Source organism: Cyprinus carpio, chromosome B1 (genome assembly GCF_018340385.1).
Source record: "Cyprinus carpio isolate SPL01 chromosome B1, ASM1834038v1, whole genome shotgun sequence".
Lineage (NCBI taxonomy): Eukaryota > Metazoa > Chordata > Actinopteri > Cypriniformes > Cyprinidae > Cyprinus > Cyprinus carpio.
In genome coordinates, this window is record NC_056597.1 from 32,072,520 (window position 1) to 32,144,608 (window position 72,089).

A 72,089-nucleotide genomic window follows, 5' to 3' on the forward strand; every position below is an offset into this window, starting at 1 on the left:
CAAAGGCAAGTGAAGCATTAAAACAGATCAGCAGGAAAAAAGTTTCTGGGTAAGGAAGGAAAGGAAAGTGTTCCATACTCAGGCTTCTGCATTTATCCCATGACAAGTGGTACAGCAAAACACAGCAGTTGAGTAGTGACACACACACAACACACACCACACACACACACACACACACACACACACACACCACACACACACACACACCACACACACACACACACACACACACACACACACACACACACACAGCACACAGGCAGCATGGGCAGCCATGTGCTGCGGTGCTGGGGAGACAGCAGCTGGGGGTTCTGTGTCTTAGCTGAAGGGTCTCATCGTGGTACTGAAGGAGGAAGAGAGTGACTGTTCGTTCACAATCCCCACAACTACATCCCTGCCAGTAACGAGACTCAAACCCCTGACCTTTGGGTTACAAGGTCCGCCTCTCTACTGCAAGCCAGTCCATTTGGTCAGATCAAGCTTTAAAATACATTTTAGCATTTCTGTAGTAAACATACAAATTCACCACAGGGTCCGTGCCGGTACCATTTTACTATGATTACATAGAGCAGCAGCAATAAGTGCATGAGGCGGCATGGCAACCAGATACATTGCACGTCGTTACTTATAAAGGCTGTGTTGTCTGTTGTTTGCTTCGCTAGCACATAAACATGTCACATAGAAGTGACACTATAATCATGTTTGCCAACTGGATCACAAGAGTAGACTTCAAATCAGCAAAGTAATGAATCCACTGCTTTAAGACAGTGTTGTTTGTTGGCCAGGGGATGCAGGTTAAATGCCACAAACAGCAGGCCCACAATTGCAAACCGAGATTTAGTAATGTTTTAAATCTTAACGCTGGAAATGGCAGATTAGGGGCGTTATATTCTGAAAGCTATTTCTAGGTTTTGTTCTGTGTGCATTTTAAATATATTTGGATGTAAAAGGCCTTTTCCCTGACATAAATGTAGTAGATCTGGAGTTGTCAAGGGGCATCAGGATAATGTTCAGCTAATCTTTCATTGGATTGAGTAGGCTGAGATTCATCTCATGGTTGTATAGTGTGTTGTAAAAAAATGCATTAATATTCCATTTACGCCATGAAACCATAGTCAAGCAGTAATAGGCTATTATCTGCCTAAAATTCGATTCATCACATATTTTGTGTTATTTGTTGGTCCGATTTGGCTACAAGAACTTTTATCAACCTAATGTTTGCATGTGATAAAGAGCTACAGGCAATTTAATTATAATTAACATAGCATATTTTAAACAATACCAAATGCCAAAGCATTTTAACCGCCTCCAGATAAACATGTGCTGACACGATAAATTAATATCGTTCTTTTCAAATCACATGCGTTCCGCAGCCAGGAGAAAACACTGTTTTAATGCAGAATAAGCTATAAAATACACTACACTCCTAAAAATCAAAGGTTATTCAGAACAGCGATGCCATAGAAAGAACAATGTTTTGGTTCTCAAAAGGGAACCTTTCAGAGAACAGTTTCTTAAAAGAAGCACTTGCTTCTCAGTGTGCAGAACATTTTTAAGAGAAAAGAACCTTATGTCCATTGGAAGAAAATTCGTGCATTGATGTTAAAAGACTTTTATGGATGCCAGTAAAGAATCTTTATTTCTAAAATTACAGAACAAGCAGGTCAAGGAGTACTTTACTCCAAAATATAATGTGCTGTTTATAGTTCTCACCACGAGGACAAGCTACATGTAGGGGACTTTTTTCTACAGTCAAAAAAAAAAAAAAAAAAAAAAGTATAATAATATAATAAGTATAATTACACAGAATTTTTTGTTTATTTTTTTATTTGATGGCATGAGGGTGATTTAATGATGAAAAAAATTATTTATTATATATATAGATCCTAGATATATAATATATATTGATGTGAATCCCCTGAACAATCATTGTAATTTTTATTTTTATTTTATCATATTATTTTTTTAAACAATCAACATCAGAACAACTACGGGATACAGCTTGACATGACACCTCTTCTTTCTTTAGTTAAGATATTGAGGTTGAACTAGAATCATCTGGGAATACTGTCTCTGCCCTAATTGCAACTCAAGAGGTCACTTCTCAAGCATTGTGCATAGCAGTACATCTGTGTCTTTTTGACTGCAGAACAGATACGAAGGACAGTTTAATTATTCATTAATATTTCCCTTTTGTATCCTGTAGGTTTTTCAATGACCCCCAGTTCATGGACACATGGAGCTGGCACCCCAAGAGGCTGCTTGTTGACGATCGCATTGACACGGGGCCTCCGCAGTTTCAGAGACATCCGTCACCAGGTCAAACAACTGGGAAACAAAATATCTTATTTACCCTGGTGCTACTCACTCTCGTTTCGCACACTCAATCGGGTAATTCTTGACGCGCATAGGAGGCGACCGCGTGCATGATTTTTATCTGACATCTAAAGGTTTTAAATAACCAATACATGACCTGAAATGATTTGATCTCATTTTGGTTTCCCCCCCCAAAAATCACCTGAATGTTTACTTGTAAGCATGAAATGTACCTTCTTTCTTAGTTTTTTTTATTTATTGTGAAGCAATTGTAGGATAGTTTTACTATAAAATAATGCTACAACAAAATAACTATCACAAAGCTCAACGGATTGCCCCGCAACAGGCCCACTAGCCGAGTATATGTAGTCTAAGTGCAGGAAACTGCGCTGCGGCCCATCAACTTGTTCACGTGTGTATTGGACAATCGGACTGCTAGTTTTGGGGGACTAGGTTTTGAGTAGCAACTGGCCATCATTCAGAACAGAAGCATTGATTCCGCCTATCCGCGCGCTTCCTTACGAAGGAGTAATGCCATAACAAATTGTGATTGGATGGTAATTTAGTTTTACAACTTTAATTAGGCCTGTTCGTGTGGGAGTCGGGACACAACAAAAACTAGAGCGGAAATCCACAGGACTGCCCCCCCAGTGCTAGCACCCCTCATGTTTGATATGGTAAACCCTTGCCTAGAGTGTACAAGGATAGACATTTTTTTTTCCTTGAAATGAATGGATATTCCTTGTTTGTGTTCATAAGGGTGGCATATTTAGCAGAATGGTTTGTCGAGACTCTGCGTGCGAATCAGCCAGAACTCAACATTACCAAACAGGAATTCCCTGTGTGAGCCAGATCGCTGCTCTGTGTCATGACTTGGGGTGAGTAGCATGAAACATTTTATTTATGCATTTTAGCAGACGCTTTTTAATCCAAAGCGACTTACATTGCATTCAGGCTATACATTTATTTATTTTTTCCCCAGTTTTTTTTCTGCTGGTGTAACAAGTGTGTGTAATGCAATGAAGTATACCTAATAATTTGTTACAGTCTAAGTTATTTTTTGGAGTATGCTATACGTTACCGTTTTTATATTTCATGTCCAACTATTCTCTTTTACTCCACTAAATTGTCCTACTTAAAATGTATACTTTTAACTCCGATTACATTTCCCGAAGCATATTCTAACTTATACTACAAAATAAAAGCCCTGTCCTAGAAGTGGCACCCTAACCATACAGACAGTCTCCTCAAGATTCTGCACTTTCGTGATTGTAATGCCGCTGGTAGACTTGCCGGGTAGAAGTCTACGGAAACTCGCGTAGCGCTCACAGTTCTTGCAGGCGCATGCAGACAGAAGTGCCGTATCGAGGGCGGCGATGAGCGGCCTTGTGCAACAGGAGTGGTCAGGGCCTTTCCGTATCGAAGACCCTTCGACATGCTAAAATGACAATGGGAAAATGGGGGGGACCCTGCTGAGATCTCATGGACTTAACAGCTCATGTCGCACAGTAGCTGTGAGAGCATTGTAAAGTCCTCAAGGGATCGAAAGTTCACATGAGTGTGCCATTTTGGGAACAGCGGCGCATAAAGTCAGAAAGAAGGACGACTGCAAGAAAGCAGTTTGACGAAACATGTGGCCTCATTCTAGCATTTAGTATGTTTAATAGACCTGGTGCTCATGTGCAAACACGATGTGTGCCCCACACACAACCCAGATAATTGTACATTATTTTTGCTGGTTGTCGACTAACGACGAGGCTGGGTGGGGTTATTATTCTGGGATTATCTATCTGCGATAAAGCATATGGGTACTTGGACCCGATGTCGTGTGTTGTAAGAATGTGGAGCATCAATCTGATATTAACGAGTAATCACACACAGAGTGTGTGAGAGTGCACGCACATGATTTATATACAACTATTAACACCTCCAAATTCAAAGGCATTCTAAATTGTAGATGGCAAAAAACACATGCCACTGTATGGATTTTTTGTCTATACAAATTACTAATAATTTAATAAAGTTTAATCGCTAGAGGGGATAGACAACGCACGCAAACAGAGTGCTCAAGTTTTTTCAGTCCACATCATTGGATACATTAGTGTGGTACTGCATATGCCTCCGGCGATGCCCACAAGCGCGGCCCCTTCTGAAACTCGTCAATTTGGGATTTCGCAAAGCTCATCATTCTGAAAACGCGAGGTGTACACTGATTGGCCAGCTATCCAGTGCGTTTGTGATTAGCTACAAATCACCTTTGTGTGTGACCAGAAATGTTATGCCCCAATATTACCTACCCGCATTACCATACGGCCGATGCCGTGCTCCCGGCTACGACGAGACAAAACCAATAAAGCCCATTAAAAAAAGAGGCATTTGTTTCATCCAGTGGGGACCATAAATACTGATTAATAATGACTTATACTGTCTTTTGTTACTGACTTTACGTGACTGACATATACTGTCATAAACTGAGAAAACCATGTTTGGCATTCGGAACCAAGCATACTCTACAGCTGCTTAAAACTCACATTTGAATCATCAGTGGGCAAGTTCTTTAAATATGGAAACCATACTTACAGGCCTCAGAGTCAGAACATGATGGCATTGTAGGCTACCTCTCCCAAGGTTCAGGAAACAGTCTCTCTGTAAAAATGCGCGCTGGACATCACCTGACCATATTTTGGGTGACACTGTTCTGGAACAGTGTCTGGTACTTACAACTTAAACCACTGTAATTTCTAGTTGCTGTCCGTCTGTTGGAAGGCCCCAAACAGTAGGTTAGCTTTGCACAACGAAAAACACAAAGCATCTCATGACAGGACCAATACTACAGCACGAATCAAAGTTACACCTTCTATCTATGCATACCTCAAAACACTTTGGGGGTGCGTTATTATGCCAAATCTTCCCACGACAGTACTTGTAGACGTGTTTAAATGAGTCGATGTAGGAGGGAGTGGCCCGGAGTCTGATCTTTTTATACAGAATACTCTCTTGGGTTTGGACGTTAGTCTTTTGCAAACTTAGGGAAACTTGTCCTATGCACGAACCAGCTGTTAAAGCACTGACAAAGAGAGAAGTCGAAAACTTGAAATTGCATCATTTGACCCCTTTAACCACAAATTGCTCATTGTTCCTGCAGGAATGCAGCCGTTTTAATAAAATGGTTGAATCTCAATGACTCTTATAGTGTGACGTGGACATACAGCCACGTATGGTTCCTATACTCAGAATTCGTGCTCATGCATTTAACCCATCCAAGTGCACACAACACATGCAGTGACACACACCACACCCCCCCGGTATTTATGCTGCAGTCGCTCGGCAAGGAAATAGTTGGGGAGTTCGGTGCCTTGCTCAAAGGGTCACCTCAGTCGTGTGGTATTGCCGGCCGCGAGACTTGAACCCACAACCTTAAGGGTTAGGAGTCAAACCTGTCTAACCCTAGGCCCCCGGCCTCTTACCATTACATTCCTCTGGTGTTGACTCAGTCACTCAACAGTCACTGTTTCTGGGCGCGTACCTTACTGTGCGGTTTGAATTTCACATTCAAAATTTTTTTTTCTATGTTTTAAAATCATCTTCAAATATCAGTCTTCCAAGGTTTTAGGTTTTTAAAACAAAAAGCATATTATGCATTTGTGACTCGACGGTTTTTTGAATCATCCATGTCATCTCCTGAGATACCTTAACATTGCATGTAAACACGTCTACGTTTGCCACTTCAGCTTGCAGATGTCCAGAAATGCTTTTCTTTTGTCGGAAATGAAATACAATAATTCCCAGATGAAGTGCTTCTTATGCTTACCCACAAAGATAACAAAATGTAAGAAAGATTTACAACGTGAACCAATGCTTGATACTCAAACATTTTTATATAATACTATATTTATTTTGCTCAATCCTTAAATTCATTTCTTCAAAATATATTACCATAAAAAAAATAGTATGTGTTGTTGTCCTCAATAAAACGAAAGTCTTCACATGCAAACAGTTTGTCCTGTTGCTGTCAGTATACTTTCAAGAATGACCATTTACTTTGGCAGTGTTTCCTTGCGGTGAGACTTTGTAACGATAATATCCAAGTTAGAGGGAGGAGCAAGTGCAAGTAGTGAAACAATGAGTATTTATTTTGAGGTCAGATACACGGGTAATCCCAGGTTGTGAGCGGACAAACAGGTGTGTTAAGCGCTGGATGAATGACGCAGGTGATCCCAGCGAAGTGGCGGTGAGGTGAGGCAGCGGACGAGCACCATCGACACAGGCCTGAGGCATGAGCACTCCGTGGTGGTGAGTCGTTGAAATCCGGTGAGTGTAAGAGTGGACAACGTGGGTTCCAGGGTACAGAAACGAACTCCTCTCCTCCGGACCGTTAAACCCTTCCCCGTCCACCAAGTACTGGGAATCCTCGTCTATCGTATACGGGTAGGCTGTTAGACCGGTGGCGATCGGACCTTGGCCTTGGTGCGCGCATCACCATCACTTGGAGCAGAGTCCTCGCGGGCTCTGTGTCCACTTCAGTTGGCACCTCCGGACAACTGCTCTGTGAGCGGAGGGGACCGCAACTTCAGATTCCAGACTATTAAAATACGGTTGGCTGTAACCTATACTAGCATTCAACAGGGATAGGGCCGTGGATGGACACTGGTAGACGAATTTGAGCAATACTCAACGAAAACAAAACATAGGATATTTGCTGACTCCAGGAAGAAGGATTCCTTGGAAGAGCAAACATCGCACGTTCTCATCCAAACCTGTTTGGCCCAGATCAGACTGACCATTGCTCTGTGGATGGTACCCGAAGGCAGACTAACCGTCGCTCCACAACATCCAAAATTTGGACACAAAGTTGCGTCCCCTGTCAGAAACCACGTCTATCGGAGGCCATGTAACCAAAGACATGATCAGTTACAGTAACTGCTGTCTCCTTGGCTGAGGGTAATTTGGACCAGGTGAATGAAATGTGCTGGCCTTCGAGGAGATCGGTCTTACTACACGGTCAAAGCGCTGTCATGCCATTAGAGAAGGCGGGGAGGCGGTAACAAAATCTAGAACTATGTGGGACCAGGGTGCTGGAAGGGACAGATAAGCGGTTGCAGAACCCATCCGAGGTCGATTAAACGTCTTACCCTCTGGCGCAAACTGAGACAGGCCAACACAAAATCGTGAATTTCGAAGCCATAATTGGCACCCTAATGTTTGCTTTACCAACATCTAGTGCGGGCGTATTCCTGGATGACAAGCGACATTGGAGCAGGTGATCCCATTGATAACTCGACCGTAACCCCTTCGTAACAAACAATCGGTCGTGGACCCCGGGCGGGAAGGCGTTACACCTCTAATGGTGGGTCCGTCTTGACCTTCATGCGACCTCCCATATGAGTGATGAGATTGACTATTCTCATGTAATATATACTCGGGAGTCACCTCGGCTTTGGATGGATCAACATACGTGACAAAGAAATCGGGTTTTGAACGTTTTTGGAACCTGGGCGGTAATACTAGAGAAAAATCAAAAATGACCGAAAAACAGTGCCCACCGAGCCTGCCTGGAGTTGATGTCCCGTTCGGCAGTTCTAATATACTCTAAATTCTGATGATCTGTCGAGACCCATGAAATGTAACCCCCCGACCCCTCCAACCAATTACGCCACCACCCTTCAATGCTAATTTGAACCGGCCAACAACTTCTGTTACCAATGTCATAATTACGTTCGCTCAGGAGATAAACGATGGAAAAACGCTCAAGGATGCATTCTTGTTGTCTGAGGCAAGGCGCGTTTGGGAAAGAACTGCACCTACTCCCACCTCTGATGCATCGACCTGCACGGCATGAACTGACATGTGGATCAGGGCGACTAAGATGGGGAGGCAAAAACGAAGAGGCTCTATAGGTTGGAAAATACAGTTTTCGGCTGTATTCGACCACCTGAACGTAGTTCTGGGGGAGTCTCAAGTGCAGTCCAGAGGTGAGACTAGTTTGGCTGAAAATGTGAATAAAACACAGATAAAAATTGCCGAACCCCCAGAAACCAACTGTAGGGCCTTACGGGAATTAGGACTTGGTCCCAATCTATCACAGCCTTTAACCCGTATCAGGATCCATACGTATTCCCTCAGACTGAGGACGATGTAACCTAGGAAGAAAAATAGACTTGTGCATGAAATACGCATTTGCTCTCTCCGCCTTGAAAAAAGCACATTCTCTAGTAACCTCTGGATCACTCGTCTGACTGTCAGTTGCACGTCCCCTCCTGGAGAGACGAGGAAAAAAAATCAGTAATGTCCATCCAGGTAAACATATTTTGAACTGATCTACGCATGTCTCTCAACATGTCATTAAAACGAGTTGCTTGGAAAACCACAGGCGCAATGGAGAGCCCGCACGGCATCAACCAAATACTCAGAGTGCCTTCTGGGAGTGTTTGAAAGCAGTTGTTTCACATCATCCCCCTTTCCTGGATGGACCAAATGATAAGCGTTACGTAAATCCAATTTTTTGTGTAAGTACAGATGCTCCCTTGTAACCGCTCGAAGGCTTGAAGACATCAAAACGGCAAAGGATACGCTATTCTTTACCGTGATGTTGTTTCAGCTCTTGGTAATCAATACAAGGTTCGCAGAGAACCATCCTTCTTCCCCACAAAAAAGAATCCTCGCACCGGAGCGCAGCTGTAGAAGGAGGAAGGGCAGATGAACCTCGATGCTTAGAGAATCAGAAATATATTTCTCCATGGCCTCCCCTGTCAGGAAACAGAAAGAGATGTTAAGCTGGCCTTTAGTCGGAGACTTACCATGGAAACTAACTCTATGGCACACAGTCATAGGGACGATGCGGAGGGAGAGAAGCAGCGCAGGACTGTATCAGTGAACACTTCCTTCAGGTCCAGGTACGTCCGCGGGCATGTTGGACAAAACCGTTTGTCCTCCTCCTGTAAACACACAAACAGACACAAACAGTCGACAAGCAGAAACCAGACAAGACTCTGGGTCAAACATTCACTCCATGAGGTGTATGGTGTTGGAAGCCGCCCATCAAGGATTCACAGATTCAAGATTTAAGAGTTTTTTCTTGGTCACATACATAGATTATATAGAGCATATATACAACCAGCAGTGAGCATGTGAAATGGAGTCAGGTCCGCTCCATGGACACGGCAATTAATTAAAGAATATCAAACAGATGAAAATATACATAAATATAGCTATGAAAGAATGAAATAAAGTTCCCACAATAAAAAAAAGAATAAAATAAAATATATTAAAGAAAGATGTATACTGGCAGAATTAAATATATAGTGGAAAATTAATGTGCATGAAAGTAAACTGTAGTCCTTTAAAATATTAAATATACACAGGGATGTACAAGAGGCAATGGTGCATAATGTGCATTATATACGTAAGTCTTAAATATTAAGATACACAGGAATGTTACAAGAGGCAAATGTGCAAAACAGGTTGACAACTTTCAGTATGTCATGTGCAGAGTAGTGAATGGATGAAAATCTTACTTATAAGTGAAATTAAGGTGGAGACATGAAAGATGTTTAAGAGGCTGGTTTTTGAGTTTTAGGAGAGCTGATGGCCCTGGGGGGAAGAAACTCCTCCTAAAGTCTCTCAGTTTGTTTTGACATTAGGCCCTTACGGAAGCGCTTACCAGATGGGCAAGCAAAAAGTGAAAAGATGGTTACTGGGGTGAATGGAGTCCTTGATTATTTTAACAGCTCTGCTTTTGCAGGCGTTTGAGGTAGATGATCCTGCAGAGAGGGGATAGCTTTTATTACCTGTGTTTGGAATGTGAGTTAAGTCCCAAGTCAGGTCCGCGGAGATGTTTACTAACCGAGGTACTTGAAGCTCTCACCCTCCTCTCCACAGGGGTCCCCGCTGATCATAATCAAGATGAGTATAGGGCTGTGCTGTCTGTCCTCTCTCCTGAAATCCACAATCACTCTCTTTAGTTTTGCTCACATTCAGAGAGAGACAATTTGTCCTGGCACTCGTAGGGTTTGTGTTTGACATAGCCAGGGGTGACCAAGGACAATGGGTGCCCAGAGGGGAGTCCATGAGGAGGAAGGGTCTCGGTGTGGTTGCCAGGAGGGTGAGAAGGGTTTTATGGGTCCCAGTGGGTGTGAGTCAATGTAGGGCAGTTTTCCTGGCACATTGAGTGCGCTGACAACTGATCCTGATGTGAGAGAGGAGTGATGACGGGAGTCTCAGGTGTTGTGCAAGAGTGGTGTCCCTGAAGGTACCTTCGCTCCCGATTCCAGAAAAGGATTGCGTGACAGGTGGTGACGTATTGTTGGCCCAGCTCAGTTTCAACTGAAGGAGATTGGATGAATGTTGATGATTTCCCGGCGGAGATCCCACCCGATAGTAGCCATCTAAATTTTAGCTACCCCGGGCTGGCTCTTTTACTGGGCAGGAGAGAGTAGAAAATGTCCAGAGCCGCCACAATACAGGCACACAGTCCTCGGGACCGGTCTGCCTCTCTCTCTCCTCCCGGGTCAGTCGAGCTCCTAACCCACCTGGCATGTGGTTTCGTGATCGAAGACTGGGACCGGTCCGTGTTCTCTCTACTCGAGCTGCCACTCCTCAATGTTGCTGGGGAGACGTGTAGGACCAGAGTGCTTGCACGCCCCAGGCCAATCGATGTGAGCATCCCCGCGGAGCGCCAAGTCGTGTGAGAGTCCCATTGACAGGCTGGTTTGGCAACTCGAGAGGTAGATTCTCCTTGTCAACAAGGTCGGCCAACCCCATGCAGGAACCATATCCCCACTGCGCCTCCTCTGTTCCACGTGTGCATCGCGGGCCTGCCAGGGTGCTAAATCTGATGGAGTAATCCGCCACGGAGTGATTCCCCTGCTTGAGCTCCCGCCAGTTCGCGGGCACGCCTCACTTGCTGGCCACCGGCACAGGTCACAATACAGGTTGACTACTGGTCGGTGGATGAATTCAGAGAGGGGAAGTTGGAACTGCTCTGCTTCCATGATGGTCAGAGCGGTCTGTAACGATAAACAAAGGGGAGGAAGCAAGTGCAAGTAGTGAATACAAGAGTATTTGAAGTTCAGATTACAACGGGTAATCCAGGTGAGACAACAGGTTGTTTGAGAGCGATGAATGACGTGTGATCCAGGAAGTGGCGGTGAGGGTGAGGCAGCAGGAGAGTGGTGACACATGGTCCTGAGATGAGCAATGCCGGGTTTGGTACGATAGGTCATTGCATCCATTGGGTGATAGAGTGGAAACGGGGTTCCAGGGTCAGACGAACCTCGAAGATGAACACAGAGAAACAGGAACGAGAAACCAGGCAGAACGTGCTGGAAACAATCAAACAACGCTCTGACAAACACAAGACTAAAGACAGGGCAATAAGTAGGGCATTGGGTAATGAGTAACAGCTGGTGGCAGAGGAACCAATCAACGAGACTCCCCACATGAAACAATCAGTGCCTGAACGGGCGACACACACAACTCCACCCCACATGTGCAAAACCCGAGACCACGGTTTACCAACCGTGACAAGACTGAACAACAACCTTTTGTTCTAGTAGACATTCACAATGATTCATACTTGTGCGGGCCAGTTTCTTCAAAACTAGTTTTGAGCATCGGTTAATAATAATGTGAAAGGAATGAGACATATGATTGATTTTTTTCCTGTGGTACTGAAACCTCAACAACGTGTTTTTTCTCCTTGTTCATTAATGCTGAATCTGTTAATGCTGTTAAATGTTAGTACAAAATAAGCATGGATAGTCAGACTGGTGAAAAATATAGACCTCAATTTGCTAATGAACTCTACTGCTCATACTTTACGAACAGCAGTGCCATTTTGCCATCTCAATCTCCCCCTCATAAAATATAATGTTGTCGTGGAACAATGCCACCTTGACCACACTCGCACATCTATATTTTCTTTCCTTACTTCTCAGAGATGAGTGACATCTATTTGCTCCAAGTTTCACTCTCTCTGTTCCTGTGTAGAACCAGCATCGTCATCCATCTGAAATCTGCTAAGACCTCACCAGAGAAATTTTAGCTGAAAGAATGTGGCATGATGTACATGACAAAATATTTAACTCAAAGTGAGTTTTTTTTCAGTCCTTTGTTTGGTTTCATTTTATTAATTAATTAATTAATTATTAATTATTTATTTATTTATTTTTATTTTTATTTTATTTTAATTTTTTTCAGAAGAGCAACCAGGCTTGTTAATTCATCTTTGGTGTCTTAATTGCTCTGACTGTCTGTCACCGCGTGCCCTGTGCCCCTTTCTGGAACATTGTCATAAGAGCATATGATTCACAAGGCAAAACCTGTGTTTCTCCTTGCTATTAGCGACTGTTAAAAGTGGGTTTACCTATATCAGTCAACTTGTTAAAATTGAATTTAGGCATGGATTTTAAACCCATTATGGACTGGCAATCTGTAGATTTCAAACTAAGCCAAATCATATAAACACTCTTAAACATATTAAGAGAGTGATTTCAAATCAGCATCATAAAGGCCAATAAGAAGTCCTTATTAACCCGTAAGCAGACAGAGCTGGAGTAACCAATCCACCTGGCTAGAGCTCTCCCATGTTCAGTTTTCCCCTCCTCGTGTGTTTTTCATTAGAGGCACTCAGTAAGGTATCGATCGTCTGTAAAAGCCAATTTCACTGAACCCATCTGGTATGATAAAACACTTAATTTATTCCAAGAGGTTGGTGGACTAAAATAGAAACAAGAAACAGGAACAGAATCGTCATCGTCCCCAAAATATAGAGTAGTCATCCTCACGCATGTACATACTCGACACATAATTTAACAGCTCATATTCAAGGGTTTGCTTTTTGGTGTTAAATCGGAAAGATTTAAACTTAACATTTTTTCTGTAAGTTTGACCTAGTTTGTACCCTAGTCTCCTTATCTAGTGTCAAAGTTTGCCTGTTCATTAATGATTTTTATTTTGAGAAAAATCAGCTCTGTTATTTTGGTCTTAAAATCATTTGCTTTGTTTTTGGTTACTCTTGCTTAGCAGGCCTATAAAGAGAAGCAGAGCACCACCACACCTCCACTCAAGCAGTCTCTCTCTCTCTCTCTCTTACTGTGGGGGGGGGGGGGGTAAATTATTTATTTATTTATTTATTTATGATTTTTTTTTGTTTGTTTTGACAGTTTTCACCAAACTTTAACTCGAGACTATAATATCAAATTCATTATAACATATAACCCTTAATCATTTAAATAGGTTAAAAATATCAAAGTTTCTATATCTCAAATCTCAATTTAGACTGTTTAAAATACATAATGCTAGGAGCCTTTCTTAGAATTAGTTTTACCTTAAATGCTTAATTTCCTTAACCTTTGTTATCTAAACCATCTCTTGATTCAGCAAAAGTAGTCTTTATTTTTAGCCACCACCATATCTTGTAATCATCTTATGCCATTCCTAATGACCTGCATGAGTAAAAAAACTAGGATATAGACTTACTGGTTCAATATCATCTCAGCCTCATAAATATTTTGTCATGGTCTCAGATGGTTCTTGAGAAGCCCATTGCCATTAACTCTTTATAAATAAAAGCTTCTTTTCCTCAGGGTGTGATACCTGGCATAGTTGCATCAAAGTCGTGGGCGCTTGTCATAACAAGCCATCAAGGGAATCTGCGGTTGCTGGTGATCAGGTCTGGAGCTCACATTTTTTGAGGTCAGATTGCTGTACTTCCACAGTTCCCCTCTTAATGATGCTCTAGGCCTATCAAGCATCTGCTCAACTCCATAACCATCTCACGTATAACACCTCCTTTCGGGCAGGTGCCCAGTGGCGGTGACCACACCTGCCTTAGGTTGTCCCTATTGGCCATAAGAGGATCTTACCCGTCATTGCGAAAATCACCTCATGCACACTGGCAAACCCGCTCTTTCCCGTTGCCAACATCCTGCGACAGTGTGTCTTCCAGAATCCCTCCTGTATTTCCTGCAGCTTAGGAAAGGTGCACTCAAGAGACTCATGAGATAGCCCTTGACACCACCTACTAGTGTTAAAACATTGAGACAGGTTAATCACACTAATATTCAATTTTATATCTTCAAACCATCAAGCTGAGATTACTCAGTGAATTTAGATGTCACACCCTCGTTCCATTCATTGTTATGTTCTGCTACTTCTGTAGCCGGAGCCATCGGGCCCTGTAATGATGGTTGAGACAAAATAAAACAGATAGTTTACGGTCATGAGAACAAATAGCAAATACAACTGGTTTAACTATTCAAAATCATTACCTCTATAGCGCACCGTCTGTATTATGAATTTGAAAGACCTCTGTTTTCTTCTCAACAATAGCTCCTAAATGTTATGCAATTATTTTTATAATCTCTTTATTTCTTAAATGCATATTGGGCAGGTTTGAACATTTAAATCTTAAATCTACCACTTGCCCTCTTAATGCTTGAATCTGAACTCCTTGTGTTCATGGTCCTTTAACATCTCAGTGTCCTATGATTTGTACTGAAACACTGTTGCTTTACTATAAATAGCTTAGCACTTAAGACACAGCTCAGATAACAGCATTTTTAGCTGACTTGAATGAGAGAGAGAATTCTAAGGGATTCGGACGGGTAGCAATGCATTTTCTTTTCATTTTTAACAAAAATTTCATTTACTTCATTTTACCTAGCCCATTAAAAATTTTTCGGGAAATGACATGAAACTTTTTTTTTTATTTTACTTTTTTTTTGCCCCTAAAATGTTTCTAAAAGTTCTTAAACTTGTATGTTTTTCATTCATTTAAATTCCCGGGCCCATGGTTTTGGAATTTCAAAATGGTTTTTAATCTGTCGGGTTACTGACCAGATATTTATTTCCCGGGTCATGCTAGCTGGGGCTTTTTTTAAAAATTTTGAAACCCCTTTTAGGTCCTTACGAAAAAAAAATTTTTTCCCCAAGTGTGCTATTATATCCCTTTTTTTTTAAACAAAAAATGGAAAAAGTAAAATCTCTTTTCACAAAAGCTCGGGGTCCCCGGTCTAAGGGTGGGTGGTCGAGATTTGGGGAAGGGGCGATTTAGGGATTAGAACCCAGCCTAGCGTCTTACATTTTTTCTTGGCTTTTCCTTACCCTTACTAGGCTCTCCCAGCCGTATATTTTACTTTCCCTTTTGGTTTCTAGCTTGAAAAAAGAAAACCCCCCTTTTACGGTTTCCGTGCCCCCTTGGTCTCGGGTTGGACCCCCCCACTGCCCTTTTTTTTTAAAAACGTGCCCCTTTTAAACTGTAGGGGAATTTACAAAACCCCCAAAGGGAAACCAATGTGTCGAAAATAAAGAGCGGAGTCAAGAGGGGGGCCCAATTAAAAAAAAATTTACTAAGAACGGGTTTTGCATTTTCACCCAGCAGAAGTAGTTTCGGGACTTCGTGGAGTTCGTGGGCCGTCGTACAGTGAAAACATCTGCCCAAAGTAAAATTTAAAAAATAAACAACAATTAACCCTGACAGAGGAAAATTTGGTCAATGCATAAGTCCCAAATTCTGTTTGGGTTCCCAAAAAACCTAGAAAAAACTCTAAAAACGTAATCTGATATCGGGACATGGCATTTTGAACTTTTTGCCCCCTGGGACTGTCGGGTTTTCCCCTTGAAACAGACAATATTTAAAAAAACATACCCCGGGGAAACATATCAGAACTTAAAGGGCCACCCCAAAACCCTAGCTAGAATTTTTATGGTTTTTACACACACACTATGAGCCCTCATTTTAGAGAGAAAGGGTCCCGCATAAAGCAGGATTCTTTAATATCTCATAAGCGCAATAAGGGTTTCACATTTTTCTCTTGCCAATTTTCCCAAAAAAAAAAAAACCTGATACAAAAAACCAAAACCCAACAGGGAAATAAGTTATTTTTAATTTCCTTAAAAGTTTTTGGTATTTTGCCATTTCCTGCCCCGTACTTTGGGTGAACTCTTTCCCAAAGTTTTAATCGGGTCAGCTTCAAATTTTGGGGGGGGTCACACAAATTTAAAATTTTGAGATCTTGGTTTTCGTCAAGGGGCCCGGGGCCCGGTGGCCGACAAAATTTGGGTGTTTTTTCCCCTGAAAAAAGGGGTTTCCATAACCCGGCAAACAATGCCAAAACTGCCCAAACTTCATACATTTATAGGGTTTTGTCCCGAAAAAACCTTTATGCCAAAATTTGTTATAGTCATAGTGCCACCTGCTGGAACAGGAAATTTTCATGTTAACCCCTGTTAACTCCTGAACATAATAAAAAAGCACAACAAGGTTTTAAAAAGGGGGCAACTTTTTAGAAAACAGCTAAAAAAAGCTAGCAACCCCTTACAAGGGTTTAAAACATTTCTATTTAAAGCGTGTACCAGAAAATTAAGGGGGCTTTTTGTATACAAGGGCCCAAACGGCCCCCCAAAATTCATATTTTTTATTAGAGTCCGGCCTAAAGAAAATTCATGCCAAAAATTTGGTCAATTGCTGTAACCCCCCGGGAAGCAATGTCCCATCCTGCCCCAAATTTATACGTTTTTAAGAGTCCCGTCCGGAACATTTCAAAATGCCCAAAATTTGGTTTTCAGTCTAGCCCCCACCTGCCTGCAACAGGGAAATGTCATGTTAAATCATTTAAAATTTTGTGTTTTAATATATATAGATAAAAATATATAAAAATTTATAATATATATATATAAACATACTTTCCAACTTAAGGATAATTTAAAAATCACATAAATTTTACTTAAGTTAAAATTTTTAAATGGAAACTTCAACCTCTACCAAAGTCCCTTTTTTTGGTAAAAATATTCCTTTTTTAAATTAAATGTGGCTTCAAGTTTCTTTTCCACCACCCCGGAAAACCCTCTTACCAGAAAAACCCTTTTCACATTTTTTCCTCCTTTCTCCACCCTTGAGGGAGAAGTCTCCAAAATCAAACCTTTTTTAATCCTACTACTTTCGTTCCCCCTTTTATCCAAATTTCCCCCCCCATATTTCCCTCAAGCCCTTTTCCTGCCTTTTACCTCACTCATCCCATAAACAATCCCTTCACATGGTGTTTTTTTCCCCCCCCTTTTTTAAGCAGGGCTCGTATAACCCCTCTTTAAAAACCCCAAACCCTTTTTGAGAACTGCAACTGGGTTTTTTTTTTCCTTTCCCTTTCAAAAACACTTGAACGGGTGTTCAACCCTGTCTCTGCCTTTTTCACACAGACCAAAACCCCCTCGACAGCAAACCCGTATGGGTTTTAGAAGTGGGCTTTTAACCCAGGGCTCCTTGCTTCAGTTGTTTAGCCCTCAAACTGGCAAGAGAGGATTTTCCCAAAACTTTAATAAATTTTTCTTGCGGGTCTGTCCAAAAGGGTTTTTAAAATGGTTAACCACCAGATTTCCCCCTGTCAACCCTATGGCAAAAGGGCATCTCAGGAAACCGCACTCCAGGGGTTTGAAATCCCCTTTCCTCTCAATAGGTCCTTCAAGGTATCTTGGAGAGGTTAAGGGGTCCAAGTCACAACATCTAATACCTGGGGTGCCTCAGGGGCTCAGTTCTTGGACAACTTCTCTTCTCTATCTAACATGGCTCACTAGGTTTTTGTCATTCACATGCTTTTTCATTCACTGCTATGCTGGAGACACTCAAGTCACCCCTATCCTTTCCATCCTGATGATTCCAACAATAACTGCATCTCGCTTGTCTAAACAGACATTTCTTTCTGGATGAAGGCCATACCTTCAACGCAGTCTTACCAAGACAGAACTGCTCTTGTTGCCATCAAACCATCACTTATTCATCACAATTTCCCCATCCGGTTTAGACACATCACCCATAACTCCTTTCACAAAACTTCAGAAACCTTGGAGTTGTGATTGCGATCAATCTAAATTTCTCAGACCACATTGCTAAGACCTGCCCGGTCCCTTGCAGATTTGCTTTATTCAACATCAGAAGCACCAGGCCCCTTTCTTTCGAGACATGGCGTACACAATTCCTTGTCCAAGCTCTGGTTCCTATCCAGACTGGACTATTGCAATGCCTTCTTGTCAGATCTTACAGCCAGTTCTAACAAACCTTTATAAATAATCCAGAATGCAGCTGCAAGATTAAATTTTAATGTGCCGAAAAGAATGCACGTCACAACCTTTTGTTTCATACAGTTTGCACGGGCTACCAATAGATGCTCGCAGAAATTTTTTGTTCAAGGCCATTAATGTTTGCCTATAAGACCACAACTGGCTCTGCACCCTTTACCTAAATTCACTTCTTCAGAGTTATGTGCCTATATAAAGCTTGCGTTTTCTGCAAGTGAGCGACACATTGTTGTGCCATCCCAAAGGAGCAGAAAATCACTTTCACCTGACTTTTTAAATGAGCTGGTTCCTCCTGGTGGAATGAACCTGCCCAGCTCAGAGCAGAGTCCTTAGCCATCTTCAATAAACTGCTTGTAAAAACCCATCTCTTCCATCTTTTATTTGACCTTTCCTAACTCAAAATCCTAGCACTCTCTATTCTAATTCTTTTTTTTTTTTTTTATTAAAAAGTCTAACTACTCGTGTTATCATTCAGACCAAAAAAGGGGGCCTCTAACACTGGCGTTTCTCCTATTCTTTCTCTATTCTATATTATTTTGATAATTTATTAATAATATAATTACAAATAACAAACAAACAAAATTTTGCTACGTGTACTGGTTCAGAGATGTCTCATATAGCACTTACATGTGTCTTGCTCATTTATTTGATTTTGATTTCTTCCAGTGTCCTCTATTTGTAAAATTCGCTTTGGACTTTTTTGTGTATTTGTATATATATATATATATATATATATAATATATATGATATGTTAAGTAGCTGAACTTGAATTGTTTTTCTAAGGGTGGTTCTGAGTTCACTATACTTCATTTTTGTGTGTCCAGCAGAACACAGGAGTGGATCAGCCGGTTAACTTCAATCAAAGGGTTTATTAACATTAAAGAGCTATTGGAATGTGTATGTGTGTGTGGTGCTACAATTAAACATCAATAAAAGAAATAATCTGTAGGTTGCACCGCTCACCGGTGCTCCGTACTCCTACTGATAATACAAAAGCATGGTTGAATGAGCTGTGTCCATAATAATAACCTGACAACAGAACAACAGAGAGTAGAATGAGTTATTGAGATTAAGGATGTAATGAAGTACATGTAAGTATTAAACAAAGTTAAACATTCAATATTCATTTGCCCTGTATAGCGGAGGTGTGTAAACTGATAAGCAGAGTGTCTGAGTGATTGAACGGCGCGACTGCACAGATGCACGAGCTTGTCAAGTGAATTTCTCACAGACATCACTGGAAATTTGAATTTTCGGTCGGATATGTTAAAAGCAAGCAAGCAAAAACTACTAAAGTTACTAAAGTTATTTGAGTAAAGAAGAGAGAGAGAGAGCCAGAGCACGCACTTCTGTTGCATGATCTTGATTGCTGTTCGCTCCATTAGAACATGCATTTCGATTAAAACTAGATCATAAATATAAAACAAAACAAAAAAGTTATAGAGCGGCATTCACTCTAAACAACTTTTTATTTTAAACATCAAGCATACATGATTAAAGCAAAATTGAATCTAGCAGACTGTTTGAAAGCACTAGGCCTATAAGTTGTCTCATCACATGCGTCTTTCTTACCAATGCAAACAGTGTGCACGTTGCCTATGATTAACTTGCTTTAAAATTATGTTTTTTTTTTTTTTTCGTACATGAGTATCCGAGTACAGTGTGCATGATGCAACTTTTCATCACCAAAATAGTGATGTGTGTACTCCTATAATGTATAGCATGTATAAAAAAGTGGTTCCCTGCATTATTTTAGGAAAAAGTTTTGTGATTACAAATGGGATTGAGCGATGCTGTTATAGCTCTACCTGCACCATTAAAAATGAACAGTGCAAGTAAACAAAGCTTATACAATACATTTTGACAGTTTATAATTAAGTGTGGAAATAACTGAAGGAAATATCTGTTTCCCTAAATGCAGCCAACTAACATGAATCTTCTTCTTCTTATTATTTTGTCTCTGTATACAATATTTTTGTAAAAAAAAACAAACAAAAAAAAAAAACACCAAATGCTGTGAAAAATACAGGTATCGGTATCGGCAAGTACCAAAAATGAAAGTAATCGCTAAACAGACCTCGTTCTAAAAAAAAAGTGGTATCGGTGCATCCCTATAATCAGCATAACAATACATTGACTTCTGTATCAAGAAAATCACACCCATTACTCTTAACAGTGTAGTAGGGTTTAAATACAATATACAGTATCAACTTTCTGTGGTAATATGACAGCAATGCAATCTGGCGCTGTACTCATTACTGAATTGCAGCTGAGCAAAAAAGCTTAGCACTCATTTCCTCACGTTCAGTCGTGAACAGTGGACAAAAATACCAAAATTTCTCATAACTGAATATTAGGATTAACAAGAATAGTCTATGGGAGCAGAGCAGGAACTCACAATTAGTCACAGATGCACACAAAACACACAAAAGGAGATTAATTATCCTGCTTCGGGGACAAATCTCTCTCTCGCTTCATTCTGCTGCGTCATGGCGATGATGGACAGGTGCACTAAGCCCCGCCTTTCCAACAATTTATATATGCCAACATATGAAAAACTTATTTCTAGATTTTAGGATAGCAATTTTAATCTTTATCTTTAAAGTCAATAAACAAATAACCTTGCGCACCTGTGGAGGCTAATTCATCATATATGTGTGTGTGTATATATATATATATATACAGTGGTACGGAAAGTATTCAAGACCCCTTAAATTTTTTTTTGCAGCCATTTGCTAAAAAATCATTTAAGTTCATTTTTTTTTTTTTCCTCATTAATGTACACACAGCACCCCATATTGACAGAAAAACACAGAATTGTTGACATTTTTGCAGATTTATTAAAAAAGAAAAACTGAAATATCACATGGTCCTAAATATTCAGACCCTTTGCTGTGACACTCATATATTTAACTCAGGTGCTGTCCATTTCTTCTGATCATCCTTGAGATGGTTCTACACCTTCATTTGAGACAGCTGTGTTTGATTATACTGATTGGACTTGATTAGGAAAGCCACACACCTGTCTATATAAGACCTTACAGCTCACAGTGCATGTCAGGAGCACATGAGAATCATGAGGTCAAAGGAACTGCCTGAAGAGCTCAGAGACAGAATTCTGGCAAGGCACAGATCTGGCCAAGGTTACAAAAACATTTCTGCTGCACTTAAGGTTTCCAAAGAGCACAGTGGCCTCCATAATCCTTAAATGGAAGATGTTTGGGACGACCAGAACCCTTCCTAGAGCTGGCCGTCCGGCCAAACTGAGCTATCGGGGGAGAAGAACCTGTGTGAGAGAGGTAAAGAAGAACCCAAAGATCACTGTGGCTGAGCTCCAGAGATGCAGTCGGAAGATGGGAGAAAGTTGTAGAAAGTCAACCATCACTGCAGCCCTCCACCAGTCGGGGCTTTATGGCAGAGTGGCCCAACAGAAGCCTCTCCTCAGTGCAAGACACATGAAAAAACACCTGAAGGACTCCAAGATGGTGAGAAATAAGATTCTCTTGTCTGATGAGACCAAGATAGAACTTTTTGGCCTTAATTCTAAGCGGTATGTGTGGAGAAAACCAGGCACTGCTCATCACCTGTCCAATACAGTCCCAACAGTGAAGCATGGTGGTGGCAGCATCCTGCTGTGGGGGTGTTTTTCAGCTGCAGGGACAGGACGACTGGTTGCAGTCGAGGGGGGAAAGATGAATGCGGCTAAGTACAGGGATATCATGGACGAAAACCTTCTCCAGAGTGCTCAGGACCTCAGACTGGGCAGAAGGTTCACCTTCCAACAAGACCATGACCCTAAGCACACAGCTAAAAATAACGAAGGAGTGGCTTCACAACAACTCTGTGACTGTTCTTGAATGGCCCAGCCAGGGCCCTGCCTTAAACCCAATTGAGCATCTCTGGAGAGACCTGAAAATGGCTGTCCACCAACGTTTACCATCCAACCTGACAGAACTGGAGAGGATCTGCAAGGAGGAATGGCAGAGGATCCCCAAATCCAGTTGTGAAAAACTTGTTGCATCTTTCCCAAAAAGACTCATGGCTGTATTAGATCAAAAGGTGCTTCTACTAGATACTGAGCAAAGGGTCTGAATACTTCAGTTTTTATTTTTTAATAAATCTGCAAAAATGTCAACAATTCTGTGTTTTTCTGTCAATATGGGGTGCTGTGTGTACATTAATGAGTGGGAAAAAATGAACTTAAATGATTTTAGCAAATGGCTGCAATATAACAAAGAGTGAAAAATGTACCGGGGTCTGAATACTTTCCGTACTACTGTATGTATATTATATTTACAAAAACAATAGTTTGAAGCCAACATCACTTTGGAATATTGTTATTGCTATTTTTGATATACACCTAGGTAATAGCAAAAATACACAGAATAATGGGAGGGATTGGACAGGGCCACACCAGCCAATCTTTCAAATTGTTTTGCTTAATCTCATACAAAGTAAGGTCATACATTATATTAGGTGGCCTTAACTACTATGTACTTGCATCAAAATATAAGTGCAATGTACTTATTGTGGTCATATTGTATTGCAAAACTTTTTTAAGGGTGGGTTAAGGTATAAGGGATGGGTCAACAGTGTAATTATAAATGTAATTACAGAAATTAAGTACAGAGGTATTTTTAAAAAATAAAAGTACAACCATCAGTAAAAAATGTATGTACACAATAAGTCCATTGTACCAAATGATTCATTTAAATGTAAGTACACAAGGCCGCATAATATAAAGTGGGACCCAAAATAATATGTAGAAAAAAACAAAACAAACAAACAAACAAACAAACAAACAAACAAACAATGTTTTATCAAACCAAAAATAGAAAACGTGGCACCTTCCCCTAATCTAAAATATTTATATAGAGATGCTTCATTTTCCATGTATTGTAATGTACTGTATGTAATGTAATGTAATGACTAATAACACAATATTAAGGCAAAAATATCAAACGCAATCGATTCACATAGTTTGTAACGAACTGACTAACTAACTAAATAACTAAGACCGCAACTAATCAAAATCACAGCACACGTCAAAAATGGATGCCATTTTTGCATTGACGTGTTATTTTTTTAATAATTCCACGGGCTTTCGTTGCTATCACAAATCACTCGACGACAACACTCTGCCCACCCCTCTCTTGGATGTTGACAAGAATAAACCAATCAAGACATCCTTTTGAAAATAAAAAGTGAAAGTAAAAATGAGAGGAAAAAAACAGCACCAAAGAGGAAAGCAATAATAAAATAAATAAATAAATTCCAAAAGTCACATTTAGAGATGGAAACATTTCCTAAGAATTAAACTTTTTTGTATTAAGTGAACAGAAAATCATATTATTATAAAAAAAAAACGAAAAAAAAAAAAAAAAAAAAAAAAAAAAAAACTGGTCATTCTCAACAGACTCGGCCCAGGTATACGGCCAAAATATGACATTTCATTTCTTTGACAGATTAACAGTTCACAGCCCTATGTCCAGCCTCCAACGATATTTACATCACAGACGTGGGAGGAAAACGGGCTTAGAACAATCCCCTTTGGACCCCTTCAGACCAAGCTTACTATCTCTGTAGGAACTGTTGCCGTCTGGTTCTGCACTAAGAGCACGGATCACCAGAAACAGCCAGACAGCTCATTTTTTTTTTTTTCTTTATTTCTTCACAGGGCTAATCAGCAGCTGAGCAATTAAAATGGTCATAAACTAGAGAATTATTCATATAAAGGACATAGTTTATACCGAGTCCGAAATCATTTGGAATTGGGTAACTGCACTCTTCTAAATAACATATCTGTACATTCATTTAAACAATTACACTTTTTGTTCTATGCTTCTATGCACTATGTCTGTACTTTCTTCTGCACTTGAAGCTTCTGTTGTCAAGTTAGATTCCTTGTGTGTGTAAACATACTTGGTAATTAAGCTCTTTCTGACTTCTGACTTTTAAGGGTTTATAGTAAACCATGTCTTTTTTAATTTGTATTTTATTATTATTATTATTATTATTAATAGCAATAATAATAATAATAAAATATGGATGTGTATCTCTCATTTAACAACATGAATGAACACATTTGAGCTTAAATGTCAAATCATTTATCAGCTGTCCATATAGTAAATGCATGTTACATTTTTGGTCTTGTCAGGTCATGGTCCGTTCTCTCATTTGTTTGATGGCATGTTCATCCCTGAAGTCCAGCCTGGTAAGAGTTTTCTCATTTTCATTCATTTTAATGTCGGTGCTGAGTTGTGCATGTAAGTAAACAATAATTAATACTATTTTTGTTTCATTATTGTAGCTGCTGAATGTTTTTACAACACAAATTCCATTATTTCTAAACCATGACTTCCTTACAAGCAAGGCAAATTTGGAGAGTAATGGGAAAGAGTTATTTATATAAATACATAATACATTATGCATCTCAAATCATACTGAAAGATCTTTAGACATCAGTCCCATCTTTCCCTTATGAATGTCACGGGGTTGGCACACAAGTGAATTTATGATTTATGTATTTTTAAAACCTGCGTGACATAATCCCTAAAATGTCTTTTCATTTCTCAGATAACAAATGGCAGGTAAGCATCATTAATTATCTTATAAGGATCACTTATTATATTATATCATTTTTCTGATACACATGTATTTCACAGTCATTGAGCTAGATATTATAGAGAAACTAAAAATTTACAATAGACACAAATTGTTTTCATTTGGCTTTTACCTTTTTAAGTCAATATAAATTTATAATCTGAAAAACTACTCTTTAGTATGAATGTGTGCAGTTTCTTTATACTGTATTTTTATGTTGATCTTCTGAAGCATGAGCAGGCGTCTGTTCAGATGTTTCACTGCATGAGAAAGAAGAATGGACTGGACAAAATGATGAAGGACTATGAACTGAATCTAAAAAAAGACATCATCTTCATTGAGGAATTAATTCAGGGACGCAAAACTTCAGATAGTCCGGTAAAAACATGTTGAATGTGATTTTTCAGTCTTTATCATGATACAGCTGTAGGGATGCACCCAATGATTGGCAACCAAAATTATTCGGCCGAAAATAGCAAAAAAAAAAGCTCTTTCGGTGTTCAAATAAGTGAAAAGACAGAATAAATTGAACTGAACAATGATGTGACACGATTAAATAGCAACCAGAGTAGAGTTAGAGGAGCGCACTCTTTGTAATGCCCAAACATGTCAGCAGTGTGGAAGCATTTAAAAGTTTACGAGAAAGAGGCAAAAATCATTACAAACACGGACAGCATGAGACTGTTTAGTACTGCATCTCATGTCTCCGATGAGAAGAGGAAGGGGTGCTTGTTGCTGGTTACTGGCTGATGATTGAAATCACAAAATGGCCTTAAAGGGGTCATATGACATTGCTAAAAATAACATTATTTTGTGTATTTGGTATAATGCAATGTGTTTATGCAATTTAAGGTTCAAAATAATGTACATTATTGCTACATTTACATACATTTAGCAGACACTTTTATCCAAAACAACTTACAGTGCATCCAGGCTATACATTTTATTTTTTTACCAGTATGTGTGTTCCCTGGGAATTGAACCCACGGCCTTTTGCACTGCTAACACAATGCTCTACCACTGAGCCACAGGAACTTGTTGCTCCTCCTATGCCCCACCTTACTGAAAATGCCGATTTTTACAATTTTTACAATTTTTACAGCTATCCAGTGTGTTGAATGCCTCAAGCGTGTGATGGAAATTTTATTCCCTTACCATACAGTGAAGCCATCTCCCGGCACAACAAGACAAACCCAATAAAACACAATTACAAACAAGGCATTTGTTGCATCCAGTATGGACATAATTACTGATTATAATGACTTATACTGTCTTTGTACGTGTTGCGTATCGCGCCGCATAAACATAAAACCATGTCTGCATTTGTGATCAGGGGAAACGACAAACAAGAAGCGCTACTCTACACTGCTCAAAACTCGCGTTTGAATCATCAGTGGCAAATTCTTTAAATATGTTAACGTACTTACAGACTGTGAGTCAGAAATGCCAGACTGCCCTTGCAAAGTTGGAATTACTCCACTTTATAGAAAAAGCCTTTGTGCACAAACGCATTGTAGGCTACTGGTTCAGGAAACAGTCCTCGTCCTCTGTAGAAAGCTCTGCACACATCTGAATATTTGGGTTGAACTGTTCTGGAACAATGTTGTAAATACAACTTAACCACTGATTTCTAGTCATGTCCTCTTTTGGAAGAACAAACAAAAGTAGTTTCGATTTCACAACAAAACACACAGCGTCTCAATAAAAGTTATGCCTTCTTTCTTTGCGTGAACATTTGGCCAGCGTTATGCAAATCTTCCCACATAGTGACGTAGGTGGGGGCGTGTTTTAACGAGCCGTTTTAGGAACACAGTAAAATCCCAAGAGTTAAATGAACTCTGCTTGGAGTACATATCGTCCCAATCTACAGAGTGGTAAAGTAACACTGAATCCGAGTTAAAGTTAATGGGATAATTAATCAATTAATCAATTGATGAGTGAGCATTAGTAAAGAAAACCTGCTATTAACAATGTTAAAGATGAACATCATCTGTTCAGGCTTTTAGACATTAAAATGCATCACATAATCCTCAACAGTGATAACTCTGCTTCAGAGTTCATTTATCACTCGGGATTTTGCTGTGAAGGCGTAGTTGACTCTTAACTTTTATAAATAATATCTCTTCGGATTTGAGACTTTAGTCTTTGCAACTCCAAATAGAAAGAAAAAAATTGAAATCGCATCATATGTCACTTTAAACAATTAATAAATAAACTGCAGAATGTGATGTTTTCTAATACATGCACGCATTGCATGTATTCTGACAGCGCTGCCTGAGCTCACGATGGATCTGCTTGTTAAAAAGTTCAAAGCACCAGGAAAATCTGTGCTGAAACAATGTTACTCGTCTGTTGCTCAGTCACATTTTTAGGAATTTTTACGAGGCATGTGATAATGTGATACGTACGACAAACATCTCAAATTTGTAATGAGAATCTTTTATAAATCTGCTGTTGTCATCAAAAGAAGCACTAAGGTCTTCCTGTGGGTTTCCGCCAAAATAAAAGCTGAAAAAAAGCATTAATCAGCATTCATAAATGTTAGTATTGTAATTTTACTGTTATTCTGTAAAATAAAATGAAAAAGACAGTAATAATGATAATAATAATTTAATAAAAGCTCTGTTAATACATTTATTATAACATGCACTCATAGTGTTCAAATTGGGATCGGTGATAATAAAATAAAAATAAGGATTATTTAAATAAAATAATTTTTTTACAGCTCAGCAACAAATAAATAAATGCCTAAAATAAATAAATAAAGAAAATGCCCAAACAAACAAAAAAAAACAAAAAAAAACAAACAAACAAAACAAAACAAAAAACACTATTTTATTAACTTAATTTTATTAATTTTAAGTTAATTTGTGCTTTGTTGGTATAATGTCTGCTAGAATGTAAAAAAAAAAAAAAAGTTCAGTGTTAAATATTTTTTAAGTGTTGTTTTGTAATTTATTTTTTTCTTTTAAAAGCAAGACAAAACAGTAAAAATCACATGTTGACTTTAATTTATGCAACTGTGGAACACACTTGGCAAAGCAAGGGGGGCAAAAATATTCAAAAACCGTTGGGTGGCTGGGGCCTATAGCCCGGGTTTCTTTGTCGTTTGGGGCGTTTGAAACGATGTGTCATTTGTGGTGCCTCCCAGATACATATCCCGCGCGGGAGTGTTTGCCGTTGATCAACGTATTCCATCTTGCAGGGACAGCGAGGGACAGGCATGAAGACACTCCTTATGTGAGGCGACTTGTGGCCACTAAACAAATGGCATTGATAAGTGGGACAAATGGGACGTATTTCTCCGGTAAGTCGTCGCTTAACGTCGTCTTTTCGCAGTTATGACAGACCCTGTGTTGTTTCATGTGGGCTTCTTAGTTAGTTAGGAAGTGTCTGAAAAGTCCCAGGTTTGGGGTCTGCGACTCCGAAAGACGGAATGACAAGAACCGACATCATTGCTTATTTTACCGTAGGGCACAAGATATCTGAATTAAAGATTAAGCTGTATTGCTCCATCACCTGTTTCATTCAGTTTCGTTTCATTTACATTTGACATTTAGGAGACACTTTTATCCAAATCCAAGTTACAAATAAGGGGGGAAATAGGAAGCAATCAAATCAACAAAATCCAAGAGCAAGCAAGGAGCAATAATGCTGCAAGTGCGCTCTATAACAAACGTCCTCAGTTAGCTTAACGCAGTACTCAGGTAGCAAGTTTTTTTTTTTTTTTTTAATAATATACTAACAAATAGACAAAAAAGAAAAGGAAAACAAACTAAAAGAATAGAAACAGAAACAGAATATAGCTAGTGTTAGAACGCCTTTTTTTTAAGGTAAACACAACGCAGTTAGAAGACAAATCGAGTGTATGTGTTAGAGGAGTCAAAATGTTTTTTATGTTTTTTTAGAAAGACAGATCAAAATCGAATACAGAGTTCTATAGTTAGTTTAATTGGGATTTTTGTACAGAGACTGTCATTATTCTTGGAATCCCAAATGGGTTTTGGTTTGATCATCAGGTCAGTGCTGAAATCTGCTGGGTTTTCCTGTGAGGTGGATGGGAGGAAATCATTATTCTGCTCTGCAGAGACCCACCAAATGGTTACCATCACTTCATTTACACCCACCCTTATTTGTGTGTGATTTTGTTTAGGTTTCTGATTCGAGTTCTTTGCAGATAAGAAAGACTGAACCCGGTCTGCATTACTGTTTGTGTAGGCTGAATAATGCTGCCCTTATGTAAAGCTTGGTGGTATATGGAATATAGACTGTGCGGTAATGGGGGTTGGCGTTGTGGGTTTGGGTGGGTTTTAAAGTACAGTTATGTATTAATGAGCTCATAAAGACATGCACAGAAAAAAAAAAAAAAGAGGCTGTAAAAAAAAAGAGGGCTGATGCTTTCCAGAAGTTGTTTCACCGTCAAAGAAAATCACAGAAAAGACTAAGTAACACCGGTCCACAAAAAACCACACAGACACTCCATTGGGAGACAACGCAAACTCAAAAGACAATAAAGTGCATATGGTTTTTTACAAGTTTTCCAAATCAGTAAAGTCAAATCATCAATTATAGATACAATTTCAAATTACGGGTCATTATGGCATCTAGACCATCTTTGCTGTAATGGATCACAACCTTATAATAATTAAGGTACTGTGGACTCATCTTTTTCTTTATTACTACTAAATGCACTATCTGTGATTAATATTCTATTTCATTTGGCTCAGTCTCTGCTCTAGTCCGTGTCTCTTCTGCTTCTCTCACAGGTGGGCGCAGTAACATTTATGGCATGTTTCACACCACGATACACTCTTCATCGTCAGGCTTCTTCAGGCACAAGATTCGGCTTACATCATTGACGTCACGTGGGTTTTGTGTGATAAGGAGAAACCATCTTAATTCTATTATCAGCTGTTCATGTCGAAGAGTGCATTAAACAGCATTGTAACCCCGAATTTGTTATACTGCATTGTTACATGTGTATACATGTTTCGTCTTTGTACCTAAGGAATTAAGGAAGCTACTTGTTAAAAGCTCAATGCCCCAAACACGCACAGACGTCCTAGATCAAAAGATCTCAGATTGCATAGGGACGATATATAGAGGAACGTTTTTTTACCCCCCCCCACCAACACTCACACGGTCAGAGAAAGTGGAAAGCATGGGCACAAATCAAGAGAAACTATTATTTTAAAGAATGATTTTGAGATTTTGGAAATTAAAGGACGGTTAATTTTTGTACATCCATGGGTCCAGATGCATTCTAACTATTAGGCCGCTTTGCAGTGCTGGGAAAAATTTTAAAATTCACTGAGCCAATCTCCCCTGATCCTTTAACAGATCACATCTTCGATCAGATCCTGAACCAGTCAAGTGACTCAAAATCCAGATCTGGCTGAAGCCCGAAGCAATTCTGGAGGATCTGTTTCGTCAACACGACGTGCTGCCAAAGTTTGTGGGAGAGAGGCCCGACTGAAGGAAAAGGATTTTGGATTTAAAGGTATCTGACTGGGCCCAAGACTAGGAAAACCGTAACACATTTACTTTGTGCAAAAATTACCACATATGTATTAACACGTCCTATTAGTCTTCATAATCTGCTTGGCAGGGAACCCCGATATAATTATAAAGTGTTTTATTGTAGGACACATTCTTCACAAATAGCACAATTTGTGGCCTTTCGTTGTGACTGATCTGCTGTGAAGGAGGAGGAGTTCAGATCACCACAGGAGGAGAAGCATAGTTATGAAGATAAAAAAATGCCTTAATATATTTTCCTCGGTGTCTGTTTAAATTTTCTGAATCGTCATTTACTCTAGTAGTTTGCACATATGATTTCTGAAATCTTTTAGGAAAAAACTGAAGGCCAGTTTTGGAAGAGATCACAGTTGATAAAAGCCTCCAGGATAAAAATGCTATCAGGTAATTCATTCTCACTCATTTCAAAACATCTATGGAATTTCCTCAAATCGTACTGGTTAATTATCTATTGTTGTTATAAAAAACACGATGGTTCTTGATGTCTGCGATGTGTGAGGCCAGGTCAATTGAGCGATACACGTTCAAATAGAGTGTTAATTTTGGATGTGAATACTAATATCTAAAGTAACATTTTTAAAACATTTGTAAATAGTTTTATAACAATATCAACAGATTTTTTTGCGACATATTTCAACAACAAAAGGTTTCCAGATTCATATTTTGTTAAATTGTAAAACACCAATGACATTACTATGAGATTTTTAAAAACAGGCTTACCTATCTTTTGCTGTTATTTTCCATAAAGTGTATATTTGCCATGAGTTATTCTTCAATCCTTGAGGAGAACGGCACGAGGAAACAATGGCGGGAAATAATATCACAGACAATAAATATGTGAATGCTGAGGAATTTGACATTTATGTACGTGTCAACAGTAAAAAATAAGACAATAATTTTCTGCCTCTTCATTTTCACAGTTCATTTCTCTGAGCTATCTGAAATTTCCTCTCATTCAGGTTCTTGACATGGGTTTTGGTGAAGTGGGTAAAGAGCCCATTGATAATGTTCATTTCTACAGTAAGAATGAGCCAAACAAAGCCTTCAAGCTGGAGAAGTACCAGGTATGAAATCTAATTTATCTCCAATATTTACAGAACTATCAAGGATTATGTCACTGAATCTGATCTCTTATGAATCTCTATAATATCTGTTTAATTGAGTCGCCATGAACACATTTGTGCAAATAAGGTGTATCCTTACTGAATTGAGGCTATTCAGATCTAGTTTGTAGTTTATGCTATGTAGATCTAGTTTGCACTAATTTGTAGTGCACATACCCAAATTCATTTCTGTTTAAGTAAATAATATTCTTGTTCAGAGAAAATCTGGTTAACAGGTTGTGTTTGGTTTCTCTTGTCCCTGCAGGTCTCCAGTCTCAAACCAAAAAGGTTTCATGAATATCTCGTGAGGGTGTACTACAAGAAAACTGATGGCAGTTATCAGAAGATTCAGCAGAAAGCAGAGAAGAGATTCCATGAGTGGTGCGAGAACAGTGAGTTCATTGATTCAGGTAACTCTGCATTTCCATGCATTTGTAGTGATGTATTATTTGCATCTTCTTTGTTGTCAAGCACTTTGACATTTTGTGATGTGTATGTATGATCCCAGTGGTGCCACTGCGGCCCCATTAGAACCATCCTCACTTTCCTTACAACTTCAAGCTCATACTTTTATTATTTAAGCCTAATTTCATAATATTCTCTAGACATTATGATTTCCCATGGCACTGAAACTCCGTCATAGAGCTAAAGAACATATTTGGAAACATGCCAAATTATTAATTAATTACATTTGTTGTGAAATTCTGCAATTTTATATGATACGCACCAAGATCAGTGTTTTTGATGATACATAAGATGAAACAAAATAAAATATGTCTTGTACCAAGATCTAAAATTATCTCCTTTTTTTTATAGAAAAAAGTGAGTCTGTCGGAGAGCCGTCACAAAACAATCAATCCTCAGACAAGGTAAAAGCAGAAAATATCTCTATTAAATGCCAGAGAGAAAAAATGATATCTAGGGCATTTGCGTTGTTATTTATTATTATTATTATTAATAATAATAATAATAATAATAATAATAATAATAATAATAATTATAATAATATGTTTCTTTGGTAGTGTTAGGATAATAATAATAATTATTTTATTATTATTCTCAATATTTAAAAAAACAGTTAGGTACAGTTTTCAGGATCTTTGATAAATAGAAATACCAAAAGTCACAAATTTATCTGAAATACAGTAAATTAAATTCATTTGTAACAGTATACACTATACCATCGAATTATTGGTTAAATCTAATACTTTTATTTAGCAAGGGCTTTTAACTCTATCAAAAAAATGTGATAGTTACAAAAGTTTTCTATGTCAGATAAACACTGTTCTTCTGAACTTTCTTTCATCAAAAGAAACCGTAAAAATATATATTCAGCGGTTTTCAACATAATAATAATAAGTAAGAAATGATCGAGCAAAAGTTAGAATTTAAAATGAGTTCTGGGGATTCATGGGACTGGGAGTAATGATGTATGTAATATTCAGCTTTCAAAACAACAGACGTAGGAAAAATTCACATTTTAAAATTATTTAAATAGGAAGAACAGTTATGTCTACCATAGTAACACAATATTTCAAAATGTTACTGTTTATGGCTGTACTTTGAATCATATATAATGCCAGTCTTGGTGCAGCAGACAGATACTTTATTTTAAAAATCATTAAAAATCTACAAACCGTGTTCAAAAACTGTCTGACTGGTAGTGTATATATTGTATTTCACATCATACACGCCTGTTAAGAAGAGAAGAATCGAGAATTGAACCTCAAACCTGCTACAGCAAACTTTGAATTAAACTAATATTTGTATCCTGTAGATCTTCAACGACCCCATTCATGGTCAGATTGAGCTGCACCCACTGCTGGTGAAGATCATTGACACTCCTCAGTTTCAGAGACTCAGACACATCAAACAGCTGGGAGGCGCATATCTGGTGTATCCCTGGAGCCCCTCCACACCGTCGCCTGTCGAAACACTCACTTTTGGTAAAAAAAAAAAAAAAAAAAAAAAAACTTGATGTGTATACAGTACACCAGGGATAGGCAACTCCAGTCCTGGAGGGCCACTATCCTGCAGAGTTTAGCTTCAGCCCTTCATAAAAACTCACAGCACCTGCCCTGTATATCGATCTAGTAATCCCCCGAACACAATGATTCGCCTGGTTCAGTGTAACTAGTGTGTAATTACCGTTCGTTTGGCTTATTAGTGATTGGGCCGAAACTCTGCTGGGCACAGTGGCCTTCCAGGACCCGTGGATGTGCCTATCGCATGCAGTACACTGTAAAAAAAAAACCCGGGGGACCCCAAGTAAATGTAACTCAAACAGTTTGAGTAAACAGATTGCCTTATACTGCTCAACCCATGTAAGTTTTAAACATCAACTTTCGCAATTAAGTAATTAAGTGATTAATTGAGTGATAATTGTTGAATTAGTGATGAACAGCTGCTGTTAACAAACAGAATTACTGAAGAAAAGAGAAACACACAAGCACCTACTACAACTGACTTCAGACACCAGCCTTAGATAAAAATAACACTGAAATACAATACATTAAATCTCTCAAGATCTGATAAACAACCAAACAGCAGAGCCAACTAAAGCAACACACTGATCTCTAACAGTGGTTACTTATAAATGAAAACATAAATCAACATCTAAACCTTAGTTAATTCTCCATAAGATCTTCTGTAGGACGATATCTGACAGAAATGGTACAGTTCAGTCTGGTCTAAATTAACTAAGTGGAAGCATGGTGGTGTATCAATGGATCGCGTCTGAAGCGTGGGTTGTTTAATCCAGATCTTGAGAGATTTAAACGGTAGTTCTCATTTCAGTTGCGATTTTATCATAAGGCTGTGTCTGAAGTCAGTCTGTTAGTTCTTGTGTATTCTCTTTTCTTCCCATAATTCTGTTCTGTTAACCTGCAGGTTGTTCATCCACCTAATGGCTCAATTATCACTCAATTAATCACTCTAATTACACTTAATTTGTCAATGTATATCTTCTTTCTTCATGAACTCAACTGAATTAAAGTTCAGAGTACTCATAACTGTTAAGTTTTAATCTAAAACTTAAATGTGCTTTAAGGCAAATCGGTTTTCTCTCAAACGGTTTGAGTTAACATAACTTGTCAGGTTTTTAAGGATATCTGTTTTACTCAACACGGTTTGAGTTAAGCTTACTTTGTCGGGTTTTACAGGTGGACATGCATGTAATGATATAAAGCGATAATGCTTTTCATTGGAAAAGTATTTGTAGATCTCTTGAAAACTCTCAACAAGTTTCAAACTCATATTCTTTAATCTTTTATCCATTTTGTAATTTGTATTTTTTTCTATTTTAATTGTTGTAGGTATGATCTATTAGCTATTATATAAGATATATATCGGATATATATCTATTAATTATAATTTTAATAGGGATATATACTAGATACTAGCAATCAAATAATTGATCAAATAATGTAACTAAGGCCTCCAGATTTATCCTGTCTTCATGTTTTAAATCCGTGTGTGCCTATCTGTATGTGGAAAAATGGCGTCATTTAGCTGGACGTATGATCAAGGTCTTGAAGGACGGAACCTCGTACGTATGCTGGGTGAACAAGAATAAACCAGCTGAGGCATTGATGGAAACAGATGTCCTGTGTGCTCAAAATTGCTGCAAAAAGCTACAATTTAGGTGAGCTGCTGACAACATTTGTCCGTCGCACCAAGTTGTAGCAGCAAAACCCCCTATACCATATGGAAAAAGTCTCCATATATAAGCATACAAGCAGTTAAAATGGTTTCGTTAAGCGAACTTCCGAATACCTGAATAACGAACCTCATGAAACCACCATTTTTTGCAAACTTTGAACATCAAAGTTTTTATATCATTATATTTTTCCCCATACATAAAATGTATTTAATCCCCAAACAGCTGGTAAAAATATGTTTAATATCTTTATATATATATATATTTTTTAATCATTTGAGGTCATGTCTCCATTCAATCTCAGTTCTTTACACTGAACGAATCTGCACGCGTGAAGCTACCCTAAAAGCGTCCGTACAGCGACATCACAGTGAACTTCTTCACTTAAATGATGTCAGTATCTGTGGTCAGTTGGGTGTGTTCAGTATTCTAATTATTAATAGGGCCCGATTTTAGTTGATGGTTTTACTGTAAGCTTATAAAGTTTATCGTGTAATTTTTTCCAAAATTATCCTTGTTAAAACGCAAAAAAATCACAGTGACCAGTTAGCCAGTAGCAGCTATTTGGACAGAGAAAGATAGACAGATATTTTAAATTGAATGACTTTGTTGAGCAGAAAATATAATTACTTATGATGGATTGGCATAATCATACAATAAGGGAGAATACACATATATAAAAAACAAAAAAACCAGAGGACAGAGCGCATGTATCGTCAGACAACGATGGAGATGGACAACAACCAGGGCCTCAGTCCAGAAAGATCATTCAGTAACGGTGTTGAGGTGCTGAGAGGTTGTGGGTGCACCGAACTTAACCATTATTTTGGGGACAATGCTCTGCGAAATGATCTAAAAATCTGCTAAAACCTGCAGTGGAAACATCTCTATGTCCTGTTAAACAGAACCGTATTAATAATATGAGATGCCCTGATTCCATTTTTTTCGTTCCGGCTGATTCATTCTTGCTTCTTTGTTTTGTTTTGTGTGGTGTGTGTGTGTGTGTGTGGTTTGTGTTGTGTGTGAGACCTGCCTAGGTACCGATTTTGTGCCAATTCCGAGTTTCTTCTTCTAGCAGCTATAATGACAGCTGAATAACTTACTGGACTGACTAACTAAATAAATAAATCTAATGCAAATTTTATTTTTCATAATAAAATCAATAATAAAACATTACAATTCTGGATGTTCTCTCAATACCAACTCTAAAAAAAAGTGCTCTGTGACTCTGTGAAAGATGTAGAAATAGACAATTAGCGTGAAAAATGAGCTGCTGTATATAACAAAACAAATGTAATTTCCCACTGATATAGTTGACTGTTGATCCAGTTTTTTTTGTTTTTTCCGAACATTATTATATCTGTCATCTTTCACATCAAAATTCTTACATTGTATCAGTACAATTCAGTTAAGTGTGGTGATACACAGGGCACTTTTTTGAACAAGGTTGGCCGAGCAATGTTTGAATGGCAAACAAATTTCTTTTTGTGTCTCACCGGGGGGCCCATTGAGAGCAACATTTGCCTCAGAAACATTGCTCAACGAAGTGGCCCTGTTCTATCATCAGCCTTAGGAATAATAAGACACTTTAGAGTTGTAACCATTCAAATTTAAATCAGTATCAACAAAATCCATCTTTGCACTTCGCAGAGGAAACTGAACCTGCATCTGAAGTGGCATTGGTATATGCATCTATACATCTTTCTAGTGACTGTTTTTTGAAGGAGCTTGAGGTTGCATAGATGCGATTGTACACACACAAGGTTGCAAATGTTTTCTAACACAAATGTTATAAGATTAACATTCGCTTAAAATATTTTTGGTTGGACATACAAAAGAAGAGAATGTTGTGAAAAATGCAATGATACTTAAATATGAAACCAAACCACCAATAGGTGGCAATTCATTCAAACTAGGGTCACTGAATCATTGGCTCACTCAATTTGTTCAAAAACATGGATTCATTAGCTGTGTCCCAATTCAAAGGCTGCATCCTTTGAAGGACTTAAACTTCAAAGACCACACCAAATTCGAAGATCCTGAAATCTGAGTAACCGAGGGTTGTTAAATGGTATGGTCCTAGCCTACGAAGGACTGTTGTCGTCTAGCAACTGTGACAGCCTGCTGTTGACATGTGGCAGCTACGTTTGTACTGGAGTTTTTATATTCCAACTGCCTAAAAACAAAACAGAGTTCAAAACTGTCTAAATATGTTCACCTCTGGTTCCGTTTAGGTACTCAATTATAAAAATTGGCATCTGGTACAGATATAAGTCAACATTTGAAGCACATTACTCTACATACTCTGGTTACATTTGTATCCATTATTAGATTATTAGAGTAATTAATGTGACATTTAAAACCGAGGCATCGGAGCTTGTGTTGATCTACAATACAATGGCATGATCAGATGATAGCCGTTGATTTGAGGCTTGTTTTGGTTACATAGAAATCACACCGTGACCAATGACAAAACAAAGCCTTACTTTCTGTTCCAGCTTCACATGAACAATTCACTTAGTGAAATTGGTTCGATACCCCCCAGATCTTCGGAATTCTACAAGCTAAGTTTTCATTTGGACTTATTGCGAAGTAACATTCCTTAAAATACCCAGTCATAACAATGTAATATGACAAGAATAAACCCAATGCCTGTGTTCTTTCTAAGGAAAATCTCTACATATTTGCCAAGTGCAAGCAATATATGTGTACATATTCTTCAATTACACTCCATAATTGATATTCATACTGGCATTTAAATGCCACCCGTTTAATGGGTAAATTAATTTTATCAGGGACAGAATTCAGCAAAACCCAAGCACACACGACTGTTACGGCTTGTTATTTGTGCACGTACATGAACGATGTCTATGGAATGTTGCTGGTGAATGCTTCGTCCGTCGGGAGCTTCTCTTCACAAGATTTTTGGCTGCTTTGTTTTTTACTAACCAACCAGATAGGCACATGTTTTGGATACTCTTCCTTTCTGAAGCTTTGATATTTTTTTCCCCGAACAGTAGAAGGAAATTCTCAGTGCTTCACAAGGGTTCTTCTCATTTGCCCATCACTCAATGAATTTTATGAGTCGGGGACCCAACTGTCTTACAAAAGTGATAATCTGCAGCAGATTTCCCTGCTATAAAATACTGCCTTTCAATGGTGGCGCAATGAATTCTGGGGTGGGTGAGGCCGCAAAGTGTCCATCTGGTTGTATTACCGCTGCTCATTTGTTTTCTCGCGAACCATGAAGGGCTTGCATTTGGAGGCTGCATTTGATTATGAGCCCTTCAAACTGGGACTAGCCCCGTTTACATCTAGCACGGTGATGCTATCGCCCTTCTAATGCGCTCTTCGAGAGGATGCAGCCTGTTGAATTGGGATGCAAACCTGTTTCACGTAACAAAACACACTGTGTTTGCTCGGAGACACTCAACAGTTCTGCTGTGGCAAGATTGGAATTATTTTTGTTTGCGAAATTGAACAAAAAAATATCGCGTCTAAAATTTAAGTCACTTAATTTTAACTTCTTTTTTTTGACAAATATGGTATAAAATCCAAAAAGGACAAACTGCAGTCATGCTGATATTCAGGAAAACTTGGTCATGGTAAGTTGCTTACTTGTGTGTATGTATGATATATATAATATATATATATATAATATAATATATAGATATACAGGTCCTTGCTCAAAAAAGTAGCATTTGTGAAAAAGTTCAGTATTTTCCATAATGTAATGATAAAAATTAAACTTTGTAATTATTTTAGATCATTGCACACCAACTGAAATAGTTTCAGGTCTTTATTGTTTTAATACTGATGATTTTGGCATACAGCTCATGAAAAAACCAAAATTCCTATCTCAAAAAATTAGCATATCATGAAAAGGTTCTCTAAACGAGCTATTAACCTAATCATCTGAATCAACTAATTAACTCTAAACAATTGCAAAAGATTCCTGAGGCTTTTAAAAACTCCCAGCCTGGTTCATACTCAAAACCGCAATCATGGGTAAGACTGCCGACCTGACTGCTGTCCAGAAGGCCATCATTGACACCCTCAAGCAAGAGGGTAAGACACAGAAAGAAATTTCTGAACGAATAGGCTGTTCCCAGAGCTGCTGTATCAAGGCACCTCAGTGGGAAGTCTGTGGGAAGGAAAAAAAAAAGTGTGGCAAAAAACGCTGCACAACGAGAAGAGGTGACCGGACCCTGAGGAAGATTTGGAAGAAGGACCGATTCCGACCTGGGGGACTCAGAGCCAGAGCGCCCCGTGCACAGGGTGTGCTTTGAACCAGAAACAGCGGCAGAAGCGCCTGACTTGGCTACAGAGAGCCAGCACCGGGATGTTGCCAGTGGCCAAAGTACTTTTTCGGAATTTTTTACAAAAAAAGAAAGTTTGCATGCATTAGGAAATCAAGGTGCCAGAGTCTGGAGGAAGACTGGGGAGAAGGAAATGCCAAAATGACTGAAGTCCAGTGTCAAGTACCCACTCAGTTGATGGTTCTGGGCGTGCCATGTCAGCTGATGGTGTTGGTCCACTGTGTTTTTATCAAGCGGCAGGGTTCACTGCAGCTTAGCTTATCACGGAAGATTTGGCAAGGCACTTCATGCTGTCCAATGCTGCTGAGAGAAAGCTTTATGGAGTTGATGAAGCTTTAGTTTTTCAGCGACGGACCTGGGCACGGGTGCTCACGCAGGTGTTGCCCACCAAACCACAACTGGTATATGGTTTCAGCTGACCAGGGTATTACTGTATCTCCAATTGGCCTGCCAACTCTCATGTCCTGAACCCCATAGAGAATCTGTGGGATATTGTGAAGAGAGAAAGTGAGAGGACGCAAGGACCCAGCACTCTGGATGAGCTTAAGGCCGCTATCGAAAGCATCATGGGCCTCCATAACACCTCAGCAGTGCCACAGGCTGATTGCTCCATGCCACGCCAGCATTGAAGCAGTCATTTCGCAAAAAGGGAGGATTCCCGACCAAGTATTGAGTGCATAATGAACATAATTATTTGAAGGTTGACTTGTTTTGTATTATAAAACACTTTCTTTTTATTGGTCGGAATGAAAAAGATGCAATTTTTTTGAGATAGGAATTTTGGGTTTTCATGAGCTGATTATGCCGAAACATCATCAGTATTTTAAACAATTAAAAGACCTGAAATTTTCGAGTTGGTGTGGAATGAATCTAAAATATATGAAAAGTTTAATTTTATCATACATTATGGAAAATAATGGCACTTTTCACAATATGCTAATTTTTTGAGAAGGACCTGTCTATCCCCCTACAAACATTCTGTAAGTTACTTTGTGTTGCTGTTGTGCTCATTTGATTTGAATTTCTGACCACAACATTATTACTGTCAATACATTATCAGTCCACCATTGATAACGTGCAATAAAATCAGAATAATTCTCGACCAGGTTTCCAAAATGTTTAGTATTTACATGAGGATGTGACGGTGAGCATGGCTGTGAGTGTCATTGCCTGCCCCCCCCCCCCCCCCCCGCTGCTGGACAACAAAAACAGGACTGGCTTAAGCTTTTGTAAAGGGGGGAAACAGGTCAAATTAGCTCAAAGGGAATCATTTAAGATTTTCAAGGGAATTTGACAGGCATCACTGTTTCACGGCTGATCACTGAAACCCGGCCAGCGATTCACTGTACGAGCCGTATAACATCAACATCAATGGCGTGGATATTAATATCCAAAGTATTTAGTGAAAAACACATTAATTAGCCACAATAACAAGATCGGCAGTTTAAGACATTAAACTTGTAAGCAGGAACAGAGAAAAACACAAGATACTTCTCTTTTAAATATGAGAAAAAAGGCTTTATTGGATAAATCTTAAGACATATAAAACTAATCTAACACAAAGCACACGCACTCACACACTTAAACATTGACTATGAATACGTATTCAATAGCTATTTCAACAAGACATACACAGTAATTGATTAGAAAACAGCTAGTCAAATGTGTGGGTTTCATAAATGATAGGGAGCGTTAAGCAATGGACTGATATTCCTTTAGAAGTCTTTTGGTTCATCTGTACAAGACCAGTTTCTTGCTTTTCTTTGACATAACGGATGTTCTGTGGAAACCCAGAGGTTAAAAGGTTCCCCTTAGGAATTTCCAGTCTGGTTCTGCTAGGTGAGAGAAGTCAATCAAACGATCTTGTTTACTCTCATGGGTTTACATGTGATGGTCAGGCCTGTGCATCCGCTTTGACCAGCAATCTTGATTATTGCGGGGGGGGCCCCAAAAATCTGACAATCTCTTTTCCGAATGTGAAATTAGTCAGTCATTTTTCTTAATGGTTGTAAATGGTTGAAAGCTGTGTCTGTTAATAGAGTTGGTTGGTTAGGTGACTTGCTTCTGGACTTGTTTGCACTAGGAACTGTATTTACACATCCGTTGCCTTTCTGAGGAATTCGGCTCCTCATGTTTCAACCATGGTCATGATCGATTCTTTAATTCTGTCTGGGGTCAGGTCAGTAGGGGCTAGGGTTAGGTTATAGTGTTTAAGGCTAGTATATAATACAATAGAAGTCTACAGATATCTCCGGTTTAGAGGGATGTAATAAATCCTCTCTCTCTGTTTGTAATAAAATAGACTCTAGAACTTTAGAATAGACTCTAGACTCTAGAACAGAACGTTTATATTGTGACTAGCTTTAATTCATAACAAGATCACTGTAAGATATTTCCTGTTTCAACTACTTTTTGTTCTCTTTTTAGGTGAAATGTGGGAAGGGTAAGCCACCAAAAACTCTCTTTATGCCTTTTGAATAATGCAATCTGCTTCAGATTGCACAGGCCATCATTAATTCTTTATAATTATGTTATGATGGATATGCGTTTACATTATTTCTAGGATTTATAATATGTGAGGGTCTATTTTTGTGTGTTTTATTTCTATATTATAAGGTGGCCTCTTTCTGGATGTTTCTGGCAACAATTGTTGGGAGAAGAAATGATGAACTGAACCACGAAACTGAAGAAACAAGATCTGCGCTTCATTAAAGAGTTAATTGAGGGAAGGTGACACTGGCGGATCCAGAGGTACCAAACCCTGTAAAATGCCAGTTCAGTCAATGTCCAACAAGTTATACAAGTGATTTAAATTGTATTGATAGTATTGTCTTTGTTCCAGTGGCCAGCGACAGGAGAGATCTGAGGAACAAGGCTTTTCTGTTATGAGATTGTGATAAATAAACTGGAATGGCATTGATGTGCACAGATGGGACTATTTTGCACCAGGTAAAAAATACATAAAATATACTACTAATAATAATAATAAATTAATATTTATTAACTTTGCATAGAAATATTAAATGATTATCGATATACTTTTGATATAGATATTTTCAAAAAATGTACGCAAATCGGGTGTAACACTACCCCGAATTGGTTGAGCATTGAATGAGTTTTGTTAATGACTCTTCATTACATTAGGGATTGAATTGTACTTTTGAGAGGTTGATGCAAGAGAACTCACACAGACAGTCTAATTAAAAGCAGATTATTCATGGTGACCACCATGTTCCAGATCACCTGTTAAGCTTGAGTACTACTCACTTTATCTCGTAGTTACCGCTTGGACTTGTGGAAAAAATATATAATGGCTTAATAGAGCATTTCTACAGTGGCATCAGTAACCAAAGACTACTGTGCGGCATCCAACCCACAGGGGGTTATATAAATAAAAAATGCCTTGCATATCAGCAGAGCATTAAGGCCAATACAGTACTGAACTCACTCATGTTCTCTCTTCAGAGACTTTCTTCACATCGGGCATCCAAACAGCTTGACCATCAGCGTCTGCTGGAATCTGCCGAGTCTGTAAAGTGAACGGGAGGAATCACATCTGCTTCAGAGACAAGGTAGCCTCATACACAAGATCACCTGTTTGTTAACATTGCAGTGTCACATCAGTATATACCACCACAAACCACTGACTCTGTACTATACGACCCTCAAACATTAGATCACCTGTAAAAGTAAGTGATCTGTAAGTGATTAATCATTTCTCATCCTGTAAGGAATTATTTTAGGAAATGTAAGTTCAAAATTGTATCCACTTAAGCTAAATTAGATAAAAATTCCTCAGCTATTGCAATAAATCAGTGTGAATAACTTTTGTGTAAAATAAACATGAAATCAAATTGTTCTTATTTGAGAATATTTATGAATAAAGATAAAAATGAAAACATTTGCATTTTGCTATTGACAACAAGAGATTAAAATACGTTATGCAGGAAATCAAAGAAATACAAATCTCCAGATCGGTCCAGAGCTAGATCTAATAATGTGAATTAATAACACGACACAATAATAAAGTTCTTCACAGTAACATGACGACATTTGTGTTGTCTAGAACTGGTCAGTGTCTTTCTGTTTCTTCTCCACAGGTGGCTGATAATGTTTATGACATGTTTCGAACCCAGTACACTCTGTACAGCCAGGCCTACCAGCACAAGATCGGCAATATCAGTCAGAAAAAGTGGAGTTTTTTTGTTTTTTACTCAGTTTTTAAAATCTTCATGCGTTGTTTATAGTCAAGTATTTAGTGGTTCATATATATTTTTTTTTTTTTAGAATTATAGATGCCCTCTTAGAAGCTAGAGACAAGCTCCCAAAGATCTCACCAATTTGCTGGATCCAAAGTCCAAAGATGATATCGAGAGAAAGATCGGAGGGGATTACAGGAGTCTCTTCCACACTCACGAGGGATGACGAGAACTCAACAATAACTCAACGGAGAGATGAGGAGAGTTCGCCAACTGACAGGTCAGTATTATATTTAGATTTATTCTTTTGTTTATTACTCAGCTGTTTTCATTTGTGTCAGAGAAGACTTTTTAAAGTTTCATTTATTGAGACAAAGGATTGAAGTTTCAATCAGCAACTCTTCTTCTCCCCATCAGGTCAAATCTTGAGGAGTCTGTGTACTCCAGTGCTGTCGGGCTGGAAGGTTGCCCGACAAGAAACTTGAGGATGTTGTCAAGGAGACACCCTGCCAAAGTGCTGTGGGAGAGATAGACTGATCACTAGAGACCATCCTGACCACACAAATAGCCCTAAATCATCGCCTAGAGTAAGGGGAAAAAAGAGAACTGAGGAAAAACATGCCGTAAAACAAAAAACAGACGTACCACAGGTGACATGCTGTCATAACATTCATACAGAATCTATGCATTGGGGGCAAATTCTCTCTTACCAAAGCAGTTTACAATAACCAAAACATGTTATGTGTTATTTGCAGGAATTAATGGAAAAAATTGCATTCCATATCAAACGCACATTAATAAACCTTTTATTTAATTAACTTAAAATGCTTGATTCTCAATTTATTTATTTTGAACCTCATATTAGGTATTAGGGTAGCGACTCAGGCTAAAGCAGTTCCAAGTTTTGATTCAGTGTTCCATCTGATCTCTGTAGTTTCTTTTAAAATAAATAAAATATAATGGCTAAACAAGTAATGGCTTTATTGTTGAGCAGCAGGTGCAAATTATAATACGAGTGCTCTTGTGGACAAATTGTTTTCATTTGTTTGACTTCAATCCCCGTTTCTACAGAATAACTGGAATAAAGCAGGGACGAGTGGAAACCAAAACTTCAACCCAGCTGTGTTTATTGGAGAAGAAGGATTTCAGCACTGGTGAAGTATGGTTATGGTTCAAAACTCGTTTTATCGTTTTATCTCAATCACATTGTAAGTGAGTGCAATATTGTCCATCTCCTCTCACAGGTGATTCAGCTGGACTGCACTCACAGGCACGGGTAAAAAACCCCATGACAATGTCTATTCTACAAGGAAGTGGAAGCTCACCTGAACCCTTCAAGATTAAGCAAATATGAGGTACCACCAAACCACTTTACAGTGATTTAGCATTTCAGAAATTTTCACTTGATTTTTACATATATTATATATGACTAGATATATCTATTCCATATATATATATATATATATATATTATAATAATATTATTATTATATAGTATTTTTAGATTTTTTATTTATTAATTAGTGATACGGATACAGTATGGACCAATGAACCAATAACAACCGTGCCAACTCCCCCTGTAATTACATTTAATCTGGAGCGATATGGAGAGCAAGAGAATATTTGTTATGACCACAAAAATGTTCTGGGCCGAGAACCATTTTTCCTAACTGTTCAAGTGCCGAGCTGAGCTCAAGCGGAAAAATAACTGTAAACCGTTCTTTAATGGTTTTTTTTATTTTGAACGCGCTCGACCCTAGAGTTGGAAAAAGCAGCTTATGTCACGAGTTGAAGAAAAAAAAAATATACCATACTTTGCGTAAAACCTTCGAATGCAACTGTAAGTCAGGTTAAGGTGATAAAAAAGTGGTATTCAAAAAAATGGTCATAAAACTTCTTTAAAGATCAAACTTTGTGTTTTACGGTATTTATTTATTTTTTTTTAAGGTTGCATATCAGATTTAATCGAAAAAAGACAATGTCAGTATTCTGGTGACAAGCCAGTTTCCTCGAGTCTTATAATCTCAACCATTACGTATTTTCAACTTTATGATAGATCACAGGTCTCACTCCTGCTGCGCGGTGAGAGTTACTGAATATGTTGGTCGAGTTTACTACACAAAAAACTCTGACGAGGAGGGGATGGATACTAAACGAGTGCTTTAAACTGGGTTGCCTGGCAAGGTGATGTGTTTGATGGTTTGTTTGTCATCCTGAGGAACTTGACACACACAGACACAGTGTCTAAGCACACAAAAAAAACAGTAGAATGAGCAACATAAGCTATGGTTCCATCACCCTGGTTTATGCATATTTGACAGTATCGCACAGAAACGAGCGATGAAAGCCACATTTCAAAAAATCTCCCTACTTCACAAAAAAAGTTATACACTCACTGGGTGGTTTTTGACTTGTGTGCGAAAAAGTGGAGCTGGAAACAAATTTGCCAAGAAAATTCCTTCATGGGGGTTTTCAAAAAAAGCCCATGTGACTTTGCGTTTGGGGGACGGCAAACCAACCAGGGGCCCCCTCTCGTTCCCCAGAAATCTGAAGTTTTTTTGGGGTTTCTTTCCAAAAAAAACCCTTCCTGACCCAAAGTCGGTTCTCAAATTTTTTTCTGTATTTGTTTTTCCGGACTGCATTCCCAAACACAGTTTTTCCCCCAAAAACCCTTTACAGAAATTTATTTTTTCGTCGCTGTTTCTGAGGGCAAGAAAGTTTTAATTTTAAAATTATTTATTAAAGTGGTTTCCCACACTTTTTTTTATGATTTTTTTTTCCCCAGTTTATGAGGAAGTGAAAATCTCGTTCTCTTTGACTCGTTGGATAAAAAGGGTGCTTATTCAAAAGTGTTTTATGTGATATTTAAATTTTGGCGCTCTTTTTTTTTTCTTTTGGGGTTGGGCTCAAAAACAGCCAATACCGGGATTAAAAGGGGGAAAAAAATCACCCTCCCCTCTTCTCTCTCTTTTTCTTCAAGTGTGTAATTGAGCTATCGATAAACTGCTTTTTGGCCCAAAAGTGTGTGTCACGGGGAAACCCCCTATTGGACCGCTGCGGGAAACCCGAGGTTTTCCCCCGGGAAGGGGTTACCCGAGGGGTCGGGAAGCTCGGGGAAGGGTCGGGGGTACAATGGAGAGGATTCCCTACTGAAGGGGGGAGAGTACCCCGTTTTAAGGCATTTAAAGCGATGAAAAAATCCACTCCCTTTCGGCCCTGCTCCACTCCCTTTCCTAAACCATGCTTGGTCTCTTGAATGTCTCCCCTTTACGATCCCCCTCTAAAAAAGGGGAAAATTTTAAAGGGAACCCAAACCCTTTGGGGACAACATTTGCCCCCCCTTCTTTGGATGGCGTGGTTTTAAAAGGAAAGGTCCGCTCCTGAAAGGTGTTTCAGTGGTGTCTGGGTCTCTATGGGGGGTCCTGCCCTATCTGAACCCCGTTACCAACTAAAAGGGGGGAAGGGGGAGTACCCCAATCCTGGGCGGGGGGGCAATGGCAAAACGTCCTGCTCTGTCTGTGAAAGGTGACATCTTAAATAAGATCCAGTTTTAAAAGGGGGAAAAGATTTTAAAAGGGGAAATGAAATGAGAAACATTTGACCCCCGGTTCATTGGGGGCCCTGTGGTATAAATGGGACCCGGGCCCGTAAGGGCCATGGGGTCGGGGAAAATCCTATAGGGCCCGTTTAATGTAAACCTCGTTACCAACGAAGGGGGGGGTATACGACCCTGGGTCGTGGTGGGGCCATGCCCCCACTGCCCCTGCCCCCTTTTTTTTTAAACGGGGAAACAGAGTAAATGAAAAAAGCGTGTGGAGAAAAATGCTAAAACCCAAAAAACCCAGAGGGGAAATCAACTTGTGGGAGTACATTTTGGACCCCCATAAAGAGTTGAAAGTGTTAAAAAAAGGAGGGGTTAAATTAACACGAAGCGGAGTTTTTAAAATTAATGAGATAATTAAGTGATTAACTGGGGTGATGATTGCCCCTTATTTTTACGGAAAAACCCGATGTTAAAAGCAGAATCAACAAAAACAAAAATTTAATTTTTTTTTTGTCACCATTTTTCGGTCAGTGTTTTTTCTTTTGTTGGGGGGTCTTTGGGCTCTTTCGTTTTTAAAGTTGATTTTGGTTTTTGGGTGTTAAATCGGTTTTAATGAGAATGACAAGAATAAAAACATGATCATTTCAATATTAAAATTTTGTTTTTTACTAATAAATTTTGACCTGAATCACTTAACTTTTTAAAAACCTTTAAAAAATTAGGTCTAAAAATTTAAAAAAAAAAAAACTACTAAAATAGGGAAGAAAAACAAAAAAAAAAATTAAAAATAAAGGGAAATTTTGAAAACATTCAGTAAATTTATTTATGCCGCAAATGCATCATGGGAAGGGCCTGGTGAATTTTTAAGTTGGGGCCCCAAATGCACGCAAAAGGGTTTTTTTGATTGTCACCGTCGTTGAGGGTTTACAGGTTTTATTCCCAGATGTTTGCATGTCTAAATGAAAATCTTTTGAAAGATTTTTTAAAAACAACTTTTAAAAAATTTCCCCGGTTTTATTTAAAATGCTGGGAATCCTATGCTGGAAAAATCATTTAGCTGCAATAATCAACAAATTTAAATTAACTCAGGGTCAGGAAAAACCCAAAATTTTTTTTTTTTGTCCCTCTGTTTTTTTCACTAAATTTTAACAGCCCCAAACAAAATCTGACTTTTCATTTTTAAGGGTCAAGAGCCCCAAATAAAGCCAAAAATTTGGGCCCCGATAATGGTAAAATTAAAATAGTGGGTTTTCATCTTTTTTTTATTCTTTTGTTAAATCAGGTTCCCTCAATAAAGGTCAACCCAAAAAACAATTAATCACTTAATTATCTCATTTAAATTTAACTCTGCTTCAGTGTTAAATTTTTAAAAATCCCATTTAACACTTTCCCCAACCCTTTAAAGTGGTCTCGCATGTACTCCCAGCAGGGGGTTTATTTCACTTGGATTTTTTGCTGTGTAAAAAAGGCCGTGCAAAGAAAAAACAAGAAAGAGAAAGGGAAAATCATGAAAGTAAAAATTTGTTCTTAGAAAAATTTTTCCTTGTTTTTTGGGTTTTTACAAATACATAGATGATATTTTGGGGTAATAGCTGTTTATGGTTTGGTCTGGGGCCTTTTTATATTAAAGTTGTTATTATTTTTATTATTATTATTCACAATGGGGGTGCTGGATGGGGGGGAATGGCACTGGTTTAAAAAAAAGATAAAGGTGAAAAGGGGGGGGGTTTTTATTAGGACAGGTTTGTTTGGTGATGGATAAATATAGGAAAATGATGGAACCCCTTTTTTTTTGGTAAATTTGTGGTTTGAGTAGAGTCTGGGTTTTCAGTTTTTGTGAGATTTTTGGGGGGGGGGGGGGGGTTGCTCATTTTTGAGATTGAAATTTTTATGGAATCAGTCTTTTTTTAATCTTTCATCTTTTTGGATGGGAGGGGTTTGTTATATCTTTCTTTTGTGATTAATGGGAAAAAGGTTATTGGGGGAAAAGTAAGCATTTCAGCTTTTTTATTCCAAAAAAATGACAAAAAAAACTAAATTTCATAAAAACAATGGTGGGGAAAAAATTTTTTTCTTTTCAAAAATTTTTTTTTATTTGAGTATTACTTTCCCCTTTCATAGATGTGTTTGTGTTAAAGTATCACAATAAAACTTTTTTTTACACTAATGGAGAGTTTCCCTTAAACCTAATAAAACCACTGGGGAAAATTTTAACAACCAAAACAAACCAAAAGGGGCTGAAAATATTTTATTTGTTTTTTAAAGCCCCCGCTGTATCTTTTTACAATATTGCGCATTTTGATGAAAAAATTTAAAAAAAAAATTGCTCATATAACAGCAGTTTAAAACAAAAACGTCTCATAAGGTTAAAACAGTAGTCCCAAAATTTGGGGGTGGATCAAAAAAAGTTAATCAAAGTTTCCCAAGCAAGAACAAATTTTTTTTTAGGACAACTTTGAGGGGAAAGGTTTTTATCCACTTCAAAATTTGACTATATGTAAAAGATTTTGTACTGCCCCCTGAAATTTTTTAAAATATGTAGGGACACAATTTACCAAAATGTTTTTTCCCCCCTGCAGCTTGTTTCGCCTTTTTCCAGGTTAATCCCGAAAAAGAGGGTGGGAGGTGAGATAAATAAATAAGGTAAATGAATAAAAGGTGAAGGGTGCAGGGTTTTGTCATTTTTCAAAATTATAACAACATTTAAAATAAATAAATAATGCAAATTAATAAAAGGTGAAGGGTTAGCTGACTGTGAGAAGAAAATAAGGTTAAATAAAGTTGGGAAGGTGTGATATTGTATATTGTACTTGTCCAACTTGTCCCACACGCTCTATCAGATACACGAGAAAACAACAAACGGTGCTAATATACACTCACAAGTGATATAATATACCAAAAAAAAATTCAATCCTAACCTTTAAAGTCCCATTACCGAATCCCAGATAGCCAGCATGATTTAAATATAACTCATATAAAATTATTTTTGTTTGGGACGCTGTGCGCATGGAGACTGTAATGTTCACAATAAGTTGAAAAACGTTTAGCTAATGTTTAATATGAATAAACAGTGCTCATAAACAGCGCTGGGAGGTCTTATTCTCAAGTGAAGCTAGTTGAGGCTTGGACCCGGAAACAGCGATCTTACGAACACTTAAAACCACATAATAAGAATCGATCCTGTCCCAGCACATTGACAGAGGTCTCCGCTGTCTCCTGCACGGAAACATGACCGAAACTACACCTTCTACAAGAAAAGAATCCTGTGACATGTGAAAGAAGAACAGCAGCTCACCTCATATAGACTACAAAGAAACTGATAACTGATGGTAGTGTTTCAGAACATCTCTTCACACGTGTAATGTCTGCTCCCAGATTCAGGTACACCTCCAGCAGTGTTTGATATTGTTCTTCCGCATTCACCTCATATGACCATAGAGGATATGTAGCCCTAGTTCAAAACACCCCTCTAAAACTCCCACTGTGGCTCAGAGGAATGAAAGTCGAAAACTCACTTCCCTAGAAACCAGCCGATTGCTCTGCAGTCATCACACCAGGATTCATACTTGGTCTCAGTTCACTATTAGTTCTGTCTATTTGTAGAAATGAATTCAACAAAAACCAAACAATACACAAAAGCGGGGTGCGAGTAGATAGATAGATAGATAGATAGATAGCTAGATAGATAGATAGATAGATAGCTACCAACCGCAACTCTTATTAGAGAGTACAGCACTGTGTGAATTTCGAAGTGAAACAGCATTTGGTGAGAGGGTATGGGTTTTGGGGGGGAAATTGGAACTTAGTTGCCTTCCAGTACGTAGTAATGTGTTGTCCTTTTCAATTAGCAAATATGAATGAGCAAAAATATATAATGGAGTTGCATGTGAAATTGTCATAAAGAGGGGCGTGGGGTTAGCTGGGTCCCGGTGCAGGTTTACCAGTGGCCCTGTTTGAAATAATTTAATTGTATGTTTGTATTTATTTATTTGTGCTTTTTACACAATGTTTATGTTTTCAAGTTTGTGGGTTTTGCCAGGCCCAAAAACCCGAATAATCAAATGTAAAAAAAGCTTTGGGTAGTTTTTCACTAAAAAAAATTTATATACTTTAAAAAAAAAATGAAATCGGACACCTTCAACTTTTTCCCCTATTTCACGGGTTTATTTGTTTTAGTCTGGGGAAAAGGGTAATAAAATATGACAAGATTTTTAAACGTTTTCAGAACGAATTCATCCTGAAAAAGGTCAGAAAAATTTGATAAAAAGGGGTAGTAATGGCCTACAATCAAGCAAAAAACACAACTGTAAATTACTTTGTCGACCAATTAAAAAGAAATTTTGTTCGGCTGTGGTGAAAAAAGGTGCGTTTAGAAATTTTCAAAAAAAAACATTGGGGCAAACTTTGCTGGGGTCAAAGTTTTTCTGAAAAATTTCCGGGGCCCCCCAATTTTATTTTTTTTAATTTTTTTTAAATTTTTAATGGTGCCCACGGTATGAAAAATTTTTTGGGTATAATGTGTCACAGTTTACTTTTTTTGCTATCCCTCACTTTATAAAAAAAAATATAGTGGGGATATCTAAAAATTCCCCCCACCAGGATCACAGGACATTTCTTGCATTTTAATTTTAAATTTTAGGAAAAAAGAGTTATCATTTTGACCCGGGGGTGTTTGAAACTCGTCCCAAAAAGGGTTTTGATTGTGGGCAAAATTTCCCAAGGCCCCAAAAAACGGGCCCTTTGTTGAAGTTCATCGATCAGCCCCCCCGGACAACAAACAGCAGTTTTTCCCAAAACCTAAAAACTAAAACCCCGTTGCAAGCAGCTTTTTAATTCTCTTTTTAAACATTTTCTAATATTGTTAGTATTGTTTACTTTTAAACATAAACTTTTCAAACACAATTTTTCAGATATTTTTTATATTTTTTATCGCAAATTTCCCACTTTTTTTTTTAGCCGGCTCATGTCAAGGACATCGCGCTCCCTTAGCGCGCCCCGGGAGCAGCAGCACACTCTCGTGTGAGACCCCTTTTTTTAAAGCGGTCTTTGGAGGCGTTGATTATGACACCCCAAGCAACACCCAAAAGGGAAGCAGAAACACCTCACCCCCCAGAAAACCTTCAAAAAAACACAAACAGCTACAACCCCAGTAGAAACAGCCAGTAAAAAACCCGAGGGGGACAGGGAATTATCATGGACTCCAATGGGAAGTTCCACAAGGGGGAAAGACTTTTTCCAAAGGGCTTTTAAAAAAACAAAAAATCGGGGGCCCCCCAAAAAGGGTTTGTCCCCTCGAATATTTTAGGACTCCAGTTTTGGCACACCATCACAATCACCACTCAAAAAATACTGGGAAAAATAACCCAGGGGGGGGTTTTAAAAAAAGGGAAAAAACCCAAGGGTTTTTGGTTTTTTTGCCCCGGGGGGGTTTGGGGCGAGGATAATGTCCAGGGCAAAAAAGGAAAAGTGGGAATATTTTTAAATTCCCCCCATAAAATCAGCAAGCTTTTTTAAACCAGAAAAGAACCAATTTCATTCCTTTCAATTCAAAAGCAAGTTTTCTTTTAAAAAAAACCCCCAAAGTCCTCAAAGGGGTTAAAATTTATGAGAAAATTTAAAAGGGGACTAATCACTTTTCCCTTTTTGTACGGGTTTTAAAATTTTGGAAACATTCCAATTTTTAATTTTTTGGGAAAAAAGGGTATTTCTGCCCCTCAAGCCTGCTTTTATTGATCAAAAATACAAAAAAAAACATTTAATTTTGTAAAATTTTATTACAACTTAAAAAAAATAGTTTTCTTTTGGGAAATGAAAACTTAAAAAAAATTTTTCCTGTGAGGAAAATTTAAATTTTCAGCATCATTACTCCACCCTTTTGGGGCAAATGTAACACCAGTCTTCCCCGGATCATTTGGGAAATCATTTAATATTCGATTTTTTTTGGAGTTTTGGGAAACATTTTCTGCTTTTTAAAATTTTTAAAAAACCTTTGCTGAATAAAAAAACAAGGATTTATTTAAAAAAAAAAAAAAAAAAAAAAATATACTGCCCCCAAACTCTGACCGTAGGGGATAGTTTATATTTTTTTTTAAAAAAACATAGTTTCTTTTTTTTTTCTTTTTTTTTTTTTTTTATTTTTTTTCATCAAAGGTACCCTAAAAAGTTACATTTTCTGGAAAAAATTTTAAGCAGCAAAAACTTTTTCCAACTTTTAAAAAATCATATATTAGATGATTTTCTAAAGGATCATTTGAAAGACCCCAAAAAAATTCCTTTTTTTGCATCCCCAAGAAATAAATGAAAATTTAAAAGTATAAAATTTAAAAAAAATTTGGAAATTAATTATCAAATATTACTTTTTTTTTTCTGTAGTTTTGATCAAAAAATTTGCGGGTTGAGGGCAGGAAATTTTCTTAAAAAACTTTAAAAAATATTTAAGGTTTCCCAACTTTTGACATTTTTCGGAGGTCTTTTTGAAAGAGGGGGGAAATGGGAACCCAAAGAGTGGGTTTAGGGGGCGGGGCGATCGTGAAACCCCCGCCACGGGGCCTTTCCATTTTTTAATTTATTTTAAAAAAATGGGGAGAACCCTTTTTCCTAAAATAAAAGGGGGGAAAAAGTAAATGAAATGTATTTAAAGAAATTTAAATTTTTTAAAAAAGAAAAATGCGCGCAGTTCACCCCCGCCCGTCGGGCAGGCTGAAACCCGGGTGACTTTGTACTTTTAAACCAAATCCAAAGTGCATACGCTTTGCACGCAGCAGTGCTTTGGGCCCAAGTTTTTTTTAAAAAACGGGGGCCCGGCGCCCGGGGAGCAGTGGGGGTTTTGGTCCCTTGCTCAAGGGCACTAAAGTCGGGTATTGCAGGCCCGGATCAAACCCAAAAAACCTTAGGGGTAGAAGTAAAACCCTGAGGATAAAAAGTAAACGGCAGCAATTTTTAAAAAAAGGAAAAAAAAACCCTTTCAAGTGCTGCATGTGGGTTTTTACGGGAAATCGGTAAAAATTTACAAAAAGGTTCCATGGGGTTAATTAGGGGATTAAGGTCGTGCAGTTAAGTAGTTTATGTTTATTATTTTTTTATATTATTTTATTAATTTTATTATTATTATTATTTTTTTATAGTTTTTGATTATTAAACATAGAAATACTGAATAAAATTTAAAAAAAATAGCTATTAATAGGCAAAAATAATCATGTGTATTATAATTACAGAGAGCATAATGAGTGTAAAAAAAGTGAAAAAGGTTTACAATGGGAAGCAAACACAGATCAGCTGTTCATCTAGACAAGCAGCACTACCTGTTCTTCACTCGTGTAACTGAACCTGTTTCACTATCAACCTTTAATTACTGCAAACCACATTTTTTTTTTTTTTTTTTTTAAATGTGAGCATTAACACACCTTTCCACACCTTACAGTTGAACCTGCTAAGGGGCATTGATGTGTTTTATTTTTTATATACTTTTACGAACAAGACATACCTGAAAAATCAGACGAAGGCATGACATGCACTAAGAAAGACATTACAAAAGAAAAGATTTCAAACATGACAAAATACCACAGCTATTCATCCTTCAAACCTGTTATGTACTGTACATGCACAGCTTTATGAGTAATAAGTATTTGGATCTAAAAGGGATTATGAGGAGTAATTTCTCAAAATAACTTTACCACAGAAGAAAGGAAGTCATACAGGTGTGGAATAACATTGGGGGAATAAATTATTCCTATCCTTTATTATCTAATATTTGCATTACATTAGCATATATTTGCTAACAGGCTCACCAATCAAACCTATCACTGTAAGATAAATAAATATAAAAGAACTATATAGAAAATATTGTACAGCTGGCAGCTCATAATTGAATAGTATTTTCAGGAGCAATCCATCTTATGTGTCTCATGGCATTGAACAAACTGAACAGTTGTCTGAGACACACCTTCATAACGACAAGACTTTCCTAAACATGTATTTCATGTATTACACAAAACATTACCTTGTGAGAAGTCCATTATTAAACGGTTCCATATGCCATTTATTTATTAATTTTTTGAGCACTCAATGTCCAGCATTTGTGGCTGATATGCATGTTTTTTTGTTGTTGTTGTTGTTGTTGTTGTTGTTTCATTTAGCTTTATAAATTAATTTTGATTAGATTTGATTTGATTTAATACTGGACATATTTTTAAGAAATGTTAGGGTTGGGTTTTAGAGGTGTGGGATATGACTCATAATATTTTTTTAAGGGGCTTATAGTTACTAAAAATGAAATTTGCCTAAAACATATTCATTTTTATTTTTATTACTGGTTTAGGGTTTACATTAATGGATTTTGAAAATCAAAATTGTTTATCGTTTAAAATGAGAAAAGCATGAAACAAAAATTTTATATAAAATTATATATTATATATATTTTTATTATAAAAAAATATCTAAAATTTAAGGGTTTTTAATGTCTCAATTGTCCAAATAACTTCAGTATCAATAAAAAACGTCCACAAATGTATGCTTTGTACCTGAAAATGAAAAACATAACCTACATATAAAAATTTAAAACCCGGGGGCTGGGCCTGAGCCACCCCCTCTAATAAAAGGGATTTCCCCTGAACATGATTCCTGCGGAAAGTTAAAGTGCTGGAGTTGTGAAATCTCAAAGCAGATAGACAGCCCTTTAAATTGTTCACCCATTTTTAAAACAACCCAAAAGAATAAAAAAAAAGAAAATGCCCGATTAAAAAACCCGGGAAAAACTCTCTTTCCCCCGATTACGGAAAAGGGTTTTCAGGATCAAAAAAGCCCTAGGAAAGAAAGGGGAAAGGGTTTAAGGGAAGCCCAAGTGGTTGTGTGTGGATGAAAAACATAAGGTGAATTCATGATAAAAAAAATTTCTTTTTTCAAAATAGGTACGGGAATTAGATTATTTTGAATTTAGAAACAAAATACCCCCAGGCACCAACGCCCTTTGGAAGGGAACGGGAGGAAATTGACATGCGGACATCAAGAATCAACCTTGACCCCCAACGAGGGTTGACAATAAAAAAAGCATGTTCGGGAGACTTGTTTTTGCAGTGCATTCTGGGTGCCCCCTATAAAAATTCACCCCTGGCCCCTGATGCACTAAAGCATAAAAATAAATTTACCTGAACGTCTTATTTTTTTCCCTTTTAAATTGTTTTAGGCTTTAAAAAAAGGGTTTGGGGTGTTCAGGTAAAATAATTATTATGAAAAAAAACAAAACAAATATAACTTTAATCAGTTTTTTTTTTGCTGGTCTTCATTACAACTGAGTTATAACAGCCAAACCAAATTTTAATTTTTTAAAAACGTAAGAGTCAAGGCCCCAAAAAAAAGCAAAAAACTGCCCACTATAATGGTTACATTTTTGATTTTGTCTTTGTTGATTTGTTGTTTAAAAACAGGGGCTCGTCAATAATGGTCAATCATCACCCCAGTTAATCACTTAAATTTTTCATTTAAATTTAACCCTGCTTCAGTGTTTTAAATTTTAAAACGCCTATTTTTAAAAAACTTTCACACTCTTGGGGGGGTCTCCCCATGTACTCCCCGCGAGTTTTATTTCCCCTTTGGGTTTTTTGTGTGAATAACCCCAGGCTGAAGGAAATGGGAAAAATTCCCGTTTTAAATATTTTAAATTTCAGTGGGGGTTTTTGTTTAAAGCTGAGTTTTTTAATTTTTTTTTTTTTCAATTTTAGGAAAACTAAAATAATTTTTTTGCAAGTGAGATGAGTAAAAACCTGTGCTTTTTAGTCTAAACTCCAGTAACCATTGTATTTTCACATTTCACAAACACCTTGCATTTACGGGGAGGGTTTTCCAAAAACGGGAAAAAGGGAGTTGTAACAAATGGAAAAACAAAAAACTTGTGTTACTTTTTGAAAAAGTAACCAAATTTCACTGCAAATTAAAGAGGGGCTTTTTTATATTTTTGGAATCTGTTAGTAACTCAAGGGACTTGTAAGTGGACCCCCCAAAACGGGTTTTTTAAGTTTACGGGTTTTTTAAAGTTACACAAACCCAAAACTTTTTTTTCACACAATTTCCCGAAAGCTGCACTCAAACAGCAGAAAACAAAAAACCAAAAATTTCAAAACCCTAAAACCCAATTTGAAAGATTTTTGAACAAACAACTTTTAAGAAAAACCACAGTTGTATTTAAAAAAGCTGGTTAACCTATTCGAAGAATTCCCTTCCCCCGCAATAATAACAATGAAGTTTAAAATCAGGATTCAGAAAAAACCAAAATTTTTTTTGCCCCGGGCTGTTTTATAACCCCATTCAACGCCCCCCAAACAAAACCTGGTTTTTAAAAAATTAAGGGTCAAAGCCCCCAAAAAAGCCCAAAAACTAACCACTTAATGGGGACATTAAAAAGGATTTTCGTTTTTGTTTTTCGGTTGTTAAATCGGTCTCGTCAATAATGGTCAAAAACATCCTCAATAATCATTAAATTTTCTCAAATTAAATTTAAAATCCCCCTCCATTTTTAATTTAAAACTCATATTTTAACACTTTCACATTTTTGAGTTGGTCTCACATGTCTGCCGCAAGTTTAATTTTCCCCTGGATTTTTTTGGGTTTGTTCGTTTTTTCGGGGCGGGGTTTTTCTATGCCAAAATAAACTTTTTATATTAAAAAAAACAAGTGAGCCCGCCCCGATGAGAAAAAAAAAAAAAAAAAAAACAAAAAAAAATAAAATAAAATTGCAAAATAGTTCCTTTTTTTTTGGGAGTAAATTTTTATTTTAAGGGACTACTTTTTTAAAAATAAGTTTTCCCCCCAAACTGCAAAAAAACCAGTATGGCCGGGAAAAAACCTTAATGGGAACTAGATTCAAAACCCTTTTTGGGTTTTAAAAAGGAAATAAAACTTAATGCTGAATTCTTTCTTTTGGTTTTCCCGAAAAAAAATAAAAAACTTTTTTAGTAACAGCCCCAAACCGCATTTTTTTCCTCATCTAACTCTTCCCAAAGAATCAACTAACAATGACTGCTTGGGTTGGAAAATCTCCGAAACACAATTTTTTCTAAAAAGGGGTGGTCCGTACACTCAGGGAAAATTAAATCATATTTAAATGTTTTTAAAAGGGTTTGCCCCTTAAAAATAAATCAAATATTTTTATAAAAAATTTTAAAAATAAACTAAATATAATATATATAAAAAAATATAATATTATTTTTTTTTTTTTTTTTTTTTTTTTTCAACCCCTAAGAACAAACATTGCTTCCATATGGCTAGAAAACCCTTGGCTTAAGGCTTTTCAAAAAAAAAAGCCCCCTCACATAAACCCGAATGGGGGTAAAGTTAGAGAAAAGAAACAAAACGAACCAAAAACAGCTTAGATAAAAAGACATACCGTAAAAGTACAATTAAAATACAAATACTTATCCCGACAAAAAATTTTCCCCCCTAACCCTCAGTGGATATATCAAAAAAAGAAATTTGGGGGTCGGGGGGTTTTATTTTTATTTAAGTTTTAACCAAATAAAAAGCAGTGACTTTGTTTTTCTATTTTTCTGAAGAAGATAGAAGATAGATAGTAGAAGATAATAGATGAAGAAGATAGATAGAAGATAGATAAATCTATTTAATTAAATTAAAATTTTATCCCTTAAAGTTTGGGTATGTGGCTATGCAGTGTGAAAAAAAACAGTTTTTTTTTGGGTGGTTTGAAATTATCAATTATGAAAGGAAAATATTTTCAAATTTAAAAAAAAATTGAATATTATTTCCCCCCCAATATTGTAAAGTAAATGGAAATTGGGAAAAAAATGCGTTGGAAAAAAAAAAAAAAAAAAAAAACCCGATTTCCAAAAAATTTGTCTTAAAGTTTTTAACATTTACTATTAAGATGATTTTTTTTGTTAAAAAGGGGAAAATTGGGGTGGTTTTTTTGAAAATTCAGTGTTTTTCAGGTAATGCATTCATCAACTTTTACATCCAAATGCACGGTTTTTAAAGAGAAGTTTAAAAATTTACTGACGTGCTCAAATTCTGTATGCAAATCAAAAAGTAAAAAGTAATCCACACAAATCGCATAATCAAAACTCACTGCTTTCCCACCACAATTTTTTCATAACACCTTATGTTTTTCAAACCAGAGGGAAAAAAAGCTTGGAAAACACGGGTTGAGATAAATTTAAAGATGGAAAGAATTTAAAATTTTGGTTAAAAAAATGGATGCTCTCAATTTTGGGGGAAAAAAATCCCCCGATCATCGGTATGTTGGGGTATTAAACCCATCCCGTTTTCAGGGGCAGCAAATCTCGGGGGGAAATTCAAAGCATCACACACTGTTTTGTGAAATTCAACCAACCCCGTTTGAGAAAATGAGGACCAGCAAAGGGCATGTTACCCACCCTTTTTTTATTTACCTTTTGTTGTTGTTTTAAACACAAACCTCTGGTTTAAAAAGTCCGAAGGGCAAAATAGAGCAACCCTTTCCCCCAAAATACTCTTCCAGTTTCTCTGATTTAAAGAAAACAATAATTAGTAAAAAACCTTTTTTTGAGTTTTTTTTTCCCCCCCTGTCACCCCTTTTCCTTTTTTGTTTTTCACAAAGATAAAATTTAGATAACACGCTACAGGAAATACAAAAAGAAAAAAAAAACTTAAAAAGTTTTAAAAAAACAAACAGTCATTGAATCAAATTAAATTAAGAAAATTCTATGATTAACTTATTGACCATTTTAAAAATTAAAAGTCCATTTTGGGAAATATATAAAAAAGCGTTTACCATTCGGCCCATTGAAAACACAAACCCTTTAATTTTAGAAGACGATCGTCCTGCACACAAGATCAAGATGGGAAAAATGCATCCCTTCAGGTTCTTGGGAAAAGGCTCTGGGCATTAATCGGGCCAAAATTATTTAGGACCCTTTAAAAGAAAAAAAAAAACAGAAAATGAAATATTAAAAACACAAGCCCCACACTGGATTATTATGGGAGGCTTTTGGGTCCAATTGCAGGGGGAAAAAACCCAAAACAGTTGCTTGTTAAAGAATAAAATTTCACAACTAATTTTATTTTTTAAAAAAAAAGCAAAACAACATTTTAAAGAAAGTTTCTAAAAAGGCATCACGGATTCTTCACCAGAAAGAGACTGGGGGATGCTTGACAAAAGGGAAAGTATGGAATCAAATTTTGTCCATCACCATGCTTTATTTGTTAAAAATCAACTTTCCATTAAGAAACACCAAAAAACCCCCGCATTCTTTCAAACATTTGTTTAATAAAAATTTTTCATTGAACTTTATCGGGGCAGACTATAAAAAGCTTTGGCTGCTCAGCGGCCCGGGCTGAAAGTTTGGCAGTGGTGGAAATCACAGGCAAAAACCTGACCTTTAGGTTTGATCATTAAAAAGGGTGAAGCTGTGGGGAAACTCCACAGGACAAATATATTTAAATTTTATGCTCTCGTCCTGATGTGTGGTGTTTCTCCACTCTCCAAGTGTCTCATTTTCTGTTCTAAACAAAATGTTTTGATGCAACATACAGAACCATTTTTACTTTTTAACCCCCCCCCCCCCCATTTTTAAATTTTATAATGCACAGGTATGTCACTGAAAAAACCTGACTAACTTAACTCAAACCTTTTGAGAAAAAAATGCCTTGTTTTAAAACCAGTAATTTAAAAACTTTGCAATTAAGAAATTTAAAGTGTTTAAACTAAGTGCGCTGAGCATTAGTGAGAACAGCGCTTTTAAAACAACAGAATCACTAAAGAAAATAGAAAAAAAATCAAACGACTTCAGACCCCCTTTAGATAAAAAAAACTAAAATAAAATAATTAAATCCTAAAGATTGATTAAAAAACCCACAAACACTCACCCCTCCACTTTTAAAAACCAGTCTACTTTTTTCTGTAGATGTCTACAGAGATCTTTTGAAAATTAAACAAAGGGTTTAGTGTTTTTTATTTTTCTTGAAGTAAATTTAGAGATCAGGTTTGCTTTAGTTGGGCTTTTGCCCTTTGATTTCTGTCTTATTTTTTTTTTCTAGGGGTTTTGAAACCATGTGTTTTGAAAAAATTGTTTTTAAAACATGTTGTTTTAAACCCAAAAAACCCAAGAAATATTTTAAAAATTGGGTTTTACAGATATGAGGCAAACACAAATTTTGGAGTGTTTAGAGAAAAATCTGACTAAAAACCTTTTATAAAATTTTTGGTTGATTAAAAAAGAGGGATCATTTTAAACGGGGGTGGCATGGGGGCAAAAGCGTGGCACTGCTGAAGTGTTTGGAGGCCCGGATCTTTGAAGCAGCCTTAACTCATCCAGAGGTTGGTCTTGGCTCTCAACTTCTCTTCACAATATCCCACAATTCTCTTGGGGTTCAGGCAGGAGAGTTGGCAGCCAAATTTCACAGTAATACCATGGTCGAAACCCTTTACCATGGGTTTTTCACTGGAGCAGGTGCCCGGGGTGCTGAAAAGAAAAACTTCCCTCTCCATAAAACTTTCAGCAGAGGAAACTGAAGTGCCAAAATCTCCTGATGTGCGCATTACCCTCCCTTGATAAAAAAACAATGGACCAACCCACAGGACATGGCACCCCAGACCTCATGACTGGGGTTTGACACTGGGGCTTCGGGATTTTTGGGTTTCTTCTCCCCGTCTTCCTCAGACTCTGGCACCTTGATTTCCCCAAAACAGCAAAATTTGTTTCATCGAAAAAAAATACTTTTTGGGCCACGACAACAGTCCATCGCTTTTTCTGTACCCGGTCAGGGGTTTTGCCCCCGTTTTGGTTCAAAAGCCCCGCCCGGCACGGTGGCTCGGATGTTTCACTCCAGACTCACCAGCTTCAGCGGGCCCCCAAGGGCTGGAATCGGGCCCCCCTCCCCAATTTTCAGGGTCCTCCCTTTCCCTTGTGCGCTTTTTGCCCATTTTTCCCTTTCCCCAAAACTTCCCACGAGGGCCTTGATACAGCACCTGGGAACAGCCTTTTGTTCAGAAATTTGATGGCCTTCTGGGTTAATCTCTTACCCATGATTGCGGCTTTTGGTAATGAACCAGGCTTGGGAGTGTTTATAACAGCTAGAATCTTTTGCAGTGTTTAGGTTAATTATTGCTTCAGTGTTCGGTTTCATAGCTCCTTTGATAACCTTTCATGATAATGCCAATTTTTTTGAGATAGTTGAATTTTGGGGTTTTCATGAGGCTGTATGCCAAAATCATCATATTAAAACAATAAACCACCTGAAATATTTCAGTTGGAGTGCAATGAATCTAAAAATAATGAAAGGTTTAATTTTGTCATTACATTATGAAATAATGAATTTTTATCACAATATGCTAATTTTTTTTGAGAAGAACCTGTAATATCTTTCTTCTAGGGCAACAAAAAGTCAGCACACAGACATCACTAATCAGGATACTGAACCACAACAATGGTGACGAAAAAAAAAACTGCTGCAATGCATGCTGGGTACTATTGTAGTACAAAAACTCATCCATGGCTCCCACATTCTCGCTGCATTTTTTTTTTTTTTATGGTCACCGTTGTTGAGGTTCATCTGCTGATTATTGATGTCTGTGTGTGACTAATTAACACCATAGAAGACCAAATTGTTAGAAAAATCTTTTATATGAACTGATTATCACAAAACCACTGGCTATTAGAATCACTTTTATAATGATCAATCAAACAATTACACAACAGTTCAATAATTGATGATTATTATCACCAATACATAGCACCTAGGTAAACAGCTAGTTTACAGGTTAGGTAAAAAATGTGAGCTTTAAGGCAATGTAGTTGATTTTGATAAAAGCATTTTCTGAAAGTGTGTGTGTACAAAACACCTGATGACATGTTTTTCTGGCCTTTTTGAGTTACAACAAATATAGAAAGTAAAAGTCCTGCCATATGACCAGAGGTGGATAGTCCAGGGGTCAGAAAGTAAAAGTCCTGCCATATGTTTATTCCACCCTGAACTCAGCAGCTGATTTCACCAGAGGAGGAATAAGTCATTCCTTCCAAGTCACAAACAAGTCTCAAGTTAAATCCCAAGTCCTCAAAGAGTTAAAGTTAATGAGATAATTAACTGACTAATTAAATGATAATTGTGCATTAGTGATGAACACCTGCTGTTATTGTAAATTACAGAGGATCAGGTGTTAATGTTTTAATTGGTTAAAATGATATGCCACCATCATTGAGATCAGTGTTTTTGACTTAGTTGTGCTCTTGACCCTTGACTTGTTCTGCTAGACCTCACTCTGTAGCTTTGTATGTGGTGTTGTAGAAAAGAGCGCTCAGTGATCTACAATAAACACATTGTCACAGTGAGCTGGTGTGATTATGTTCAAAATAATGTTCGTTTGTTTCATAAATTTAGATTTTGAATAGTCATCCCAGTGAAACTACAGCATGCAAAAAAGTACTCTGCTTTAATATTTACAGAGAATGATTTTTAAATCTGTGCAACACATGAACAACATGAACTCCAGTGGTTTTTAGACACACACAGATATCAAGAACAAGCATATTAACTCTACAATGGTGACAATCATCAAAATGCTTCTTGTTGCAATACATGAAAAACTCCCATAATGCACTGCAGTATGAATAATTATTTTCACCACTGTTGAGGATCACATGATAAATGTTCATGGCTAAATGCCTAAGCAGGATTTTTTTTTTCTTAATATTGAAGTATTATAGTGGTAATGTATAATGATATATCACTCTTTTTTGAAAAATAATAAAGAAATTCAAATCAAGATCATACAATCATCGGATACCTGCTAGTTCAAGATTTGTTTCAGCATTGCACAAATGTTTTCTGTGAAACAGTAATGCATTTGCTTAGAAGCAGATTTATCAAAACTGCTCAAGAGCACAACTGAAGCAAATACTGACCTCAATTATGGTGGAAACGTTTTTTTTTTTTTTCTTCCAATTGATTTCATCCAAGGCTGTGCTTAAAGTCAGTTGTAGTTCTTGTGTTTCTCTTTTCTTCAGTGATGTTGATTGTTAACAGTAGGTGTTCATCACTAATGCACAATCTTCATTTAATTAGTCAGTTAATTATCTCATTAACTTTAACTCTTTGAGGACTTGGGATTTAACTTAAGACTTGTTTGTGACTTGGAAGGCATGACTTGATTCCTCCTCTGGTGAAATCAGCTGCTGAGTTTATGGGGTGGAATAAACATATGGCAGGACTACCCATGGTGCCATCATTTTGATTACGCAAGAGACAATCAACAGCCCAAAGAAAAAAGTAAGACAGAAGTCAAGGGTCAAGAGCTCAACTAAAGCAAACACTGATTTCTAACATGGTTACTTCAAATGAAACAAATCAACATCTAAACCTTAGTTAATTCTCAATCAGATCTTCTGTAGACGTCTGACAGAAATAAAGTCAGTCTGGCTATTAATAAGTGGAGCTGGTGATGCTGTTTGTGCAGTTGTTTAATCAGATCTTGAGAGATTTAATGTATTTTATTTCAGTTGATTTAATCTAATTCTGTGTCTGAAGTCAGTTGTAGTTCTTGTGTTTCTCTTTTCTTCTGTAATTCTGTTTGTTAACAGCAGCTGTTCATCACTAATGCTCAATTATCACTCAATTAATCACTTAATTATTTAATTGCAATGTATATCTGTTTTCATCCAACTCAAACAAACTAAGTTCAGAGTACTCACAACTATTAGTTTTAAAACTTAAATGGTTTAAGGCAATCGGTTTCCTCAACGGTTTGAGTAAACCTAACTTGTCAGGTTTTTAAGGATATCTGTTTCCTCAAACGGTTTGAGTAAACCTAACTTGTCAGGTTTTTAAGGATATCTGTTTACTCAAATGGTTTGAGTTAAGTTACTTGTCAGGTTTTACAGTGGTCCTACTCAAACTGCTCAATAACTCTAATAAATAACTCATCTAATAAAACACAAGGACAGTTTACAACAGCAGAAAACAAGATCAGAATCGTCCACTAAAACATCTACTTGTTAAAAAAAAAAAAAAATTTAAAATATAAACTATACATAGCTTATTTAAAATTGCACAGTGCTATTGGGATGTCATCCAATACACTTTATAAGGTCTGTGGAACTTCATACATGATCAACTAGCACACATTCTGCATTTTCACACAGGACATATCATAACTGACTCATCTAAACACATATGTAAAACATTTCTACTTATTGCATCTTTCTTAACACAAATTATGGAGGTTAAAACAGCATGTTCATTTACATTTACATGCATATTTACATTCATTAACTCAGCAGTTTTTAGCCAAACTGACTTACAAATGAGGACGAGAGCAAACTGCAGCAATTCATTAAAAAGGAAACAAAACATTTCAAGTGCTGCACTGTGAGGTTACAGAAATCGGTAAGACTTTACAATAAGGTTCCATGAGTTAATATTAGTGTATTTAATGTACGTGCAGTTAATGTAGTTTATGTATTATTATTATTATTATTATTATTATTATTATTATTATTATTATTATTATAGCTTTTGATTAACCAATATATAAACTACTGAATACAATAAAAGGAATAGCTATTAACAGGCAAAAATAAAAAAATAAATTGTATAATTACAGAGAGCATTATAAGTGTAAAACAAAGTGAAGTTCACGATGGAAAGCAAACACAGATCAGCTGTTCATCTAGACAAGCAGCACCACCGGTTCGTCACTCGTGTAACTGAACCTGTTTCACTATCAGCCCTTAATAACTGCAAAAGCACAGCAATGTTTTAATGTGAGCATTAACACACCTTTTCACACCTTACAGTTGAATCTGCTAAGGGGCATTGGTGTGTTTTATGTTTTTATATACTTTTACGAACAAGACATACCTGAAAAATCAGACGAAGGCATGACACGCACTAAGAAAGACATGACAAAAGAAAAGATTTCAAACATGACAAAATACCACATCCTTCAAACCTGTTATATACTGTACATGCACAGCTTTGTGAATATTTTGGATCTAAAAGTGATTGTGAGGTTACATTTGCACATATTTGATAAACAGGCTCAAAGAAAGGAAGTCATACAGATGTGGAATAACATTACAGTAAATTTTTGCATAACTTATTCCTAGCCTTTATTATCTAATATTTGCATTACATTTGCACATATTTGATAAACAGGCTCACCAATCCAGCTATACACTGTAAAACCTGACAACAAACTAAACTCAAACTATACACACTGTAAAACCTGACAAGTAACTTAACTCAAACCGTTTGAGTAAACAGATATCCTTAAAAACCTGACAAGTTAGGTTTACTCAAACCGTTTGAAGAAACCGATTGCCTTAAACCATTTAAGTTTTAAAACTAACACACTGTAAAAACCGACAAGTAACGTAACTCAAACCCTTTTGTGTAAACAAATATCCTTAAAAACATGACAAGTTGGCTCTACTCAAACCGTTTGAGGAAACCGATTGCCTTAAAACCATTTAAGTTTTAAAACTTAACAGTTATGAGTACTCTGAACTTAATTCAGTTGAGTTCACTGAAAGAAGATATACATTGCAATTAAGTAATTAAGTGATTAATTGAGTGATAATTGAGCATTAGTGTGAACACCTGCTGTTAACAAACAGAATCACTGAAGAAAAGAGAGAAAGGAACTACAACTGACTCCAGACACAGCCTCACTAAAACCTGACAAGTTATGTTAACTCAAACCGTTTGAGGAAACCGATTGCCTTAAACCATTTAAGTTTTAAAACTAATAGTTGTGAGTACTCTGAACTTAATTCAGTTGAGTTCACTGAAAGAAGATATACATTGCAATTAAATAATTAAGTGATTAATAGTTGAGTGATAATTGTGAATTAGTGATGAACAGCTGCTTTTAACAAACAGAATTACTGAAGAAAAAGAGAAACACAAGAACTCCAACTGACTTCAGACACAGCCTTAGATAACATAAACTGAAATAAAATACATTAAATCTCTCAAGACCTGATTAAACAACCCCACAAACAGCATCACCAGCTCCACTTATTAATAACCAGACTGACTTTATTTCTGTCAGACGTCTACAGAAGATCTGATTGAGAATTAACTAAGGTTTAGATGTTGATTTATTGTTTCATTTGAAGTAACCATGTTAGAGATCAGTGTTTGCTTTAGTTGGGCTCTTGACCCTTGATTTCTGTCTTAGATTATTATTTTTTGGGCGTTGTAACCATGAGTTTTTGAAACATGTTTGTTATAACTCAAATTACCCAGAGAAAATATGATCAGGTATTGATTGTTATACAGCATATTGGTGATGATAATCATCAATTATGGAGCTGTTCAGAGCTCATAATCTTACTAAATAGGTGTTCTATAGTTAGCTCAGTTGATTACATTGAAAGCCATTCAAAAAGTTAGTGGTTCTTTCATACTCAGTTAATATAAAAGACTTTCCAAACAGTTTGGTCTTCCGTGGTGTCATTTAGTCACACACAGACATCAATAATCAGAATATGAACCTCAACAATGGTTACGAAAAAACAACAAAAAAAACATGCTGCAATGCATGCTGGGTACTATTGTAGTACAAAACTCATCCATGGCTCCCAGCATGCTCTGCTGCATTTTTTTTTTTTTTTTTTTTTTTTTTATGGTCACCACTGTTGAGGTTCATATGCTGATTATTGATGTCTGTGTGTGACTAAGCAACAGCACAGAAAACCAAATTGTTTGGAAAATTCTTTATGTTAACTGATTATCACAGAACCACTGGTTCTTAGAATCATATTTTCTGTAATCAATCAAGCTAATTACACAACACCTATTTCATCAGAGATTAGACTCCAAACAGTTCAATAAACAATGATTATCATCACCACCATACAGTATAACAACCAACATCTAAGTACAGGTTAGATTAAAAAAAATGTTAACCTGATTGCACTGTAAGTTGCTTTGGATAAAAGCAGTTTCTAAGAGTGTGAGTGTGTGTATAACATGATATAATGATATTTTATCTGAGCTTTTGAGTTACAACAAATGGTTACAACAGCCAAAAAAAAAAACTAAGACAGAAATCAAGGGTCAAGAGCCCAACTAAAGCAAACACTGATCTCTAACATGGTTACTTTAAATGAAACAATAAATCAACATCTAAACTTTAGTTAATTCTCAATCAGATCTTCTGTAGACGTCTGACAGAAATAAAGTCACCACTAATCAGTTAATATTAAGGACTTTTCAAACAGTTTGGTTTTCTATGGTGTCAACTAGTCACACACAGACATCAATAATCAGAATATGAACCTCAATAATGGTTACGAAAAAAAAAAAAAAAAAAAAAAATGCTGCAATGCATGCTGGGTACTATTGTGGTACAAAACTCATCCATGGCTCCCATCATGCTCTGCTGCATTGTTTTTTTTTATGGTCACCATTGTTGAGGTTCATATGCTGATTATTGATGTCTGTGTGTGACTAAGTGACACCACCAGAAAACCAAACTGTTTGGAAAGTTCCTTGTATTAACTGATTATCACAGAACCACTGGCTCTTAGAATCACTTTTACTGTAATCAATCCAACTAATTACACAACACCTACTTCATCAGAGAATAGACTCCAAACAGTTCAATAAACAATGATTATCATCACCAATATACAGTATAACAACCAACATCTAGGTACAGGTTAGATTAAAAAAATGCTAACCTGAATGCACTGTAAGTTGCTTTGGATAAAAGCAGCTTCTAACAGTGTGAGCGTGTGTGTATAACACCCGATGATATTTTCTCTGGGCTTTTGAGTTACAACAAATGGTTACAACAGCCAGAGAAAACACTAAGACAGAAATCAAGGGTCAAGAGCCCAACTAAAGCAAACACTGATCTCTAACATGGTTACTTTAAATGAAAACATAAATCAACATCTAAACCTTAGTTAATTCTCAATCAGATCTTCTGTAGACGTATGACAGAAATAAAGTCAGTCTGGTTATTAATAAGTGGAGCTGGTGATGCTGCTTTGTGGGGTTGTTTAATCAGATCTTGAGAGATTTAATGTATTTTATTTCAGTTGATTTTATCTAAGGCTGTGTCTGAAGTCAGTAGTAGTTCTTGTGTTTCTCTTTTCTTCAGTGATTCTGTTTGTTAACAGCAGCTGTTCATCACTTATTCACAATTATCACTCAATTAATCACTTAATTATTTAATTGCAATGTATATCTTCTTTCAGTGAACTCAACTGAATTAAGTTCAGAGTACTCACAACTATTAGTTTTAAAACTTAAATGGTTTAAGGCAATCGGTTTCCTCAAACGGTTTGAGTTAACATAACTTGTCAGGTTTTAGTGAGGCTGTGTCTGAAGTCAGCTGTAGTTCCTTTCTCTCTTTTCTTCAGTATTTCTGTTTGTTAACAGCAGGTGTTCATCACTAATGCTCAATTATCACTCAAATTAATCACTTAATCACTTAATTGCAATGTATATCTTCTTTCAGTGAACTCAACTGAATTAAGTTCAGAGTACTCATAACTGTTAAGTTTTAAAACTTAAATGGTTTAAGGCAATCGGTTTCCTCAAACGGTTTAAGTAAACCTAACTTGTCATGTTTTTAAGCACTCACTGTAAAACCCAACAAGTAACTTAACTCAAACCGTTTGAGTAAACAGATATCCTTAAAAACCTGACAAGTTAGGTTTACTCAAACCGTTTGAGGAAACCGATTGCCTTAAACCATTTAAGTTTTAAAACTAACACACTGTAAAACCCGACAAGTAACGTAACTCAAACCTTTTGTGTAAACAAATATCCTTAAAAACATGACAAGTTGGGTTTACTCAAAACCGTTTGAGGAAACCGATTGCCTCAAACCATTTAAGTTTTAAAACTTAACAGTTATGAGTACTCTGAACTTAATTCAGTTGAGTTCACTGAAAGAAGATATACATTGCAATTAAGTAATTAAGTGATTAATTGAGTGATAACTGAGCATTAGTGATGAACACCTGCTGTTAACAAACAGAATTACTGAAGAAAAGAGAGAAAGGAACTACAACTGACTTCAGACACAGCCTCACTAAAACCTGACAAGTTATGTTAACTCAAACCGTTTGAGGAAACCGATTGCCTTAAACCATTTAAGTTTTAAAACTAATAGTTGTGAGTACTCTGAACTTAATTCAGTTGAGTTCACTGAAAGAAGATATACATTGCAATTAAATAATTAAGTGATTAATTGAGTGATAATTGTGAATTAGTGATGAACAGCTGCTGTTAACAAACAGAATTACTGAAGAAAAGAGAAACACAAGAACTACAACTGACTTCAGACACAGCCTTAGATAAAATAAACTGAAATAAAATACATTAAATCTCTCAAGATCTGATTAAACAACCCCACAAACAGCATCACCAGCTCCACTTATTAATAACCAGACTGACTTTATTTCTGTCAGACGTCTACAGAAGATCTGATTGAGAATTAACTAAGGTTTAGATGTTGATTTATGTTTTCATTTAAAGTAACCATGTTAGAGAACAGTGTTTGCTTTAGTTGGGCTCTTGACCCTTGATTTCTGTCTTAGTTTTTTCTTTGGCTGTTGTAACCATTTGTTGTAACTCAAAAGCCCAGAGAAAATATCATCAGGTGTTATACACACGCGCGCACACACTCACACTCACTCACTCACACACTCTTAGAAGCTGCTTTTATCCAAAGCAACTTACAGGGCATTCAGGTTAGCATTTAGGTTTTTATCTAACCTGTACCTAGATGTTGGTTGTTATACTGTGTATTGGTGATGACAATCATTGATTATTGAACTTTTTGGAGTCTAATCTCTGATGAAATAGGTGTTGTGTAATTAGCTCGATTGATTACAGTAAGAGTGATTTTAAGAACCAGTGGTTCTGTGATAATCAGTTAATATAAAGAACTTTCCAAACAGTTTGGTTTTCTGTGGTGTCCCTTAGTCACAAACAGACATCAATAATCAACATATGAACCTCAACAATGGTGACCATAAAAAAAAAGAAACAATGCAGCAGAGCATGCTGGGAGCCATGGATGACAATAGTACCCAGCATGCATTGCAGCATTTATTTTTTTTTTTTTTTCCGTAACCATTGTTGAGGTTCATATTCTGATTATTGATGTCTGTGTGTGACTAGTTGGCACCATAGAAGACCAAACTGTTTGGACAATCCTTTATGTTAACTGATTATGAAAGAACCACTGACTTTTTCACTGACATCAACTGAACTAACTATAGAACACCTATTTAGTAAGATTTTGAACTCTGAACAGCTCCATAACTGATGATTATCATCACCAATATGCTGTATAACAACCAATACCTGAATATTTTTTTCTGGGTTTTTTGAGTTATAACAAACATGTTTCAAAAACACATGGTTACAACATCCAAAAAAAAAAATAATCTAAGACAGAAATCAAGGGTCAAGAGCCCAACTAAAGCAACACTGATCTCCTAACATGGTTACTTCAAATGAAACAATAAATCAACATCTAAAACTTAGTTAATTCTCATTAAGATCTTCTGTAGACGTCTGACAGAAATAAAGTCAGTCTGGTTATTAATAAGTGGAGCTGGTGATGCTGTTTGTTAACAGCAGCTGTTCATCACTAAAGCTCAATCAGCACTTAATTAATCACTTGATAACATAATTGCAAAGTTTTAAAACTTACATGGTTTAAGTAAAGACAATCTGTTTACTCAAACGGGTTGAGTTACTGTGACTTGTCAGGTTTTACAGTGAG

At 37.1% G+C, this 72,089-nt stretch overlaps 2 protein-coding genes and 1 long non-coding RNA gene across 3 annotated transcripts; all 3 read left to right on the forward strand.

Moving 5' to 3' along the window:
* Positions 1-2,319: 2,319 nt before the first annotated feature.
* Positions 2,320-25,450, forward strand: LOC122136083 (deoxynucleoside triphosphate triphosphohydrolase SAMHD1-like). The gene is made up of 5 exons (XM_042717617.1): positions 2,320-2,391; positions 3,076-3,194; positions 24,546-24,601; positions 24,964-24,977; positions 25,222-25,450. The coding sequence occupies exons 2-5, from the start codon at positions 3,094-3,096 to the stop codon at positions 25,381-25,383; spliced, it is 333 nt and encodes a 110-aa protein (XP_042573551.1). The 5' UTR covers positions 2,320-2,391; positions 3,076-3,093; the 3' UTR covers positions 25,384-25,450.
* A 5,882-nt stretch (positions 25,451-31,332) lies between these two features.
* Positions 31,333-32,162, forward strand: LOC122135795 (deoxynucleoside triphosphate triphosphohydrolase SAMHD1-like). Its single transcript, XM_042716034.1, has 4 exons — positions 31,333-31,392; positions 31,488-31,592; positions 31,897-32,041; positions 32,140-32,162. The coding sequence occupies exons 1-4, from the start codon at positions 31,333-31,335 to the stop codon at positions 32,160-32,162; spliced, it is 333 nt and encodes a 110-aa protein (XP_042571968.1).
* Positions 32,163-43,095: 10,933 nt separating this feature from the next.
* Positions 43,096-43,950, forward strand: LOC122136084. The gene is made up of 3 exons (XR_006153908.1): positions 43,096-43,180; positions 43,709-43,800; positions 43,896-43,950. It is a non-coding gene; the product is annotated as an uncharacterized LOC122136084 (long non-coding RNA).
* Positions 43,951-72,089: the final 28,139 nt, after the last annotated feature.

Coding starts and splice junctions, on each gene's coding strand:
- LOC122136083 (XM_042717617.1), top strand. CDS start 3,094: ATGGTTTGTCGAGACTCTGCGTGCGAATCAGCCAGAACTCAACATTAC. Junction 3,195..24,545: donor GCTCTGTGTCATGACTTGGG/GTGAGTAGCATG, acceptor GGTCTTGTCAGG/TCATGGTCCGTTCTCTCATT.
- LOC122135795 (XM_042716034.1), top strand. CDS start 31,333: ATGGCGGGAAATAATATCACAGACAATAAATATGTGAATGCTGAGGAA. Junction 31,593..31,896: donor TCAAGCTGGAGAAGTACCAG/GTATGAAATCTA, acceptor TTGTCCCTGCAG/GTCTCCAGTCTCAAACCAAA. Junction 32,042..32,139: donor CAGTGAGTTCATTGATTCAG/GTAACTCTGCAT, acceptor GTATGATCCCAG/TGGTGCCACTGCGGCCCCAT.